A 72,089-nucleotide genomic window follows, 5' to 3' on the forward strand; every position below is an offset into this window, starting at 1 on the left:
TATATTTATGTGTATATGTGTGTATATATATATATATATATATATATATATATATATATATACTTAGATCATATATATATAATAAATATATATATGATCTAAGTATATATAATCTTATTTTTACACTGTTTTAACATTTTATTTTTATTTTTTTTCAGACAGCAGGGGGAGTACCTGTCATTACAGGCACTCCCCCTGCTGGCATTGACATGGACGGCTATGCCGTCCATGTGATCACGGGGTCCTCGCAAGGACCTCGCGATCACATGGCCCTGGGGGGCCGAAGAGGACAGAGGGGGACTCCCTGGGCTCCCAGGTAAGTCCCCCATACCGCGATCGCCGGCGTGGGATCGCCGGCGTGGGATCGCCGGCGACCGGGTAAGTACAAAAGATCGCAGGACGTTCTATGCCGTCCTGCGGCGTTTAGAGCCACCAAAATAAGGACGGCACAGAACGTCCTGCGGTCTTAAGGGGTTAAAGACTTCTCTAGGGCTGCACTATTCCTATGGAACGCCCTTCCCCTCTCGGTTAGACTTTCACCCAATCTTCACTCCTTCAAAACATCTTTGAAAACTTACTTCTTCAGGAGAGCATATCAATTAAACTGTAAACAGCTTTCCCTCCCTGCACCCCGATTCCTCTCCTATAACTGTCATCAAAACAAAACACTAAGCCCTCAGTGAATACTATCCTATCAATCCCTCTGGTACTGTGTCCAACTCCTCTGATTACACATACGTGTTTGTTAGTCCACCCATTGTACAGCGCTGCGGAATTTGTTGGCACTTTATAATTAATAATGAGTGCACAATTCCTCTGTTTTCTTCAAACCATATTCAAGCAGTCTGAAAAAAACAAAACAGGAGGGGTTTCCTGCATGGTAGGGCTGGAAAAGGGAGCAAAAGGACAAATGTCCTCCGTGGCAATAGCCTTCTAGGATTATAAGCTGCAGCATCAGATAACCATTCTATAGTCAAAGAAAGGTAACTAGAGTTGAGATGTCTGTTAGAGTGATATCCAGCACTTTGCAGTATCTACCAGACACAAAGTGTGATAAGTTTACATTACTGTTAACGTAGTGATGCTGTAAATGTTCTGTCATGCAGCGCAGGTCATACTGAATGCAAGATATGTGAAGTTACACCTGGTGACTTTACAGAGACCCATCTAATGTTTGTGCAATGTAAATATGGAACGCCAGGGCCGGACTGGGACAGAAATTCAGCCGGGGCAAAAAAGGCAGAGTAGCCCACTTTGAGGGGCGGAGCCAGAAAGGAGGCGTGTTTGTTGTGCCCCTCCAGAGCATCCAGTGCTCTGGGGTGGAGTAAATGTCCTGGATTTTTATTTTGTTTAACGTAAACAAGGGCTGCGTTTGCTAGTGATTTGTCTCTGGTGTCCTCCATAGTGGGATACCAGAGATCAACTGTGGAACAGGACTGTTAAAGTGTGTTGTGTGGATGCTCCCTGTGGTGTTGTGTGTGTTGTGTGGATGCTCCCTGTGGTGTTGTATGTGTTTGGAGATTGTTTGTGCAAGTGCATGTGTGGATAGGAGACTATTTGTGCTGTAGTTTGTGTGTAAAGGGGTCTGTTTGTGGCGTACTATTTGTGATTGGGGGCTGTAGTGTGTGCGTGTTTATAGGGCCTGTAAAGTGTGTAGGGCTAGGTGGAGTTGTGTATGCGCTTGTGAGGACTGTACTGTGTGTAGCTAGGGGATGCAGGGGGTTGCATTGTGTGTATCTTGGAGATTTAGTGTGTATGTGTATAGGGGTTGTAGTGCAAATGGGTATATAGTTGCGGCAATGAATGTATGTATAGGGGGTGTAGTGTGTGTATAGTATGTGCATAGGTGGTGTAGTGTGTGTATAGGGGGTGTACAGTGTGCATAGAGCTATAGAATGTGTGTTTATAGGAAAAATAGAGTACTGTGTGTACAGAGTGTGTGCATAGGGGTGTGGTGTGTGTACAAGGGGTATAGCGTGTGATTGCAAGGAGTATAGTGTTTGTTTAGGGAGTATAGAATGTGTGTACTGTGTGTATATAAGGGGGTATAGAGTGGTTAGTGTGTGTATATAAGGGGGTGTAGTGTGTATATAAGGAGTTGTGGTGTGTGAAGGTGCAGGTGATAGGATAGTGGCTTCTTTAATTAATTTATAAATATATGACATTTACGCCCCCTCCAACTTATTACCATGCAGGGAGGAGGGAGCATGTTGATCCCTGGTGGTCCAGTGAGAGCGGAGGCAAACTGACACATCGCAAGATGATCCCTGGTGGTCCCGTGGTCCGGTTATTTGGTCTCTCCCTTCGCAGGGTACAGACCATGTCTCTAACTGTCGCGAGCGTCGGTATTACAGAGCATTGCCGTGGGTTACCATGGCAACACTCTTAATATCTGCACTCGCGAGACACAGGCTGTCCAGCTTTGTGTCTGTATCAATTCATCAACTCCGGCTTGCGGATCTCTCCTTCGGCCCTTGAAGGCACCATGGTCCCTCTTAGGGCCGGTGCTGCCCTGCATGGGCCATCAGGAGAAATCCCTTGATCTCTCCTGCTGGCCTCGGCCCACATCCATCGGTTTACCTGATGGCCAGTCTGGGCCTGATCCACACAGACTCAGCCACTCTCAATCAATAGCACATTCAGTCCCAAGAAACCTTCAATTCGAGCATCTGTGAATCAGGTGCTTCTCTCCCAGAGGAACCAAATATCTTATCAAATATTTAGTTATATCTGAGAATGCATTAAAAGAACACTTTAGGGTCAGGAACACAAACATATATTCCTAACCCTAGAATGTTTAAAATTCCATATAGCCCCCTGCACCTTTAAATATAGTAAAATCTTACCTTTATTGCAGTCTGCTGCTGCTGGCTCTGCCTCTGAACTGCCTGCTTCACTGACATCATCAGAAGTGTTGATCTGAGCCACTCACAATGCTTTCCCATGGGATTGGCTGTGTTTGTCTAGTTATACAGAGATGGGCAACCTTTGGCACTCCAGATGTTGTGGAATACATCCCCCATAATGCTCTTACACCCATAATGCTGGCAAAGCATCATGGGAGGTGTAGTCCAAAACATCTGGAGTGACAAAGGTTGCCTATGCCTGGTCTACTAGCCAGATCAAGGGCAGAGCCAGCACAAGCCAAACACAGCCCTGATCAATCAGCATCTCCTCATTGAGATGCATTGAATTGAGGAAAGGTCAGTGTCTCCATGCAAAGGGTAGAGACACTGAATGACAGTCACACTGTGCAGCACTGCCCCAGGAAGCACCTCTAGCAGCCATCTGAGGAGTGGCTGTGGCGGAGCGCCTGGCACCCCAACTGGGTGCCTCTGCCAATCCAAGACCAGGATCCAGCTTCCAGTGGGTAGACCTCTCCTCCGAGTGTAGCAATATGCTCTTAAAAGAGCAAGTAATATAGCAATCCCCAGAATACATACAGCGGTTTCCCCCACACATGAGATGAGACACATGAGATGAGGGTAAGCAGGAACTCTTCTAACTGGCAGCCACAACTGGCCTTATATGCAGGTCCCCACGCAAGAGGCACTCCAGCCTGGACCTGAGAATAGACTACAGTAAAAACATACACATGATTACAGGTCCAGGACACTCCCACATAAAAGAAGATAATCCCTTCTCTGTGCCTGGGAGATAATTGAGTCAGGAACTGTAATAAACTCACAGTAATAAATTATCTCCAGGCACAGAATTTTTTTTTTTACAAAACCCCAAAAATAAATTTTAAACACACAAAACCCCCACATCCCCAGATAGCCCCGATCTAGGTGACCAACATATCCAAAAATCACCCAGATCAGCTTAGAGGTTCAGGATTTTCCTGGAAGTCATAATTTGACAGACAACATGCATGATCCCCTGCCCAAAACAGTTCCAGAGAATCAGGGCTTGCGGTCGGTTCAGTTAAGTAGTTTAACCCCTTAAGGACACATGACATGTGTGACATGTCATGATTCCCTTTTATCCAGAAGTTTGGTCCTTAAGGGGTTAAAACCCGAACAAACTATTGAACATAGTGAATGTTCTTACCCTGGAGCTTGTTCACCTTGTTCATATGGGAACGTTTCCACCAGTGCCCTACTAAGTTGTGTAGAATCGAACGCAGGCGATCCTGGAAGTCCAACGGTGTTCAGGAGTTTCAGTGTCCGAAAACAGTTCCATGAACTCGACAACCAAACACCGTTGCCTGCGTACGTGGGAACAAGATGGCCACCACCTTGTGGTCGTTCATGCGAACAGCGGCCACCCAGACGAACACTTAGAACTATCAATTAGGCTTAACAAGCTCCCGGGTGGTCTCTGGTTCGTGCACCTGTTCGGTTCCCGAACCAAATATAAAATCCCATGAACCAAGTCTGTCCACATAGTTTTTAAAGGACCCATAGTCTTTTGGTAGGAGGCTGGCAAGCAGGCCCCTCCAAGAATAAGTGGCAGAGGCACTTCTGCCACAGTGGCCTTTGGAGGTATCACTAGGCTGTAATGTAAACACTGCATTTTCTCCCCAAAAAAACAAAAAAAAAACAAACAGTGTTTACTGCAAAAAGCCTGAAGGGACTGATTCTACTCACCAGAACAAATGCAATAAGCTGTAGTTGTTCTGGTGAGTATAGTGTCCCTTTAATATAAGACTTATTTTCTCTTTGGCCACTGACATGGGTGCCTGGGCAGGGACATGTGAATGGAAGGTGCATTTAAATCTAACTTTCTTAGAGCTTTTAAGGTACAAGACACTGGAACTGACCCATAAAAGTTTTTTTTTAAATCATGTAGATCGGTAAATATGAGAACATTTTCAAAAACCTCAAGTCTGTCAAATAAAGAAATCCTGTCCCCCATATTATTTGCAATGTGGGTACTTTATATAGTTGACAAATACTAAGCACAGTAAGGGTTTATAAGAAAACTATGGCTGTATTATTCCTCAGAGCTTTCCCATGGAATTTGAAAATGACGACTTATCTGGGGGACAGCTCTAGGGAATTCCTGGAACCATAGCCACTACATCGAGCTTTGATGGATATTGGGTATAAGCAGACCCTGGAATTTAAAACCACCTTCACTAATCCTAAATTAAAACTAGTATAATGCTGCCATCTAATGGCCAGAAATGGGTTGAACATAAGTTATTCACTTCAATTAAGTGTAATTTGGTTTTTTTTTCCTCTCAACTCATTAAAAGAAGTGATTGGGGGTGTTTTTAAGGTTTTATTTTCTGCATCTGTTCATTGCATGGGTTTGTACATACATATACGTATGTTTTGCTTGAGGCAAAGTCGTGTTATTTAAACCCCCTTGACAGCACAAGGCAAGCTGGGAATAACTTGTTTCAATGTTATTGGTGGTCCAAGGGGGTTTCACGGTGTATAATATCTCTGTAATAATGAAGGCTGAGATTAGTTATGTTGTATAAATAGGTGGGAAATCAAGCAAGCTATAGCTTCACAGAATACTATACATATGATGTATAATTACAGGGGCCAGCGGGTCCCCGTCCTGCTGCTGGGGAACCAATTTAATGCTTTTCATGATCGACATTGGCAATGCATCACGGTGTAATACTGTTCCCCAGGATATGGAAGGCGACATGCTGGCTACCCCTTTCATTAAATAAGAGTAAAATCTTTGGTTCCAGTCCAGACTGTCGTCTAATTGGTTCTCAGTTTTACGGTTCTAGACGTATTTCTTTAAATGACAAAGTCTATTCCTGTGTCCCTGTCCCTACTATTTTTTCCAGTTCTCCCCCTTGCTTGCAAGGGGGATGAATATAGCTATACAGAGCTGATGAATGGCCACCCAATAGACTAGCTCCTGCTAGTAGAAAGAGAACATTAATGAGAGTGCAGCAGAACCAAATATAAAGAACAAAAAGAGAGACCCCTTGACCTGGGGATCATCCAAGGACCCGACGTCAGACTGGCCAGCCTTGCATGGTCGGAAGACTTCACATCGGTCTCAGAGGTAGAGTTCCAGGAATTGGTGCCCCATTTGTGGTTATCTCAACGCTCTCTAGAGAAATTTGGCGACCGTGGCCAATGGAATAATTTAATAAGGGGCTACCCGGAGGATGATGGTGAGAACTTACCAACACTTTTACAACAGTTATTTAAGGATATGTTTAAGGCCCATTACGGACGCTTTAAGATCCAAAAATATCCGATAAAGGTGGAGGTTTCACTTATAGTCACCCATAAGAACTCCACTTTTTACATCTCCTCTGTGGCTGATATGCCAGCATTTATGAAGGCGCTGGACATACCGTACATGATCATCCAGTACTAGAACGAGACTTTGTCACTATGTCTGTGTGTATCAGTATGTATGTCAGTGTGTGTGTATTTGTATGTGTGGTATTATATGGTAATTATATGGTTATATGAAAAAACAGCTTGCAATAGTAAGTCTACAGCCTTTGCAAGCCCTTCCCTCTTTCCCCAGCTCAGACATTCAGTCTCTGCCAGGGAATCCTGTAGTGTATTAAGAAGCCTCTGTGCTGGAGCCGCGAGAGCGGACGCGATCGTGGAGTTCCTTATGCTTCTCAATGTGATGTGTTCCATCAATCCTCTTGTCAGATCTAAAACTGGCCAGATAAATCCCTTCAATATGATTATGCATGTACCAAATCAGTTATCACTAGTTTTAGTACCCAGACACGAAAGTACAAACTGCTTGTATTTGGATATTATTATAATGGATCAATAAAATGTTGCTGCATGACCTAGCACCCAAGTGATTGGCTCACCCACCATTGGTACCATTATATAATAAAGCCAGTATAGCCTAAAAGGAGGTTATCTAAAATAATATCAATTTATGGACAAGTAAGAAGTTATTTTGATTTTACAATTTGGTCACCAATTCATTTTCTGCAGACCCTTCCAAATCCAGTCTCCTGCAGTAGGAGAAGTTTATTTTCAAATATTATCTGAAACAGGGTTACCCGTTTGGCATAATCATTCTCTGATCATTTTCGCCCAATATCACATAATGGAACGAAGATCTATCATATCTTACCATGATGTATGGGGTTTAAAAAGCAGTGTTTTGTTTTTTTTATATGTTCCATACACGTCCCCTCCCAGTTTTTCCACTGCACCACAACCAATAAAATGAGCCCAGCATTGAGTGTATGCTGAAGAATTGACTGACAGGTGTAAGAAAGGCCTATTTTTAAATAGTTTTTTCCTCCTAATTTATACATTTACATGCATGGCAATATAATGGGAATGGTGGGTACCCATGAAGTGGTTTCAATATTTCCACTTGACTAACCTTTTTTTTTTTTTCTTTCTTTGTAGCAAGTATTCTAAGCTGCAGTTGCAGAACAATCAGTTTATCTTCAATATTATGAAAAAAACATAACGTACACTCCTGGGAGTGGACGAAAACGTTCACCTGATTTTATTCTATATTCAGGACTTTGGAGTCTGGTTATCAGTGCATTCAATGTTTACTCACAAATCTGAAAATGGGTTACACATACTTAGAACGCAGTGGATAGGCTGAGAGATCGGCGTCATTTCAAAGTTTCTATAAATAATCCATTCAAATTTTATTTTATTTTTTTTTATACACGCAGTCACTAAATCTGAATTTGAAGAATTAAAGTGAAACAGTCACTTCTCCAGGATATTAGAATCGATAATTTAAATCAGTGGTTTCCAATCCAGTCCTCAAGGCACACCTACCCGTACAGGATTTAGGGATTACCTAGTTAAGGTTCCTCTTTCTAAAAACACCTCAGACACAACTGGGTAATCCATAAATTCTGTACTGGTAGGCGTGCTTTGAGGACTGTATTGGGAACCACTGATTTAGAGGATTGTTTATATTGCCTTTAAATAGCCAGAGAAATCACTCCCACTGCTCCAGACTACGCTTTTATATACACACACACACACACACACACAATAAGGATCAAATGGATAAAAAAAATACATAGACAATTTAAACAATATATTTATAATATTGGAGCAATCCATGAAACAATTAAAAAAAAAAAAAAGTTTTTTAACAAAACTATTATATACAAGATTTCAAATTATTGAATAACCACAAGTGCAGTAAGGTGGCGATATTTGCATCCTAACCCATCCAATAGCTTATATTTGCGGCAAATCAGATTCTATTCCCGGCTCACAAAATGCTTCTATAGGAATGGCTCCTCTATCCTTTAGAAACCTGAAAATATCTCCAGCTTGTTTTATATTCCAGTTATTATCTTCAAGACACTTTTGTGCCCAATCAGTTTTCATGGCAGTCTGGTCAGAGAAAGCCTGGAGAACCGCCATCTTTTCAGAGTCCAAGGTTTTGTTACAGCTTCCTGGACTACCAGGTAAAGCTATCACCATGGAAGAACTCTCTGGTGAGCCAGTGGATGATTTCAGAATCACCATCTGATCATTCAGGATCTGGGCACTGAAAACAAAATCAAAGCCTAAATAAATGGCACATAATGAAAGAATATAGGAATAAACACCACTCAGTATTTAGGAAACACTATCTGCATCAAATAATTAGTCCCTCTCAATGGGGGGGGGGGGGAAACAAATAAAAACATTTGTTTTTGGGGCCGGGTTAAATAAAGTCAGGGACCCAAATTGCTTGAAAGTAGTTTAACACTGAATAGGGGAACACTGCCAGGGGACTCCAGTCACTGTAACCAATTCACTGAGATGAAGTGGTTATAGTGCTTACAATGTCCCTTTAACATTTTTGCGTACACTATAGTAGGAGGAGGACTCCTGTCGTTGCCTTCCTTTACATTGTGTCATAATTTGGGAAATCACAAATCAAAGCTATGCTACACCATATGGCAGTATTTTTAAAAAGGGTAAAAAGGGTGATTGAAAGTCAAATTCAGAGATTCCTAAAAAAAAAAAAAAAACACGATCACAGCAGTGGTCATGTCTATAGCTCAATTCACAATAAAGTATTGAGGCAAAAGCAAAAACTGTGTTACTGATGCAGTAATTGCATTACTGGACTGTCTCACAGTTCTTGAACTATTTATTTTGCAACAGACCTGCAACCTGGAACCACAAATTCCATAAAACAGATATTGGAGAATGAAAGAAGAAACATGAGGATGGTCTCAGAGTGAGAGGGGGGAAAAAGCAAAGGTAAGGAGAGAGAGAGAGTGGAGATGTATCATTCTAACCATGGAGAAGCTCCAAGCCCACATTGGCCAAATGATCTCCTCTTACCTTACACCAGGAGGAGCTGGGACAATGACAAAGGTCCTTCTGAATGTCCTAACAAGGTTTTCCCAGATTACACTTGCTGAATAAAATAAAATAAATGTATTATATTTACTGTGATAAAACAATGACATAATTAAATCAAGTCACACCTTGTTCATTGGTTACTCTTTATTAAACAGGATAGACACAGATGTACTTAGGGATTTGTCTACCGTAGGCCTCCTGATCTATTTTTACTCCCTTCATGTATATAATAAGACATACACCTAGGAACACAATCATTCAGATGTAGACACAGTCACATAAAAAGACATACTTTAACTTCCTGGTTTGTTATCTCAGTGGAGCTAAACACAAGAGGCAGCAATTACCCAGAGCACCTCCCTTGCAAAGACTGCTTATTGAACTGCATTAGGAAGTCTGTGATTGGACAGCCACAGAATGTCTGGGCAGGGTTAGAATGGGAGGGCTTGCAAAGGGTGCAGACAAGATATATGCAGCTTTTGTGAGCGATTTTTAGATCAATAGAATACATGTTTTTATTGGTTGTATGTCTACTATACAGTGATTTGTTTATTTTTCCATTTGTGAAGGCGAGAATCCCTTTAAAGATACATAAATATTTCAATTACTGCCTAGAGATTGCACTTAATTTGGAGAAGCTGTTCACTGGGACGTTTATTAGTACTGTATGTTCATAATTTCTTTGGGGGTTTTAACGGAATACAAATCCACTAAGAGCAGCATGTGTTTCAGGAATGTGTCTTTAAATTCCTTAAAACGTACCTTCTTTAAAAACACCTTCCACAGAAAAACACAAAAGATGTGGCTAAGGAAAAACAGAACAAAAAAAAATAAATGACCAGCTCTAAGTGCACAAGGAACCAAAATTCTTAATACACTATAAATTGACTGCAGAATATTAATGTCAATACCAATAGACGTTCTGAGAATTGTCCACATGGATTTAACTCAATGTTACAGAGCACTATGCACCAAGCTGTTTCACTTATACAAACAGTTTAGGAAACAACCTATATTGAAACTTTTTTTTTTTTTTTTTACCACTTGTCTGTACATGAAAAATACCATATAACTTGCCAGACCACAACAGCTTTCACAAGTGCAACGAAAGACATAGATGAATAATCGCATAACGTTTACAGATTCTGACCATATCACTATTGAAAAATATAACGTTGCATGTAATTTCAAGGATATAGCACAATTTTATAAAATAGTAAAGATAACAGTATAGGAACATGTCTAGTCAGGATACTTGCCAAGTGCAAACATATGTAAGTGAGTTGTGTAGCTAGGAAACATGCCAGGCTAAGTAATACATGGGTAGAAGTTAGGACTTACATAGGCAAGATTGATTGTCACTGACCTGCCGTATTGCACCCTTAACTACATAAATGTAAACATCGCAGACAGCAGTACATTACCCCGAACAGCATCTTAATCAGCAAGTGTTGCCTTGTATTATGAAAGGCAGTGCTATCAAGACATTTGTAATTAGTGTTCAGCAGATGGGTGTTGCACCATAGAAAGAAAAGTCATAATATAAAGAAGAGTAAAGGGCATACAGTACATCAACGTAAATCAACTTGGAGGCATTGGGAGACCCAACGCTCCCAACGGCTGCTTGTTGGCATCCACAGATCGATGGAGAGTTACGGACTGGGTGCAGACATGGGCCATCCATAGACTCAGCCATCCTATGCCCACTTCTGGGAATCTTGGAGATGCCATGGGGAGGTTGTTGGTGGCAGCGGCAAGGTTGAAGCAAGCTGAGCCATTCCTCAAGCTCCATGGACTCAGGGGCTCCTGGAGTCCGAGTCCTTCCCTGTTGGGAAATAGCAGGGAGGCCTTGGGTGTACTTTGCCGCAGGCGGCTCCGGGCCTTCCACCAGCGTGGTTGATCCCCTAAGGGTCCTCGGCCTAGATAGGCCCAATTTGAGCGTAGCAAGGTTGTGAATAGGGCTTCCTTTGCTTGCTGAGGAAGTGGTGTAGGCAAGTGGGTCGCAATAGTTGCCCAGAAGCGATCAAAAATGTCCTCCAGCAGCCGTAGCGACTGCTCCACAGAGTAATGCCGGTTTAGTGCAGGCTGTGTTTGCCTGAGTCCATGAGGTGATTGCTCCTCCGCCATCTTTGGAGAGTAGATTACAGGCAGACCCCCACCGGTCCAAAGGGGGGGAGGAGCACAATGCTGCAGAGCGGGAGAGCAGCTGCCTCCCCTGTCCAACCGATCAGTAGGCCCCAACAGGATCCACTGGACAGGTGAGCTTCGGGCGCTCTGTGGAAGATGTCAGTAGACTCGCAGGGGGGGATAATCAGTCCCCAGATTAAGCAGATTGGGGTGTTGGGAGTTAGTTTGCTCAAGAAACTCCTGTGTCAGGCTAGGAGCTCTTGCAATGTGCGTCCGGCAGCCACAATGGTCAGGCCCCGCACCCCCCACATCATTTTTCTTTGTTTGGCTTATTAGTCGGTCGTAGACCTGTCACAATAAGATTTTGGTCCTACTATTAAATTACAACAATGCTTGAAGGGAAACTAGAGGCACCAAAACACATTTAGCTTAATGAAGCAGTTTTGGTGTATAGATCAAGTCCTTGCAGTCTCACTGCTCAATTCTCTGCCATTTAGGAGTTAAATCACTTTGTTTATACAGCTTTAGCCAAACTTCCCTGCATGTGACTTGCACTCACTGTAAAGGGAGATGAAATGTATAAATTTCCTTTATAGGACAGTCCGTTTAGTTTAGAATTGGATAGGATTAACGTAACTGCTTTGTGTTTAGACATATCGTCTATCTAGCTTTGACATCCTTTCTGAGACTGTCACGCATACTTATTACACATGGACCACCATCTTCTGTAAGTAGCCTCAATGTTGTTTAAAAGCTGCAGCTTGAATGATCGCATGGGTGATATTCACTCTAATCATTTTTGAAATCATGTCAAAGCACCATACATTGTGCTAGCAGAATTGTTTAAATTCTCAAGTTTAATTTTTTCTGACTTCCTTAGCATTTGCTACTATGTAATTGGCATTCCTAAGGCATTCCTAGTGGTTATCCACATGCCAGAAACGGCTGGATTGTCTGAACATGCTGCTGCCCGGCAAATTCCCACATGACAGAAGGAGGTTAGCAGTAGGCATTAATGGAACACAAAACATATATTCCGAGAAGTTGTCGTTTTTATCCCCTCCACCATGTGATGGCTCAAAGGGTGAGATTTACTTACTTTTCAACCCTCCGACCTGCTGGCAAGCCTCTTTGGCGGAGATCAATCTTGATGAGCTTCGCCAATCCAATGCGTTTTCACAGGAAAGCATTGAGAGGTGAATGCGCAATCAGACGGTCTCTATGAGGTGCGACACCCACTAGAGGCAATTAAATCTGATTTTCGGTTGAAGGGTTAAAAGCTTCTTTTACATAAGGCTAGTAATAATGGACATGAAATTGTGAGTAATGATTTTCATATATAGGTCTCGATGTTCTATTTCTGGGTAAGCTGTTGAAATAATTGAAATAATTTTAGGATACACTTAATTTTTAACTTTCAAAATCTCAAACTTAACATGTTTTAAAAAAATAAAATAAAAAATATTAAATACATTTGAAAAGCTTATCCAAAATATAAAATCTAGTCCATAAATGGGTCAATACTGGAAAATAGAGGGGCGTGGCCAAGCAACGGAGCGAGCAAGACGTGTCTGTGTGGAGCTCCTGCTCAAAACGCACAAAACTAACTGAAAAGCCACAGACTTACGGCACAAAGCCCTCTAAATTGAGGAACAAATAGAGCTGAACACCCCACAGAGAGATGGGGCGAAGAAGTAAGAAGCTCGCCCGCGCAGAGGGCTCTCACCAACCCGATATCAGGCAATCCTTTGACAGGCCGCAGCACCCTCCGCAGCCAAAGATGGCGCCGGACAGGCCTAGCAGCGCCAGTGAGTCGGATGCATCCAGCGAAGAAGAAGACCCCCAAACCGAGCAGCCTACAACCGCAGTATACAGACAAGGGGACTCCGACTCCGATGACTCGCCCTCTACGAAAGGCGACATCAAAAGACTATTACTGGACCTGCGGGAGGTTTGGAAATCCGACCTCGCTGGGGTACAAGCAGAGGTGGCGAACATCACCATGCGCCTGGGGGCCGTAGAAACACGAGAAACCAACAGAGACTCGGTACTTACAGAGACCACAACAAGGGTGGAGGCCCTGTCACAACAACTCCAGAGCCTATCCCGCACTGTCACAGCGATCGAAACACGCCATCGGAAGAGAAATGTGCGTATCAGGGGAGCCCCTGAAGAGGTAGGCCCCGAAGCACTACTAGAGTACGCAAATAAAATTGCAGAGTTAATGGGAGCCAGGCGAGTGGGAGAGGCACGGACGATCACTGCAGCTTTCGGGGTCAGAAAGGCCCCAACAGCCCCAGCAGATGCCTCTAGAGACATCATTGCCATTACTAGGGACGTTTCAGTCAAGGCAGCGCTCATGGCCCACTCCCGAAAATCGCCTACCACCGCTGTGGATAACTACAGTATTAGAGTTTTCGACGACCTCCCCTTCACAACCCTGATGGAAAGGTGTAAACTTATCCCTATCACAAGCCAGTTAAGAGATAGCGGTATCCGCTACCGTTGGGGAGCAGCAGGTACACTGGTCGTACCATACAAGGACACTGTATTGTCGCTATCACCGGAGGAAGACCCCACAAGATTCCTGAGGGACTTACAACAACTGAAGGCATCACCTCTGACCCAGGGCAATAAAAGGACCAAGGACGCGTCAGGCGGGGAAGAAGAGCAAGAAAACGGCTCCAGAGCAGAGACGAAACGGGGCAAACCACGCCAGCAACATCCCTCACCGCACTGAGGGGGAGAGACAGAATCAGCTACCTGCCCCTCTCCAGGAGACTGATGGCAGCGGAACGCTGCATGCACTCACACCGACTTCATTGCCATCGGAAAGGTTTTACTCGCACATCGTGCCTTCAAGATTATATCGCAGGACATGTACAACGGAGGGGCTATTCTTAAGCCTTTCCCCAATGGTAACCACTGTTGGTCTTGTATGGACTTAATGTTAATAGTCTTTTTTTTTGTTTTTTGTTTTTTTACTAATACCGTGATTTTTCTTTTGCTTAATACCCAGACATGTTTTTGTTTAATAGCATGGGTAGCTGGCACTACATGGCGGGCGACCCTATGTCCTGTGACGCTCAGAGAGGCACTCAGAGGGTAGCATAGACACTGGGACCACAACTTATAGTCTGAAACACAGGGGCTCCCACCGACCTAGCGGCAGGCTAACTGGCAGGCCACGATCTGATACTCGACAGAGGACACAGAGTACACGACTGACAGAAGGTACTCACACACGTAAGACACGGGGACAGATATGAAGGGTAGCCTTGAATAAACGGCCATCCCGTTACCCTCCGTGTCAGAGACTCAGGCGCCAAAGGCAAATCACTATAGGACACGGCGTCCCACAGCAGAAGCAATGTAGGCCCCTATATAGTGTATGTAACCACAGGACACACTACGTCATCCGACCCCAGGGCGAATACATGAGTCATAAGCGACAGCCATAAATGTATACAACGACTACTTCTTCAGGTACCTCACCGTGTGGGTGGTTCCCATATGATAACACCATTTACCCCAGCTGATACGAACCGCACACCATAGTCAAGTGTCAGGTCGAGCTTGTTTCTGTCGTACCCCATCCACAAGCTCACCTATAAGCCACCACATAATCACGAGCATGCACCCGGTAACCGGCCTGTCGTTGGATTGCTTGGATTAACCAGCCTGTCGTTGGATTGCTGCTGTTTGGTGGCAGCACAGTGAGTTTAACCACTATACCAAAGGTGGCATTTGCACATGCAAGATTGGGTCACCTCATAGACATGATTCAACCACTGACTGATGCACTGAAATGCGAACTAACTGCCTACTCGTTGTGGGATAAGATGAGTCAGCGAGGCATTTAATGTCCGGGATACACACCCCTCACTTAAGCATAAGTTAGGAGATACTATACTGAGGGCAAGAAGCAAAAGCGACAAAGTATATTGTGATTTTTTAATCTCAGACTACTGTCACCAAGCGGCAGAATAATACATTATGACCATCCAACAAGTATATAACCTGTTTTACAAATGTTAAAATACGTGCGCACCTTATAAATGATTTATAATTGTTACTTTATCTTATGTCAAATACCAGAACTTACAACACCAAGGTTATAACTCAAATGTTATACTATTATACTATCATACTAATATCTATAATGAAGCCTGTTTCTTTAAAAAAAAAAGTGCAAACATCACTCAAGCCATGACAATGTACATTATTGTTTGACCTAGTTAAGCTCGTAGATGCTATTGTGGCACTACCAGCCTGTATGTTATCTTTTTATTGCACACCAAAATAAAGAATTAAAAAAAAAAAAAAAAATACTGGAAAATAATATTAGCAAAAATGACGTGGTAACAAGGTGCCATCTTGTGACTGAATAAGGAATGACATACTATAGAATATTAGTTTTTTTTAAGTGTGAGACTTGGCATGCATGCTGATATTCTTTAATGAGTTTAAAGAAGAACCATGCCAGGATTTTTAACAACATGTTGACTTATCCTGGAAATGAGTACTTCCATCAGTGATTGACAGGATTCCTTGACCTACCGTTTGCATGCTGACATCCACAGTGAAAGACTGCAGATTATGCTCTGTTTTAGGAAGATTGCAGAGGAAACCAACCACATGTAGCCGGTTGTATTTGATCAGTTGTTGCCTTAAATCTGAAATATACAAAGAAACCATATCAAAGAACAGGTTTCAGTATTCAAACTGAACACAGCCTAAACCCAGTGGCATACACACAACTCATGGGGCCCCGGTGCGAAAACTGATCCGTGCCTGCCCCCTCCCCCTCCCCCCCCCCCCCGCTCTCTTACTCTGCGCGGGCTGGGGCTGCAACACATGGCGGCGGGCACCTGGTCGCAGGGGTGCGACCGCAGTATGTACGCCAGTGCATGCAGATACACATACACTTAAAGGACCACTACAGACACCCAGATCACATCAACTCAATGAAGTGGTCTGAGTGCCAGGTCCCTCTAGTTTTAACCCTGCAGCTGAAAACATAGTAGTTTCAGAGAAACTGCTATCTTTCACTGCGGGTTAATCCAGCCTCTAGTGGCTGACTCATTGACAGCTGCTAGAGGAGCTTCCGCGATTCTCACTGTGAAAATCACAGTGAGAAGACGCTAAACGTCCATAGGAAAGCATTTAGTAATGCTTTCCTATCGGCGGTTTGAATGCGCATGCGGCTCTTGCCTCGCATGCGCATTCGGAGCTGAGAGGCGGGTCGGGGCGGAGAGATCCCCAGCGCCAAGGGAGTCCGGCGCTGGAGAAAGGTAAGTGCTTAAGACACACACACTCTCACGAAAAGACGCATACACACTAGCTTACAGACACACACATTTAATGACACACACTCACTCACTAACAGACGCACACAAACTAACACTCAGTAACAGACACACAGTAACACACACTCACGGACACACTAACACTAATACTCACTGACACACTCTAACACTAACACACACACACACGTTTTAAAAAAAAAAAAAAATTAATCCCCGAGCCTCCTTACCTTTTGGAGTGCTGAGGGGATTCCCTGGGGTCCAGTGGTGTCACCCAGCAGGCAGGCAGGCGGGCGCTTAAGGGAGCACTCTCCCCTAAGTGCTTCCTCTTCAGCTTCCGCGCACCGTACTGATGCCGGCGCTGGAAGATGACGTCATATTCTGGCTCCGGTATCAGTGCGGTGCGCGAGGGAGCACTCAGGGGAGAGTGCTCCCTTGCACGCCCGCCAGCCTGCCCGCCCGGTGACACCATACATACTGGGTCGCAGGGCAGCCGGGCCCCCTGGTGGGCCTGATCCGGTCGCAGCCGCGACCCCTGCGACCCCGTTATGTACGCCACTGCCTAAACCAAATATCTAGAAACGTTCCCATATGGACAAAATTTAGTTGTAATAGTTAAACCATGTACTACTACACTATTAGAAATCATTTGTATAAATAATAGATCATTCCAAATGGTTTGTTTCTTTGGTGTAAATATTTTTAATACTTTCTGTCACGAACGCACCCGACTTCAAGAGTGTGCGTGACGTGGTTGCGGTGGTGATAAAAGGGTTAAAGTTCACCATTTGTCTGCACTAGACCGGAAATAATGATATAATCCCCCTTAACACCACCCACACTTAAGCATAATAATCTAAATATTACCATTTTAACGCTGCCACCACCACCAAGACAATTTATAAATGGGGTGCCTTGGGCCCCCAGGTAACGATAACAAAAACCCACCAAATGTAACTTAGCAAAATATCCATGTAATTGCAAAATAATTAGTCTCTCCAGGCAACGTGATTCTTTACCAGACAAAGGCAGAACTTAAAAAATAGTCACAATGCGTACAAAAATATAGCTACCAATCTAATTAGTTACACCAACAACAGATAAAAACAAAAGGGATAAGATAACTGAAAACCTGAGTAAGTAAAACTTCTACCCCAGGGGGTCTCTGGTAAGAAATATGGTGACTCACTTAGAATTAGATTCTGGCCACTCAAGCAAGTATAATGCACACTTCAGTATCATTAGATATATACCCTGTGGATTATCAAGCTTAGCCCAGAAGTGGAGACAAGGCATACCTATAGTAGCTATAAGTGACCACCTCCTTGTGTTCCAGACCAACATCAATCCAAATGGATATATTTGGTTCTAATAATAATTGCATTTATGAATGTTACCATTTCTCCATTCCATAGATATGTCACACTTCTTACTTGTGACCCAATATAGCGGACATCCCAATCCCTTCTCAAATGGTTATGCAAATCATGTTTGGGCTTGATTAAAAGATTGTGCTGGTCACATTCCAAATATAACAAAATCTAGGATTAATTATTATTCTGTGGGTAAATATTAATGTTTCGGTCTTTTGGATATACTGTTTTTTTCTCTTTTCTTGAAAGCTAATGAACATTAACCTATCAAAGAAACCCACTCATCAATTTAAAGGCAGAGGCCATATGGCTTTAGTCAGCTAGTTTACATTGGAGCTAGACTTCCAGGCCACTTATGTGTGACTTCTCACACCATACAAAGCTTTTGATTAAGCAAAGGATCAATGCATATGGTAATCCATCTGCTCCCTCTAACATTCCTATGCAATTCACACTACCCCTTCTGTCATCTGATCTTTACCAAGTGGTCAATTCTTATATGAACTACACAAATTACATTAATATTCTATTGCGCAACAATGAATTATGCACCCTTGTCGTGACACTTTCCTACTAAATACTATTATTAAGATAATACTGTATTATTCCCCAATCTATGTCATCAAGTCCCAGAAGGGCACTATAGCAGTGAAAGCTTCTTATTTATGATATAGCAGAAGACTACTTGAAAGTAATGTGTAAATTATCATGGCACATACGTCTGATACAAACCTGTTTTTTTAACTTTCACAAGATTTCGGTTTTCTTTCCAATAGTCATTAAGTTGCTCATGGCTTAAAAATAATAAACAAAACAAACAAACAAAAAAATCAATGTAGCTAACAGAACAGATTTTCATCACAGTCATTAAGAAAATGATAAGGCAATCTAGTTAAAGGGAAAGTAAATTCATAAAAAAATACTTAGCCCTGTGTCCATATCAATTACTATTACTATTGGACCATTCCTTGGTCTGAATGCTTTTCCCCTTCAGAATACTCACCACATCTTTGGAAATTTAACATTGGGCAAACTGAAGGAACAGACTGCGTTCTCGTGATAAAATTGCAGGAGTGCTTGTCGTCCCTCTGAATCATACAATGTAAAATATCTGAAAAGAAGAGAAAATGCATGTACTAAGATAAATATGAGACAGATTTCACCATAACACAATTCACCTTAATTTCATAATACTCCGTCTCTCATCCAATTCATTTGAGCTGTAGCCATTTGGTAAAATCAATGCTGTAAGATCACTTATTACTCATCATGCAGCAGCTAGCCATTGACCCATACATGCAGGTCTGCTATTCAGTTATTTCAGATAATATTTAATCTTTCTGCTCAGTAATAAAGTTCCCAGAAACAGTCTGTAAGTCTCCCACATATTAATGCACAATCTCGTATGGGTAAATGTACCACGGCTGTTTCTCTTCTGTAATTAGAACACGCAGTAAGACTGTTGAGTAGTGAAGGAAAATCTTGGCGAGCAAAAGTTGATGGATTACACGGCCAGTGACGTTAGCTCAACCTTTAGCCATCCTCTGGCATGATAAGTCAAACAGTTTTCCAATGATCTGAAGAGTTCCCCAAACACCTACAGTCCGGCCTCTTTTTTCTGATATGTCTGAAAACGCAAGTCCACGATAGATATACGAATTGAATTCCTGTTCAGATTAAATTCATTAGCGGAGAGCATAAGTTGATGCTTTCAAATCGATGAATTATTTCAGACATGATCAGAATCAATGTCATTAATGCCGAATTACAAACTTCCACCTTTTTAGAGGAGATGGACTAGGGATCCAGGTTAAGTGTCAAATAATTGGAAAACAAACTGTTTAAGACTACTTACCTTGGGTCAGCGCCAGGGGATTCCTGACATTGTAACCACTACAGCGGCCTTCAGTGGTTATGGTGCCTAGATGGATCCTTTTATAAAACTTTGGACATGCTCTTTAACGTAACTGCAGGGCATTACACAGTAAAAAAAAAAAAAAATTCCAACTAATAGTATACATATCACCTCTTGACCAATTCCAAATACTTCATGGTGTCAAACCACACTAGAAAGGCATTAATTATATCTATATCTAGCTCCCTCTCTCTTTTAAACAGCATTTTAAAAATGCTGTGTTTTCTACTATTGTTTTTTCACGATTACATTTGTATTAATTAAATAGCCTTGTGTATTATTTTGTAACGATTACATACGAGTAAATACCTGTTTTCAGTGAATGTCCTGACTACCCTAAAACCCTCAGAAGTAGCATTTATTTTCTAGTACCATGCACAATTTAAACGTAGGAAACCAGCTCCCATCACGTTTTTAAAATGCTGGATGCTTAAGCTGTTGGGATCGACTGTATCAAGCAAAAACAATGAAGCATTATTTATTTGATATTCAGAATTATAATCTAACATGGCTAATGCAAGCCATGTTGTTCACTTATTTCTGTAAAGTAGAGGTAAAGCAAAGCTTAAAAATGTCAAATACTTTAAAAACATAGATTTCCAAGCCATAAATCTGAAGGGATCTCCGTCTAAGATGGGAGGATTGTGTATAGTGTTGCCCCTGGCGACAGATGTTTCCTTTTTGGGTTCCCAGATGTGACGTAATAGGAAATTGCTATATTGGACTTGCTATAAACGTGGTCAGATTGCATTATTGGGCGTGCCTCTCAGCTAGGGGAGTGTCTTTAACCTCACCCTCACACCTCAGCCACCCACTATTCCAATCCAGATTACAGATCTAGGACATCATTGTGTAGCAGCAAGATAGCAAGCTCTATATTCTCTCTGCACTAACAGAGGTCTGTGCATGAATCACCGTGATCAGACTCCCTCTGTCAAATGTTACAAAGTGATCTTTCAACTATTCATGTGTAAATCTGTCAGGCATGCCACATTCACACTGGTTGGTTAGATCAATGTATCTCTTGGAGTGGGTGTGGAAAGCATAAAAAATAATTATTTTATCTTTAATATTTACCTACTTTTTCAGCCTGCAGAGTGAAGCAACTGACTCATTTAAAGTTACAACTAAGTTAAGTCCTCTTAAAGTGAGGGATATCCCTTTAATAACACAGGCCAGATGCATGCAAGAGTCAAACTGAAATTAGCCCTTTAACAATAGCACCCCTACAGGTTAGTAGTATGGATTTCTAAGAAATATGAGATGAGAGTGTCATCAACTTATAAGTGTGGCAATACTTTCCAAAACACTCCCTCCTCCCCCCCAAAAAAGGGTGGTGTAATTGACCTATTTTAGAGACTAGAAAGATTATGGTCATCAGTATAGTGTGCACCAGTGTAGAAGTTGTATGACACATACGTAGTATAAAATTTGCATTTCAAACATCTACTTCCTGGAAGAAGTCACATGTTTAAAGGAAAACTTTAGTGTTCGGAATAGATCTTTGTATTCGTAACACTAAAGCGTCCATCTGTCCCTCCCCTTGTGTACCCCTCCTGCTGGAAAGTAAGGGGTTAAACAACCCCTTCCTGACTTACCAGATTCAGTCCAGAAGTACCTCGGTGCTGGGTCAGGCTCCTAATCCGCTAAAGTTGGCTGATGGGGAGGACCTAATTACGCCTTCGCCATAGGAAAGCATTGGCTCAATTCATTACCATGGGGTTTTAGAAGACGCTGGACGTCCTCATGCAAAGCGTGAAGACGTCCAGCATCGTTTCACGGATTTAAACTCTGTGAAAGGTAAGGAAGCACCTCTAGACGTAGTATGAACCATGCAATGTAAATATTGCAATTTCGCTGTAACTGCTGCAGGGCATAAGGTGATAATGAGATGAAGTGGTCTAAGTGCCTATAGTGTCCTTTTCAGTCTGCCTGTTCTGTTGTAATAAATTTATGCTAAATATCTTCTGGAAGGTATTTGGTTTGCATGCCGATTTATTACTCCATTGTTTTACCTTAAAGAATATTGCCTGCTGGGATATTGTACTGCGGATTATTGGAGAATGTTGCTTAATTTGTCCATGGTAATATTTTTCATAATTAGTTTTGCATTTTATAGTTAATAAAAAATACACACTATCTGGAATCTAAGGGAATCCATTCATTTATGGTGATTAGTAAGGTGTTTCTTCATTATTAGATCATTACCTGCCTAAATAAATGAAATGCTGATTCCACCAATCATAGCTTCTGACAGCACTTGACACCAGGATCGGTGAACACCACCAGCTCTGAGTTAATGGTCTTTGGACAAATAAGCAATGAGGGCTTAAATATGGCTGTCGTCATTGGGCAAGGGAGGAGTCTTTAACCAACGAACACACACACACACACACACACACACACACACATATACATACACACACACTTATTTTTTTTACAAAGACTCCCAAGGTGTCATGTCCTAACTTACACCAAATGTCTCACTCCTCCATCTACTTCCTTGTTCAGATTTTCAGTCCCTAGTACCTTCCCCTGTCCAGGGATGCAGCCTCACTAGTGCAAGCTTGTGCAATAAATAAAATCCAAGACTGGGTGATCTTCCAAAGATAATTTTGTGCTTGCAGTGATACATCATAGAGACCAACTGAGGATCACCCAATGTGATGATGGTTTACACATACACACACACATATACACGCCTTTCAAATAGTACAGAGGCTATGTTACATGTAAACTCCATATTAAGAAAAAATTTTAAGTTTTTATAATTTTATTACGCATTTACAAGAGTGTCTAACAAGGAAGAATACATTGAGATTTACCTTCTTTTGCTTCCTGAGCTGCAAGAACAATGCAATAGTTATACATTGGAAGAAATTGCCTCCAATACTCTACATGAAAATGAAAGGGGACCTGTCATGCCCCAAACTACCTATGCACTTTGGAAAGAGCATGACATTTAATCTATACAATGTGCTAGCAGATTTGCTAACAAATGTATAGATTGGGAGAATAACCTATTTGAAAATAGGTCTTTATTCCACTTCAAATGTTTGAGGTAGACTCTATGCAGACGTTTCGACTTACGAGGGAGAGGAGAAAACACTTTCCCACAGGTGGCCCTTCTACTCATCAAAAACAGCAGAGCATGCACTGTGGTTACTATGGAAACTCCCTAGCCGATGCGGCTAGCGTTGGGCTAAGGACTATAGCAACGGGTGATTGATGTCACTCCTTTTAAATGCCAGCATACTGGCGGCCAACAGGAGCGTACACAAGCATAGCAAATCACACAAGACAGCAGGCAGAATGGTAGACGGACCAGTCCTGGGTGTTACACCCACAAAGTTCTGAAAAGTAAAAGTGCAGTATGTTGACATTTCATGTTATCCCTATATTTGACCACTGTCGTTTATATTCTTGACGTTTGTCAACTCATGTCTGTATGTTATGCTATGCACTACCAAAAATAAAGAATGACCCCCAAAAAAAAAACATTAAAAAAAGTTCTAAAGCAAGTTAACCTCTGATTGAAAATTAAACCTTTTTTTCATGCAAGCTGTGTTAGACACAGCCAGGGGAGGTGTGGATAGGACTGCATGGGCAGAATCAAAAATGATTTAACTCCTAAATGGCAGATCATTGAGCAGTGAGACGACTGGAGGCATGACCTATACATCAAAACTGCGTCATTAAGCTAAAGTTGTGTTGGTGACTATACTGTCCCTATACGGTTCGCTAATCTAAAGTTAGGAATACCAATATTCTCACAGATTAAGTTCACTATCCGACTTACTTGGAAAGAAACTGCCCCAGGAACGATTTGATATTTTCATTACCAAAAAAGCTCCCCTAGAACAAAAAATATCAAATCAATGCAGATTTAAGCTATATACTTATTTGTAGCCAAACACAGTCATTGATTTATACTTAGTTGCAGAAATAAACTATTGTAAAAAATAAATAAATAAATAAAAAATGCAAATGGTAATTTTCCATTGGCATTGTATCAAAATGACATATGATCATAAATGCCCACACTAATGTATATAAACCTTAAAATGTATTGTGCTGAATTAAAAATGCATACACCATTTTAAACCCACAGTTTAGAACAACAATAATGCGTATAATCAGTTTATAAATTACAAGCACTCCCCAATAAAGATATACAGTGCTGTTCACCTCAGGTTTCTTTTTGCAGATTTAAAGAAATACTCCTAGCAATCTCCTATAGCTCAGAGCTGATCAGAATTAGAATTACTGGTAATTTATGCTGTTCTAACAAGCACAGTGCGTGACTTTACCCTACTACATGGCAGATTGGAGCTGGGGTTATGGACCTATCGTGGTGCAAGGTATCAAACTCCAGGATTAAACACAGATAATTCCTCCACATCACTGTCAGACAACATAAGTAGACCCTTTACTTCCCTTTAAGGATACATTTATTTGAAGCCATGTCCAAACCGGTCTATTTGGATTTTACATAAATATATTTTCTTAATATAAACCTTCTAAAGTGACAAAGCTGTTTTAATGAGATTTCACAGATTTTTTTGTACTGTAAAATGTACCCCTATATTTCTTGGGGTAAATGCTGTATTCTGTGGCGTTAAGAGGGGAGCAGATTAAATTACCATTATTAACATTTTTTTTAAATTTCATTTTTAGTTCATTCCCGCTGTCCCTGCTTCTTACATTTGGCCAGGGAGGGGGCATATGATGGTCCCCTGCGATCCAGTGATGGGGAATTCTATCATACACCTCCGCCACACATAGGCAGAGTATGCTCTTCTCGTGAAGAATTGCCATGGTAACTTACGGCAACTCTCTGACAGGCGAAAGGAATACTGTGCCTGCACAGTGTGGAGATGCAGGCTAGAGTCTCCCGGGCTATATCGCCCTCTCAGTATATTTTACACACTCGAAATATAGAAGACAGTTTTTTGTGGATTTTTTTCCCCATTTTTGGGGTTAAAGATTGCTTCCTATATTATGGGGGAAAAAAAGTTTTTTTACATAAATGTAAATCATGAAAAATGACCCTCACATTTGATGCAGCAATGTGAATTTGCACAGCTACAATAGTAATGCCACAACAAAAAATATTGGAGGTTATGTTTAACCCCTTCAGGTCGGAGTCAATAGTGCACATTCTGATCAAAACAAAATGTAAACAAAAACTGGAATTTGCGCTATATGTCTGTTCAACCGTAATTCACCTCTTTCAGATAAAGTGCACCCACACTTATTATATATCAGTTTGTTCAGGAGAAACCGGGCTTTTATTTCAAATACTTATATATGAAACAATTTATTATGAATAAAATTTTAAAAAAATGTGAGAAATTTAAAAGATTTGTAGTTCCGCCTCACATTTTTGGTGAAATTGTCATAATAAGGTTAGCTTTTACTGCAAAAAAGCACATATTTGGATTCAGCAAAGTCTCACGAGTTCAACAGTAGCCCTCATTAACAGTTTGTACTGTGTTTTGGAAAGTTAAAGGGTCAAATATAGCACATTCCATTTTTCAGTTTTTTTCACATTGAAATTTGTCAGATTAGTAATGTTACCTTTGAGACCGTGTGGTAGCCCAGGAATGAGATAAACCCTCATGATGGCATACCATTTACAAAAGTATACTACTTAAGGTAGTATGTCCAGTCTTTTGTAGTAGCCACTTCGTCACAAACACTGGCCAAAGTTAGCATTCATATTTGTTTTTGTGTGGAAAAAAAGCAAAAAACTAATATTTGACCAGTGTTTGTAAATAAGTGGCTACTAAAAATGTCTGGACATACCCCATTTGCAATACCTTGGGTTGTCTACTTTTGCAAGTGGTATGCCATCATGGGGGTAATTCTTATTCCTGGGCTACCATACGGCCTTAAAAGGAAACAAAACCAATCTGTCAAATTTCAATGTGAAAAAAATGTAATTCAAGCCTTATATTTGACTCTCTAACTTTCCAAACCACCATAAAAACTGTACATGGTGGGTACTGTTATACGTGGGAGACTTCACTGAACACAAAAATAAGTGTTTTAAAACAGTAAAACATATTACCACAATATCGTCAGTAAAAGTGCAGTTCGTGTGTGAGAAATGCAAAAAACTTCACTTTTACTAAAAATATCATTGTTGTAATCCAAGTTACTATTGTGAAACACTAATATTTGTGTTCAGCGAAGTCTCCAGAGTAAAACAGTACCCCCCATGTACAGGTTTTATGGTGTCTTGAAAAGTTACAGGGTTAAATATAGTGCTTGCAATTCAAATTCTCTGCCTGGGTTGTCAGGCATGTCAATCAATTTTAACTAATTAAACCACATAATTATGGTAAAATTTTACTTAAATGTACATGTAGAATTTTAATATATACACATATATATGTATTGAAAGTCTACGTGTACACTTATGTAGTTATTTATGTAATTATTATTTATTTTATTATTTTATTTATTATTTTATTTATTATTGTAATTATACATGTATATATAAATATAAAATATATATAGCTGTATTATATATATATATATATATAAATATATATCGTATATATGTAACGTCATTCTAAGTGTATTTTAATACTAATATGTGTACTAATATTAACATTAAAATACACTATGTATGACGTTACATATATAAGATGTATATATATATATGTGCTCGGAATTTAATATGTAATGGATAGTGTCAGAGATAAAAGTTGTTTATTTTTATTTTTTTGTACTACTTCCCACCAGCAGGGGGACTGTGACATTTCACACAGTCCCCTTGCTGGCAGATCCACAGTCAGCTATAGGGGGCCAGATTTGCCTGAGGAGGGCTGCCTGGGCTGTCAGGCAGTCCTCCCGAAGAGGATCGCAATGTAGGGGAGTACCGCCGAGCTGTTACGGCGTTCTATGCTGCCGCAACGGCTTTAAAGCCAATTTAAATGGAGACGGCATAGAACGCCGCAATGGCGTTAAGGGGTTGAAGGGCAATTCTAGCACAAAATGTTGGATGCAAAGGAGTAGAATCCAGGACAGAACCTGCAAAGACCTCACCCATAACAGTCTGCCATCACCACCAGCACTAAGTAAATTCTTTATCTTACACCTAATTGAAGGAAGTTCATCAGCATAAATACCTGTACAGGAGGGAGTGCTTTTGAGTCCGCGATATCAAAAAAGAAATTGGGTTTAAAAATGTGTCCATCCTAAAAAAAAAAAAAAAAATTTAAATAAACCTTTTCAAGACATGTATTATAAAATGCCCAAATGTATATTTTACATAAAACAGTCATATCATTGAAATTATGTATTTTACAAGTCTTTGTTATAGTAATTCAAAGGTAAATGCAGTTACGATTTTTATGATTTCACTATTTGGGTTTTATATGACTGGCCATGGTTTGATAACAACATAGTGAAACAGTGAAGACATGGGCTTAGAGGTAACCATGTAATAACAAAACTTCTTTTAAATTATTACATGATTAACCAAGTTAAACGTAATGCATCACCCATGGCTCTAGATTTATATAGTTACACTTCAGGCTCCCACACACGTTAGATGCACTGTGTAGGTTAGGTTACAGTTATACTGGGTGGGTTTATATTATTAAAGGGACACTCCAGGCTCCCACACACGTTAGATGCACTGTGTAGGTTAGGTTACAGTTATACTGGGTGGGTTTATATTATTAAAGGGACACTCCAGGCTCCCACACACGAAAAGCACATAGGAGGCAGCCATAATCAATAATAGCTGTGGAATATGTCAACACTTTATAACTGCCTGTAATTAAAAAAATTTAATATCCATGCATAATTTTTTATAGCACTTACCAGCTTTTGGATTCCTGGAAAATGGTTAACTACCATTCTACATAATAGGAGACAAAGGTAAAAGCAGTTATTATCTAGGAAAAGACATGGCATTTTAATTGGCACAAAGCTTAAAATTAAATAGCACTAATTTGACAAAGGAAGCTTTGGGGGTCTGTTTACAGAGTGACATTAAACCGCAGTAAACAGTCAGTTAACAAAAACATAGTTGCTTCACTAAAATGTAAATTCTGTTAAAATCAGTTGAATCTTTATAGAAACGGCAGGTTACTATTACTATTCACACAGAGTATATTTGGTTATTACAGTGATACACTTCCCCTTCCAACTTAAGCGCCAGGACCTGCAGAGGACCCGAGGCTTGAAGATGACACGAGGGACAGCTTGAGGTAAGCAAAACTCTGGGAATATTTGTAAAGTACGTCCCCCTCAGAAGCCGTGTTTACCCCTCAATGGTAAGAGTGGGAGGGACAAAGAAGAACTGGGGTGGGTTTATAATATTTGTGAACTGGGGAAAATCGAAGCCAGATAGATCTTTTAGATGGAAGTCCTCGCCCCTGATTGTCTTAACTTGGATTTTGATTAACAATTTTGTGATCTGAATCCTTTGGTTTCCACGAACAAAGTAGATTATAAGTATATTCCTTTTTTTTTCTTATCTTTTAAGTATTTTTCTAAATGTTTTTGGGCAGGAATTGAATAACATATAGTTTATACATAAGTACTGGGTAAAAATATATTAAGTATCATATTGCCCTCTTTAGTAATGCCAGTTTTGGAAGTTCTTACATATAAGTAATGTAACATAATTTTAAGATTTGTTATTAGTCCTTTATACTAAGCAAGTTCCCATCAGTTAAAGGGACACTCCAGTGCCAGGAAAACAAGTCATTTTCCTGGCACTGCAGGTCCCCTCTCCCTCCCACCCCCCATCCCATGTTGCTGAAGAAGTGAAAACCCCTTCAGTGACTTACGCGAGATTACCGCCGATGTCCCTCGGCGGTGGCTTAGGGTCCGCCCACGCTCCTCCCCCGTCGATGTCAGCCGGCACGGGAGACCGATTGTGCATGCGCGGCCGCCGGCGGGATGAGATCTAATGCGCATGCGCGGAAATGCAGTGCACACGCATTAGACCTCCCCATAGGAAAGCATTGAAAATGCATTCAATGCTTTCCTATGGGGAATTTAGCGACGCTGGAGATCCTCACATAGCGTGAGGACGTCCAGCGACACTATAAGCACAGAAAACGGAAGTGCCCTCTAGTGGCTGTCTAGTAGACAGCCACTAGAGGAGGAGTTAACCCTGCAATGTAATTATTGCAGTTTATGAAAAATGCAATATTTACAGTTGTAGGGTTAAGGGTAGTGGGAGTTGGCACCCAGACCACTCCAATGGGCAGAAGTGGTCTGGGTGCCTGGAGTGTCCCTTTAAATGCTTTTGTTCATGAGGACCATTTTTTGTGTGTCATTTAAGGTGTAAAACGCTAGTTTTGGCATGTCTTGGCAAACCAGTATAAAAATCATTGAAACGGCCTTCTCCAAAATGGAGGTAAAGAAAAGTCTGGTAACGAGTAAAGGATTAGGTGATCACGTGATGCAGAACAGAATGAATCTGAAGAAGGCACATGGTGAAGAAGACTTTGCACCATATGGACTTTATGGACTGTTAGACGAACGTATGGTCTAAACACGTTGTGAGGACAATATGGTTTTGGTTATTTAACTTATTGCTTACTGAGAACTTTAGTTTTATTGAGTAAATTTCTTGTGATTGAATGTTTTTCATATAATACAGCGTGGGATTTGTAGGTCCCAACATCACGTCGAGTGTAAGGAGACACACAGGTCAAAACTTTAGTTTTAGAGCCCTTTTTTTATTTTGAAGTGTTTTTAATAAAATTACATTGGCAACTTGCTGGATCTCACTTTTGGCAGTGAAGGATCCTTTTCCAGTAATACTTCCATCAAAGGGGGCTACCAGTGTGGGCATATTGTAGAGCATGGTCAGAGCTCTAAAGGATGTGAGTAGTTCTAACAAGCACTTTACATCAATGACTATATGTGAATGTTTTTGCAAGTATTCATCTAGTTGTTTAAACATATGTACAGAATGATTAATGATTATATTCCTGTGAACGTACAGAGTAGTCCGTGCCTGAGCTCACCTGTAGTAAGAAGAGGTAACAGAGGATTTGCTAATTGGATTTCCTTCCAGCCAAAGGTCTTTCAAGTCCAGGTGTTGAATGAGCTCTAGATCTTCTACCTGGCAAAGCTGCAAAATAGTCTACTTTATAACAAAGAAACTAAAATACCAGCAAAACCAAGCCACGGTCATCTGTGGCTAGAGCCCTGTTATCACTACGAGTCAGAAACCCTCCCACATAGGGTGATCTCCCCCTGCCGACCTTGACACCGGTACACACCCCTTTGTAAACCTCAGACTGGTCTACTTTATGTGTCACTTACGCCCATCACGGACCAGCCCTCCAGCGGAACTCCGCCCATGCGGACAAGGTGCAGGCTGGCTGTGTATCAATCGCAAAGGTATCACAGTAGTCGCTTCTGACTTTAAGTAGCCAGTCAAACTGTTCATAGATGCACTGTATTCTGTAACGTGTAACTTGTTTTCCCCCCCTCCCCCCTTCTCTTTTTTCTGTCTCCCTCCCAGTCTTGAAAAATATTACAAATAAAGAATGTCAAAAAAAAAAAAAAAAAAAATACCAGCAAAAAAAGATAGAGAAAAGAAGCAAGATTTTAAAACACTAACACCAGCTGTCTAAGTAGCAGAGACCTACATCTTGAAGTAAATGATGGTATGTAAAACAAAATCGATACATTGTGCTACGGCAATCACCAGTAAAGATCAAAGACTGTGCTACCATGACTGCTTAAAAAGGGTCCTGGTTCTCTGCAAACCACCATATTTATAGTTCAGCTGACTATTTAGTGAGCACGATGCACACTTTACATTATTCTATATTACGTGTCGCCACTAAATAGTTACAAGACAGATGCACCTTAATATCTTAAATGATAGCCGTACTGCTTCAGGAAGTTTACAAGTGACAAGAAAATGTGGTGAACTGCTATCTGAGAAGAGTATAATACAGATATACAAATCCAGTGTTCAGTTTCTTTAGAGATTTAGATTATGAAAAAAATCATAGTCGTCCTATATCTGCCCCAGTTCCTGACCCATATTCTGTCCCGTGCTGTTGATTCCTCACTAAAAAAAACATCAGCCGTGTCGGTCTTTCCAACTAGGACTCACAAGGTGAATCTCTGTGGAGTCAGGGAGAACCAATGCGGACATGCTCTTAGAACATGTGTAATGACACCATTTTATTGTACCAGAGGATTATAGGAAATGTTCATATACATGAAATGCCTTGTCTGCACCTTTCAGATGATATCTACAAAGGGTAGAGAGCAGTGCTATTAGCAGAAAAATACACAGAGGCACCAGTTGAGTTTTGTTAATCCAATTATACAGAAATCAATTCTAATTTTGAAGACAGAGACCATGTAAAAGCACCAGTCTGACCATTCTTACTTTATTGTAGGAGAGATTCAGGCTCTTCAGGTTCGGAGTTGTGTAATAGAGGGGAGCAAGTCCAGTGAGACAGTGGAGGCTGTTGTGGCTTAGATTCAAAGATATCAGCTACAAAAATAAATAAATAGAATTAAAAGTCATCAAATTTCACAGCAAAATCAGAAGGGCCGAAGAAAGAGATTTTGAAAGAGGAGGGATAATCCTTCTCCATATTGCCAAAATAAGAAGTGTATCAATACACCCACCTGAAGTCAGCATTAAGGTAAAGGGGGATTCCAAGCAGACCAGTTCTCTCAGGCTATCATATCGGCACTGGTATAATCTCCACATTAACTCAGCATTGGTTTAATACCATTTGATATGATTTTATGGTGTATTTTTTACTATTGTCGGTCTTCAATAGTCAAGTAGAATTATTCATTTTGAATAAGGGTGCAACATAACTAACATACGACAATGCTGTCTTTTTTTTTTTTTTGGGATAAAGTATTACCGTATATACTCGAGTATAAGCAGCCCAGAATAGAAGCTGAGGCCCCTAATTTTACCCCAAAAAACTGGGAAAACTTATTGACTCGAGTATAAGACTAGGGTGGGAAATGCAGCAGCTACTGGTAAATTTCTAAATAAAATTAGATCCTAAAAAAATTATATTAATTGAATATTTATTTACAGTGTGTGTATATAATGAATGCAGTGTGTGTGTATATAATGAATGCAGTGTGTGTGTATATAATGAACGCAGTGTGTGTGTATATAATGAACGCAGTGTGTGTATATAATGAATGCAGTGTGTGTGTATGAGTGCAGTGTGTGTGTGAGTGCAGTGTGTGTGTGAGTGCAGTGTGTGTGTGTGAGTGCAGTGTGTGATGCAGAGCCTTGGTGGGGGGTGGGCATTTGTATTATTTTTTAATTATTATTTTAATATAAATAGCTTTTTTGATATTTTAATTTTTATTATTATTATTTTTAATATTATTGTATTATTATTATTATTTTTTTTTTTCGTCCCCCCTGCTTGTTAGCTGGCCAGGGAGGGGGGCTCTCACTCCCTGGTGGTCCAGTGGCATTGGCAGTTCAGTGAAGGGGGCTGGCAGGAAGCACTTACCTCTCCTGCAGCTCCTGTCAGCTAACTTCTCCTCTGCGCCGATCCGGTCAGCTCCCTCTGCAAGTCCCAGTGTAAGTCTCGCAGGAGCCGCACCATGACCCCGCGGCTCTCGCGAGACTTACACTGGGAGCTGACCGGACCGGCGCGGAGGAGAAGGGAGCTGACAGGAGCTGCAGGAGAGGTAAGTAAACGCTCTCTGCAGCCCCCACAGCCCCCTGTCTGTATTATGGCAATATAAATTGCCATAATACAGACATTGACTCGAGTATAAGTCGAGTTGGGGTTTTTCAGCACAGAAAATGTGCTGAAAAACTCTACTTATACTCGAGTATATACAGTACTTGTCTTTCCAAATTCAAGATTTACCTAGTCTTGATGTCAGAAAATATAGATTTTTATTATAGACAGGAGGCGAGTATTATCCCTCCCATTAACCCACCCTGTTCTTTATGTTTCAGCATAATCCTGTTTGGAGTTTTGTCGTACTCTACTAGATACTTCTTCTAGATCTGCAGCTCGAAAGAGGAAGAATATCGGAGGATCATTCACTATATAGACTATGTCAGATGCTGATTGGCTACCGAGTGTTCCATTTCAGTTACTCTGTTTTTTGTCTTTTATTCACTAAACTTTATTGAAAAAAATGTCTTTGCTGCTGGAGTTAAGTAAAGAAAGTTTAATGCATAATACGAGCTATAAAATTCCAGTTTTGCATCATAAAGAGAATTCCTTCAATATATGCCGGAATCATATTATACCCAAGAAATTGAGAAAGCAGCTACCCTCTCCTGCCAACAGGGTTTGTTTGAACTCCAATTACTTATCTGTTTTATTTGATCAAAACCTAATGGCAGCTGCAAAGGATACACTTTAAAATATTGAATTTAGTGCTCATTAGCCATCCTAGGCACTTCGGTTGGCAATTGCTCCTCCAAACTCTGTCTATAAAGTGAAACTATAAAAGGCGTACATAACAGGTCAAACACTTCTATTAAATGAACAAAACAGACGCACATAAAGCTTGAATGGATTTTGGACCGGAAAAGAAAAAGTAAACTAACTAAGAGTGACAGGAGAGCTTATACTTGAAGATATTTTGTGCAAATTGCTGCAGTTATAAGTCCGTCCGGGAAGGGAGGTTGAGTGCAAGGTACTCTCTGCACCATTACATTTGCAAGGAGGGTGCTTACTTCAATTGCGTGGTTTCAAGCCCATTTCTCAGATCCATGTGTTTTAAAAACTGCCTTAAATGTTATACCACTCCTTTGTCCAAGAGAAGGTTTTTTTTCCCATAATAAAATCCAGTGAGTAGCTTCAAGCCCTGGCTACAAATGCTGCACCTGCAGCTGAATTTGTAAGATCTGTGTTTGCAATACAGTTCAGAATGCACAGAAAATGGGTAAAATAGTACACGTACCTTAGGATAACACTCTGCGAGTATTTGTAAGATAATCTCTATAGACGAAGCTTTGTTTAATGGAAAATAAATATTTGCAGATCGCAGATCTAGAAGGCAAAATGTAGAAGAGGTTACTATATTGGTGAATATACGTAGTCTCCTTTCTATAGTAACTTTAAGGGATCCACATTATAGTGCGCAATTTTACAACAGCACTACAGTAGTAGTGCTCCTTGCTGTGGTAGAAAGTATATTGTGCTTAAATATGTAATTAAACAATATACCAAGCACATCGCAAATCAGGAAGAAGAGGCCTGGTGCATGCTGGAATATTGTTCAAGCACATGAGGCCGGGAATAGGCTGTTAAGTGTCTCACATGCATGAAACAAGATGTGGTTTTCTCAAGATTCTGAGGAATGCAACGTCTACCATTCTCAGAGAGAGAGGAGATCCCTGCAGATACAGTATGTTATGTTACAAGCTACCTTCCAGGTGAAAGGGGCAAGCTGCAGTATTCACACTTTAAATGGTGCAGGTATAAAGAAGGCCCAGTACTAACAGCATGCTGTGCACAAATGTATGTTGCTCAATAATGGTCAATATCTTCAATTATCAGTTTGACAATGGCCATCTAACAATTGGAGTCTCTTGCCAGGAATACAAGCCACATGACAAGATAGGCAGCCCTCTGCACTTTTAAACAGATTGTTTAGCGTCATGTCACATTGCAGGGAATCACGGTGTCTTTAAAAATTAACATGAAATAAATTGAGTAGATAAACTTTCCTTACCAGGGTCGTTTGAAAGGTTGCTCAGATCTAGACTTTCTAGCATTACATAGTATCGTTTCTGCAGACACATCTGTGATACATTAAGAACAAAAAAAATAGATAAATCTATCATTTGCAGATTAACCAGTAATCAGCAGATAAACTATACCAACACAATATAATTGCTTATTAACCCCTTAAGGACGCATGACGGAAATTTTCCGTTATTGCAGCACTCCCCTTAAGGACGCTGGACGGAAAATTTCCGTCCAAAATGAAAATTAACCCCTGATTGCCACAATCGCGGCAATCGTGGGGTTAATCTTCCTGTAGTGTGTCTCCCTATCGGAGGCACACTACCATGGGCTGTTTCACTGATTCAGCCCATGTGATCGCTCTGACCGGGAGTCAGAGTGATCACGCGTGCTGCAGTGAAACCCGATCTGTTTCTCTGCAGCTCCGTGTGAGCTGTGAACAGCAGAGAGACAGATCGGTGCTGATCTTTCTCTCTGGCTGTAAAAAAAAAAAGTTAGTTACAAAATCCCACCCCCCCCCTCACCTCTTTCAAATAAAATTTAACCCCTTCCCTGCCCTTTGATCACTGCCTGCAGTGATCAAAATACAGATCACAGTATTTCACTGTGATCTCGTTTTTTTTTCTTTTAACCCCTGAGGGTTAACTTTTATTTTTTTTAATCCTCAGGGGTTAAATGTATTTAATTAATTTGTTTAAATATTTTTAAATATTTATATATTTAGCTAAGGTGGGTAGAAGTTAGTGGGAAATTTGGGGATTTACGGTTAGGCTAGTTAGGGGTTAAAAGTAAAAAAAGGGGGGGGCGGGGCCTGACTGCTATGGAGGGAGGACGTGCCTCACTAGAGCTCCATCCAAAAACTAGAGAAATGGCTAAAAAGGCACTCTTTGACTCACCACACGAGACCACAAACGACTTATCACCTCCAAGTCCACACGGTGAACCGGTAAAGCGGCCCATGAGCAGACGGTGGACGGCAGATCACACCCGCGAAGGCATGCGGCCCGGTATGTGCCGGGGGGGGAGAGGCGGCCGACCTCCCAACCTGGAGCCATCCGGAGGCTAAAATCCAGAAACGGACACCCCGCAACCCCCCCCCTTAGACCGGTGGGGGTGATCCCGGTCCACCCTGGTGGGTCCCCCCTGGCATAGAACTAACGCCGGAGAGAATGGTCGGGGAGGAGAGAAGCCCACTTAAAATGGCGGAGATCATGCGGCCTCCAAGCAACCACGAGGCCCAACTCGTCCCCGAGTCCAACCTGGACCGCATATTCATGGACTTCTGGCACAAATACGAGCAACTACTACAACAAAGCGACACTTGCCCGCCTAGCCCAAGCCACTCACCTAAAAGCCCTCAGCAACAGAAAGCTCCACTGGCGGGACATAGCACTAAAAGACGGCGGCGGATTGGTAGGCGAGCACCTCAGCACAAATCCAGCTCAGGCCCAACCCGGACACCTTCAGCCACAGGGACGACCCCACGAGAGCACCGGGGTACCAACCGTCCCTACCCACTCCCGACGACTTACCGCACCCAGCAGAAAATCCACGGGTACCCACAGCAGGGAACAGCACAGCCCCAAAGCAAGACCACCAGGAACAGCAAACACCCCACGTGGGCTTCAAGAAGGGTCTGGCGAGACAGAGCAGACAAGGTACCCCACACACGCCAGGATGCCCCTGGGACTCACTCCCCAAGTGACACACAGAGAACCAGCATGGGTAGCAGGACAAAAATGCTGCATACCTCTGTGCAAACACACACATGGAACACCCGCACGCTACCTCCCTGGGAAGCCTGGAAGCAATCTCCATCGACCGAAGGGGTCCACGGACTCGCTCCCTGCCCAGCACCAACCTGGCCATCCACAGGGATCGGATGAACGGAGAAAAGGGCCCCCAGAACATGAAAGGCTTTAACACACACTGACAGACACTATTTACCTGTGGCAACACTACCCGAGCGACCCGTGATACATGATTAAGGCTTAATTTGAGTGTTATGTTTTTCTCTTTTTTTCTTTTTTTTTTTTGTTTTTCTTTTCACGTTTCCCTAACCATACTCTTTAGAAATCTGTATCTGAGGCAAACTTACATAGCCTGTAATCCATCATACTTAAACCATGTTAAATTCTAGCTCTGTGTTAATAGTGAGCATGTTACGTTAACCCCTTTCAGCTAGTCTAGCCTGTGTTTAACGGCTTGCAGTTTGTCAGCCCACTTTGATGATGGTAACCCCTCTTAGATAAGCAATGTCATGTACCTCAGCATACTCTTAAGCGTAATTAACTTTATCACATGCATGTCTAGCGTAGAATGTTTAATACGACTACTAATGTTACAAAGCTTGTTATTTTACAGTTAACCAATAAGCCTGTTTAACCTTTAACGAACACTAGACTTGTATTGGCCTGTTAGAATCATACCAAATAGACAAAGCGGATTCTCAATCTTACGTTTAACTATTAATATGCCTAAATACTTTAGCATGTTATATCATATAAGCAATGGTTACTAGCCTGTTATATTCATTTTTAACAAAAAATGTGCAAATGTAAAAAGCCACGAACATGTCTGCATGAACCTGCCTGTGTCTGCTGTCGTGGCTTCATGGGCCTGCATGTAAAATCTTTTGCACCAAAAATAAAGAATTAAAAAAAAAAAAAAAAAAAAGTTAAAAAAAAAACTATAAAAAGTTAAAAAAACTTTTCAAAAGTTTAAACAAAGTTTTAAAATAGTAAAATAAGTTGTCAAACGCTAAATAAAACTTTTTAAAAGTTAAAAAAAACTTTTAAAAAGTTAAAAAAATGTTTAAAAAGGGGGGAAAATGCGTATTACCGCTACACTTGGTACAGGCTAGCGAAAAAATGATACCGCGGTAATGTTTCAAATATGCCTTTTGAAACACCCTGGGGTGTCTTCTTTAGGAAATGGTATGCCTTTGTGAAGTAAATGGAAAACACAACCTATTAAAAAAATTCCAAAGTGGGGCATGGACCCAGCGTAAAAATTCTACCTTGAATGGCTGTGTCTCAAATGTGCCCCTTCAACGTTGTCATATACTTGGTAAAGGTACATACGGGGGTATTGCTGTACTCAGATGACATAGCGGAGCAACATATGATGTATTATATTTCTGTAACACATATAAGGTTTGCAAAATATATTTTACAAACTCATTGAGTATGTCAAAAAGGCATATAAAAAGCGTATTACCACTACACTTGGTATAAGCTAGCGGAAAAATTATTTCACGCTAAGGGTTAAAATACATCTTTTGAAATACCCTAGGGTGTCTTCTTTAAGAAATGGTATGCCTTTATGGGGTAGCTGGAATAATTAACCTACAAACAAACCTCCAAAGTGGGGTATGGACACAGCGTAAAAATGTAAAGTTTGAAAAAACTTAAATGGCTGTGTCTCAAATGTGCCCCTTCAATGTCCGCATATACCTGGCAAAGGTACATATGGGGATATTGCTGTGCTCAGACGACATAACTGAGCAAGATAGGAAGTATTATATAGCCGTAGAACACATAAGGTTTGCAAAATATACAGTACAAACTCATTGTGTGTGTAAAAAAGGCAGTAAAAAATGCTTATTACCACTACACTTGGTACAAGCTAGCGGAAAAATGATTTCACGCTAAGGTTCAAAATACATCTTTTGAAATACCCTCGGGTGTCTTCTTTAAGAAATGGTATGGCTTTATGGGGTAGCTGGAATAATTAACCTACAAACAAACCTCCAAAGTGGGGTATGGACACAGCGTAAAAATGTAAAGTTTGAAAAAACTTAAATGGCTTTGTCTCAAATGTGCCCCTTCAATGTCCGCATATACATGGCAAAGGTACATATGGGGGTATTGCTGTGCTCAGATGGCAAAGGTACATATGGGGGTATTGCTGTGCTCAGATGACACAGCTGAGCAAGATAGGAAGTATTATATAGCTGTAGCACACATAAGGTTTGCAAAATACACAGTACAAACTCACGGTGTGTGTCAAAAAAGCAGAAAAAATGCTTATTACCACTACACTTGGTACAAGCTAGCAGAAAAATGATCCCCCACTAAGGTTCAAAATATGCCTTTTGAAATACCCTGGGATGTCTTCTTTAAGAAATAGTATGCTTTTATGGGATAGTTGGAATATATAGCCTGCTAAAAAACTTCAAAGTGGGGTAACAACACAGCGTAAAAATTCAAAGTTTGACAAAACCTGCAATGGCTGTGTCTGAAATGTGCCCCTTCAACGTCCCCATTTAACTGGCAAAGGTACATACGGGGGTATTGCTGTACTCAGACAACATAGCTGAGCAACATATAAAGTATTATAAAGCCATAGCACACATAAGGTTTGCAAAATATACAGTACAAACTCACTGTGTGTCAAAAAGGCAGAAAAAAAATGCTTTTTACCACTGCTCTTGATACAAGCTAACGGAAAAATTATCCCACGCTAAGGTTCAAAATTTGCCATTTGAAATACCCTTGGGCGTCTTCTTTAAGAAATAGTATGCCTTTTTGGTGTAATTGGATAAAGCAGCCTGCTAACATATTTAAAAATAGAATACGGAACCCATTAAAACTCTCCATGTAAATTCACACTTAAAAACCTGAACTTATCACATCTCTTTCACAGCACTGTAACTTCACAAAATAGTGTCTGGGTCATACATTGGGCATATTGTTTTACTCAGAAGAGGTAACTGAGCATACTTAGGGGGAATTTATGACAGTGGCACTTATCAAATGTAAGAAATACCCAGCGAAAATGCAACATGTATGTAAAAAAAATTATTATTTTTTTCTCACCACAAAATTTGAAATAAATTGGTGAAAACATGGTGGCAAGTTAAGGTATAATATATGCCTAATAACATACCCTGGAGTGTCTGCTTTCTCAAATGGAAGGCCTTTAGGTTATTTGAACAGTGAGATGGCTATAATGCCACAAATTCAGACATATGACCATCTATGAAAATTCCAACTATAGAAACTGAAATAGCATGGTCTCCTATATGGCACTGTAGCTTCACAGAATAGGGGCAAAGGTATACAATGGGGGTATCGTTGTACTCAGCAGATGTAGCTGAACACAATATGGGGTTCTGTACAGGGATAGCACACACTAGATTTACGAAATACACATTACAAAAACCTTGTTATATGTGAATATGCCAAAATAGAGAAAAAACACAATTTTACTCCAATATTTAGCAGAGATTGGCGGTGAAATGGCTACGCAAAAAGTGTCAAACTAACCTTAGGTAAATAGCCTGTGATGTCTACTTTATATAAATATATACTTTTGTGTGGCAATTTTGTTTCCTGTAATGGGTATTAAACTTCCAAGACAAACATACCAACTTCTAAAATTGTTTCACATTGAAATTTTATTTTAGACCTTGTAGTTTGTGACCTGTAACTTTCAAAATAAACTGAAATCCTACACATATTATGAACTTGGTAAATCAAGACACATAAATGAATTGATTTTGAATTACTTTTCCTAAGCTGTACATATTATGCACACATTATTATTGCCAAAACGTGGGGAAAAAAGCGTTTTGTTTTTTTTCCCCCACATTATTTTGCATTTTTTTTGTAATAAATGAGAATTTATACATGTATAGGTCACATCAAATTAAAGCCCTTTTTGTTGTCTAAAAAACGGTATATCATATGTTTTGGTACAATAAATGAGAGAGATGCAAATTGCAGTTGAACACAAACAGCAAAAAATGCAAAAATTGCTTGTGTCCTTAAGGGTATGTCCAGCTTCTGAAGCTGCGTCCTTAAGGGGTTAAGCAGCATATCCTCTAAAAATCATTGAAGCTCAGTCTTAAACACTAATGCCTGGAATTTTGAGACATGAAGAGAAATAGGAGATTATTAGCACGTACAAGCATGTACACACTCAGTCATCAGACAGGGAACAGTTGGGGATTTATTCCCTAAATGGTGATGTCAGTGCTGAGAACTAGAACACAAAAATTCAGCTGATCTTTGGGGATGACTTATGAATGTTTTGCTAATTGGAGGTAATCACAGTAACATTACTGCACATAATAAACATCCTGCTGTGCTGTGCGATGTTGAACACACCCTATAGGGGGTCTGATGTACTATTTCTACAACAGAATGATTTCCAAAATTGAAGAAACATTTGTACAAGCCGCTCAGAGGTCAATGATAGATGTATAATGAAGTGGAAACTCAAGAAACAGATATAAACAAGTGGATCTCTTTCTGCACCAGAGCAGAAGGGCCGTACTTGCTACTTGTACAAACAGAGCATCTCTACAAACATATTCTCTGTATATATATATATATATTAATAATTTCTCCTCCCTTCTCAACCCTTTGACCTCCCTCCAATGCGGTTATCTGCTCTAGTTTGTGAATTCATTGCTTCACATCGAATATTCACCTTAAAGGGATTCTACAGGCACCAGATCAATTCATCTTAATGAGGCGCTTCCAAGGAAATCGTATAAATCTCTGCTATTTCAATCAGATGGTCTCAGAAACCAATTTATAGGTTTTATATCCACATTGTACACGGCTGCGGAATATGCTAGCGACATACAAATAATAAAAATGCGCAGGTGTTACCTTTATTTCTGTTGCGCTGGAAATGCTATAGCGCCTTGTGTCGTGTACGGACACAACTCTTGGACTTGATGCTGGAAACTCCTGCATGTTAGTGAATGGGGGCTCACAGGGGGTGGCAATAATAACAATCTAAAAAAAAAAAAAAAAAAAAAAAAAAAAAAATCACAAATGAACAGCAGTCAAAATCCGGATTTACAAGAAGATTCAGAAAAAGAGTTTGAAATAGTACATAGCAGGGATGACTGATCTTGGCATCATGGGAAAGATATAATCACAGCTTTGTTACATAATATGCACCGACAAAGAATAGCTGCCACAAAACCAGATAATGTTTGATTACAAAGGCAATATCAGCACACCCTACACAGTGATTGGCTATTGAACGGACACTGTAGGCACCCACACCACTTGAGCTAATTGAAGTGGTCTGGGTGCTGTGTCCCTTTTGCACTTAGTGCTGCAATGTAAAATATTGCAGTTCCAGAGAACTACAATGTTTACATTGCAGCTTTAAGTCTGCCCTCAGACAGCCACTAGAAGGCTTCCAGAATTGTAACGGACTTTTGGTCCGTTATCGGACGCTGGATGTCCTCACGCTCTGCATGAGGACCTCCAGCGTCAGATTTTCCCCCGTAGGAAAGCATTCCCGCTTGTTGTGGGACAGAGTATCAGCGCCGGGATTAGGGGAGTAAATAAAGGGTTTTTAATCCTTTACTTGCCAGGTAGGAGGGGGCGCGAGGGAGAGGGGAGGCAGAGGGATTGTTAGTGCCAGGAATACAGCTTTGTATTCCTGGCACTACAGTACCCCTTTAACATACAGAGTAAGGAGCACCTTTAATGCTACTATAAACAAAATGCCCTCACTGGAAACGACTGGCTTAACCAATCCAGGCGACATCTACATGTATACATCTTAACTCCCAGCATGTTTACCCCAGACAATCCTCTATGCAAGGTTAAAGCAGTGCTGGCAAGCATTTGGTTACAATATGTAGCTTTTTACATGTAAAGGGTCACTCCAGACCCCTAAAAAACTTTAGCTTGCTGAAAAGCTTTGTGTGTCAAGAATGTATCCCCTTTTTATTTAGCAAAAAGTACAAAAGACACTTCTAAATTAAGCGGGTTACACCCCCTTAACCTTTCAATCAGACAACATGTAATTTTGCTTCCTGGTTTGGTTAACTCGGTGGAGCTAAACTCAAGAGGAAGCAATTGCCCAGACAACCTACATTATAAAGACTTCTCACTGAGCTGCATTAGGAAGTGTGTGATTGGACAGCCACAGAAAGTCTGGGCGGGTTAGAAGGGAAGGCTTTGCAAAGGCAGCAGACAAGAGAAATGGGGGTTTTGCAAGCTGTTTAAAATATAACTCCCATAAAGAAAAATGCATAATTAAATGCATGCATGTTTTAATTTGGGGTATATCTACTAAACAGGGATAATTTATTTTGTGTAGTGGAGTGTAACTGAGAAACTGTTGCAGATATTACTGAGCAAATGACACACTGTCAGACATTTTATTTTATTAAACCTAGAATGATAATCTGGACTAGGGAAATACGATGGAATAATATTGAAAATCAATCATTTATACTGTGTGCTTGCCTACTAGTATATTACAAGATGTTCTAATCTAGGTGGAAAATGAATTGAGTTAGAGGCTGCAACATCAATCTGTAAATGCGATGAGCTACATTCCATTACATGTTTAAACTCCAGGGTTTGTAGGACAACCACATTTTTGGTTATTCAAACTCTAATTTACCAACTACCACTCCCCAGCACGGTGATATAGCAAGGCTTGCAATTACTCAGGATAAAAAAATGGCATTACAAAATGTTTACCTTGTAGTAATGTTCTCCGTGAATTCTTTTTGAAACTCTCACCAGATTTTTTGCAATTTTAAAACTATCCACGTAGAAAACAGCCATGTTGTTTACATAGTGAAACTAAAGAGAAAAAAAAAAGTAGATTTGTATACGGCTTTCAAGATATATAGAAAACAGGCAAATGCACAAAAATGATTCAAAAGAAAATAATGCAGAAACAATTCGGAACAAACCGCCACAGAGAAGGATAAAAATATTTCCCCCTATAAAATATTTCCCCCTGCACGGAGCAGGTTATTAATTCAACCCTGCATTTTTACAGAAACTTCACAAGGGTATGCAAAATGAGTCATTATGTACTCAAAATATATAGCCGAGCACAACTTAGCGATTTTTAGTACAGTAGCACAGATCAGGTTTACAGGCTCAAAATATACAATATTTGAAATAAAAGTGTGCTCCATACTGTGTTCAGCTACATCTTCTGTAACCCAAACACAACTCCGCATACTCTTCTGAATAAAACAATACCCCCAATGTATGCTTTTGGCACTATCTTGCGAGATTACAGTGCCATAGAAAAAACTTGAATATTTCAGTGTTTACGTTTAGAATCATACATTAATTTGATGGGTCTATTTCGCATTTTTGGGGCATTTTAGAAGTTTGACAGTTAAAAGTACCCCATAAATACATAGCATTTGTGAAATTAGACATAAGGTATTTTTTGAGCCTTATTAAACAGCAATTGCAGCACCAATTTCTTTCAAAATCCATGCAAATTGCAATTTAGTGGTATATTTTGATATGTGATGCTGTAATAAAAATCACTACATTGTGCTCAACTATATCTCCTGAGTACAGAATGATCCCCTTCATATACTTTTGTCAATTTTGTGAAAATACAGAATTAATGATTGGCCCATTGCAGGGTTTTCTTTTTCTTCTTTTAAATGGCAAATTAAAGATGGGTTTATGGTGCATTCTGGGGCACTTCGTAGCTCACATATTTAAATTACTACATAAATGCATACCATTTGCAAAAGTGGACACCATGGAGACACATTTTAAACTTTATTGAGGTACCATTTCCCCCAAAGTTTGTGGTATTCCTTTTTCAATTTGTACATACGCATTTAATTGTTTTGCATATTTAAATCTCATGTGTCCCACTGTAATAAAATGATCTTAACTAAACTCCGCAACATCTCATGAGTACGATACCCCATGGGTGAAGAGGAGCCTAGTTTAACACCAGTCTATAAGAAATCAGCACTTTTATAAATTTACCAGGGAACACCCCCCTGGCTGTCAAACAGCCAGGGAGGTTTGCAGACTCCTTCCGTTAGCTCTACTTGAGTGTGCCTGCCTCCCCACTCACCAGCTTCAGACCTCAGACCAGAGGTGTGTGTGCACGCACAAGCCGGCGCTCACATACGTATCTGTGTGTGCATGTGCGTGCGTGCACGCACCAATTCAGAGGCTTCTCCACGGACTGGGTTTCCTTGCAGGCTGAGCCAAGTGGCCGGTCGGAGCCATGTTGTCACCTCTCTCATAGCCACCCGGTATAGCTGTCTCTGGGTCTTGAGTTTTGCCCACAGGTAGGTACTTAAATTATGTATGTACTCTATTTCTGATTGGTTAGTTTCCTGTACTCTATTTCTGATTGGTTAGTTTCCTGTAAAGTTTCCTGTAAAGAGACTGCAAGTCTCTTCCGGGAAAAAGGGGGAGGGCGTGCTAAGGCTTCAGTTCATAAGATATGCAGCCTTTGCAAGCTCTTTTAGAATATACCCCCCAATGAATACATGCATGAAAATGAATGCATGTATTCAGTGGGGGTATATCTACTAAACAGTGATTTCTTCCCCCCTCCCATGTGGGAAATGGAGTGATCCTTTAATCCCTGTCTAAACCCCTTGGAGAAGCAGAGTTGGTGGACTTTTGGTGCTGGATAACACCCATTCAGATGGGCTGCAACCAAAGCCAATATCTTCACTCACTATAACACTCCGTGGTAATGATGCTTGGAGTGTCCGTTTAAAAAATGCTCTTAGCCAATAGGAAACAGTTTTCCTTTACTGAATATGTTTCAAAATATTTGCAACTTATTTTCATAGTGATGGTTATATTTAAGGTATTTTTGTCTGCTCTTTGTCACCAACATCCTAATGGGAATGTTGTAGTAGGCCACGGTGTACACACCGTATGTATGTGGGATTTGAATTCCTACCTGGAAGGCTTTGAACTGAGAGCCACATTCCTGCTCAATAGAGTGCAGCAACCAAGACCTATCATACCGTTTGCCGTATGGGATCTGAAGGAAAGAAATATATATTTTGCATAAATAGTATATGGACAGCTAAGTGGAAGATAAAAAGAGGAATTTAAATATCAATCCTGGTAACATTCAAACAACATCAAATTCAACTCCGTGCCGAAAAGATAAAAAAATCTGCCAATAGAGACGGTTTTTTTTTTGTTTTTTTTTATTCTTTATTTTGGTTGTGCACTGATTGAACAGACAGCCGGCGTGTGCCACAACAGCGACATCCGGTAGAGTAGGTAAACATTGGTATGACATGTTATGACATTAGATATACAGGCACATTTTTTATATTATTTGAAAACAGTAGTTTAGGATCACGTTTGATTTTAACTATGGTAACATATTACACATGTCATGGAGTAACAGATACAGAAGAAACATAGGCTGGGAACATGACTTGTGCGTTAGAGTGTACATAGAGTGTTAAATAATAGTAAGAGAAAATTAACTGGACAACGATATTCATGACTAGCGTATATGCGTTAACGATTAGGGTAACTGGATACAGGATCGCTAGAGTCAGGCACAGTTTTAAGAGGACATACAAACAGGTCTAGCTACAGGCTGATTTGAACCTATTGAGACATACTGAGTTAGCTGTAGTGTGGTTCAGGCTAATACAAGTCGTCTATGGCACATAATATATTGGAGTAACTAAGCGTGTTCTGAGTTTAACGCATGTTGTTGGGTCATGCTAAACTAGCTGTGGGCTAAGTTGGCAAGACATAGCAGGTTATGGGATCACTGGCAATGCTTTAAACAAAAGAAACATCAATGGCAGTGCTAGTGCGGGGTAATCATTATGGGTTAGCTAGGAAAGTGCCAATGGGGAGATCAATCTGATTAAACAAAACTAACAATAAAAATGTTCCCTGGGATCCCCCCTGCCAAAAAAAAAAAGTCCCGCTCTCATCAAGTTGGCAGGTATGATTGTATGCCCCCTAGGTTGTGAGTTCCTGCTATAGCTTTGGGCATTGTGTGAGGTCTCACGGTCAGGAGAGCTAGCGTCCCGGTTCATCCGATGCCTCGTTGGTGCTGCTGCTGCCCGCGATGGTGCTTCACCGCGTAGCTGTCGTGCGGGTCTGTGTGGCGTCGGTCGGTCAGGACATGCCGTTTGGGTAGGGTCACCCCTGCTGCTCTGGGTACCTGAGGCGGTCTTGAGCTTGGCATCAACGGTCCCCTCTGCTGTGTTGTCTTGCTTGGGAGAGGTGAGTGCTTTTCCCTCTGCAGTTTCCTAATTTCTGCCATCTTGGGCCTTGTGTTTCTGTCCCGATCCCGTGGGGTTGGAGGGGAGCAGCTCCGATCGGGAGTCACGGACTGGGTTTCCTTGCAGGCTGAGCCAAGTGGCCGGTCGGAGCCATGTTGTCACCTCTCTCATAGCCACCCGGTATAGCTGTCTCTGGGTCTTGAGTTTTGCCCACAGGTAGGTACTTAAATTATGTATGTACTCTATTGCGTGCTTAGGTGGTTTAATCAGCGTGTGCTTGGGCCTGGGCTGCGTCCCTGCCGCCATTTTGGCTGGGCCCAGTATATCCCGTTTGGTCGACAGCTTTTTCATCCCCATGTGGGGCCTGCCAACTTGCTTGTCGCTTGGTCCGTCGCTTGTGCCGGGATATCCCTCACTGGCAAGGGGGGGGTGATCGGGGTCGTAGGCGTTGCAGTCAATTCCCGCTGGTCCGTCGGCGGGGAGGTCGGCCGCCTCTCCCGCGCCTATATGCACGTGTAGGCCGCAGCTCAGTGTTGGCTACAGATTGCCTCTCCGAGTCCGGTGGTCCGGCCAGGTGAGTCCCCAGGTGCCACCGCTGCTCTGCTGTGTCAGATTAGAAGGCTCGGTGTGAGATAAAGATTAGAAATCGCTTGTTAGCCGGGTTTGCTCCCGGAGCTCGTGTACAGTGCGACCGATCGCCAATAGAGACGTTTAAAGGGTTACTCCAACGCTTTTTATCGAAGTGTGTGTCATATTAAAATGCCGTATAGGTCATTATTCACGAGGTCCTCCTTAATCCCTATGTATATTTAAACAAATGGAGGTCATTTAGTTACTCCAATGGCCATTGGAGGGAATGCCCACCTACCAACGTCAAGGCAGACCCCCCTAAGGCAGGATCCGCTTATCAGATATATACCTTTTAGGAGGTATAAGCCAAACCAACTCTGAGGATAACTACATCTAACAGAGACCCATTCTGGTAGGCTCTCTGTCTATGCTATACAGGGATGCTCTGACTTTAGCTTAATGAAAATGGTTTTGGTGTACAGATCATTCCTTTGCAGCTGCAAGTGTCAAATGTTTTTTTTTTGTAAATCTTTCTTTTATTGAGACATTGAGTTATGCGGTACAGAATGTAAACAAAAATAAAGGAGTTAGTGCATAAGACAAGACGTTAATCAAATAGTTGGTCAGTATACTCATATCTGTCTCATTTTTTTTGTAAAGTAAACATGCAAGTCTAATTAGTAACAACAAGCTATACCATATAGTGCAGTGTAACAATCAATAGGTAAGTCAAGGTAAGTAATATCAAGCTTCTTAGTTATATCAATAATGTTATGGTATGATGGATTCAGGCTAAACCGTAGCTTGAACTAAACGGATAAGTATAAGCTATTTATTAGGTATAGTGATGAACATCAGGAGGGAAATTAATATGATAAAACAAGTTGATGGTTCTGTGCAGTTTCACGATAGTTTAGACATATGCAGCTAGGTAAACGGAGTATACATTAATAGGAAGTAAGTTAATCTAGAGTTGCAGGCTGTTCTGTTAGACCTAGCTATTAGAGAGAGTTCTAGAAGTACAATCAGGGCCGGATTAACATAGGGGCTGATGGAGCTGCAGCTCCAGGCCCATGGCATAGGCCCATTTAAAAAAAAAAAAGAAAAACTTTTTTTTTTTTTTTTTTACACACACACTACTCTTAGGTTTGCCACCTGACTAGTATTTTACTGACACAGCCGGTATTTGAGGCTGCCTGGCCGTGCCGGTATTGCAGTAATAACGGCAATACAAATGCAGGTATTTTTCTCAGAATAAGTGGAGATTACTCTGCAATACCAGCACATGGGGACACTAGGCACACTGAGACACTAGGGACACAGACACTGGGAGACATGGGGACACAAACATTTGGGGACACTAAGACACTAGGGACACAGACATGGGAACACAGACACTGGGAGACCTGGGGACACTGAGACACTTGGGGACACATGGGGATGCTGAGACACATGGGGACGCTGTTTCTCCGAGTGTCCCCATGTCCCCCATCCAGTGTCCCGATGTCTCCCCATGTCCACAACTGTCCCGATGTCTCCCAGTGTCCCCAAGTGTCTGTCTCCCAGCCAGTGTCCCCTAGTCTCTCGGTGTCCCCTAGTCTCCCAGTGTCTGTGTTCCCATGTCTCTGTGTCCCTAGTGTCTTAGTGTCCCCAAATGTTTCAGTGTCCCCTAGTCTCCCAGTGTCTGTGTTCCCATGTCTCTGTGTCCCTAGTGTCTTAGTGTCCCCAAATGTTTCAGTGTCCCCATGTCTCCCAGTGTCTGTGTCCCTAGTGTCTCAGTGTGCCTAGTGTCCCCATGTCTCCCAGTGTCCCTATATGTCCCAGTGTCCCCATGTCTATGTCCACAACTGTCCCCATGTCTCCCAGTGTCCCCAAGTGTCTGTCTCCCAGCTAGTATCCCCAGTGCCCCTACTCTCCCAGTGTCTGTGTTCCCATGTATCTGTGTCCCTAGTGTCTTAGTGTCCCCAAATGTTTCAATGTCCCCATGTCTCCCAGTGTGTCCCTCGTGTCTGTGTCCCCATTTCATCCCAGTTTCCCTAAATGTCTCAGTGTCCCCATGTCTCACAGTGTCCCCATGTCTCACAGTGTCCCCATGTCTCACAGTGTCCCCATGTCTCACAGTGTCCCCATGTCTCACAGTGTCCCCATGTCTCTCAGTGTCCCCATGTCTCAGTGTCCCCATGTCTCAGTGTCCCCATGTCTCTCAGTGTCCCCATGTCTCTCAGTGTCCCCATGTCTCTCAGTGTCCCCATGTCTCTCAGTGTCCCCATGTCTCTCAGTGTCCCCATGTCTCTCAGTGTCCCCATGTCTCTCAGTGTCCCCATGTCTCTCAGTGTCCCCATGTCTCTCAGTGTCCCCAGTATCCTAGTGACATGGGGACACACTGAGACAGTGGGAGAAATGGGGACACTGAGACACTGGGAGACTAGGGGACTGGGCGACATGGGGACACTGACACTGTGATACATAGGGACACAGACACTGGGTGACTTGCGAGACTGAGACACTGGGAGCAATCCATCTATACAGCAGAATCAAACTGTGAGTAGTTTGTTGGTGATTTTACAGAATTTTCTCTGATGTCACTCCTTGTGATTATACAAATGATAAAGGCTGGTATTTTTTTCCAATAAAGGTGGCAACCCTAACTACTCTTCACATACTCTTGCTTAAAGTAGCACTATAGGGTCAGGAACACAATCATGTATTTCTGACCCTATTATGTTAAAACCACCACCCTGGCCCCTTCTAGTAAAATAGAATTTGTATTCAAGTCTGCAGCTGCTGGCTCTGCCTCTGAACTGACTGTCTGCTAACATCATCAGAAGTGTTGGTCTGAGCAAATTACAATACTTCCCCATAGGATTGGCTGAGACTGTCAACTAGGCAGATCAGGGGCAGAGCCAGCACAAGCAATAGCCCTGGCCAATCAGCATCTCCTCATAAAGATAAATTGAATCAATGTATCTCTATGAGGAAAGTTCAGTGTCTGCATGCCGAGGGTGGAAACACTGAATGGCAGTGCTGCACACTAGGCAGTACTGCCCCAGGAAGCACCTCTAGCAGCCATCTAAGGAGTGGCCAGTGGAGTTATTTTCTCTGAAAAGACAGTGTTTACTGCAAAAGGCCTGAATGGAATGATTCTACTTACCAGAACAAATAAAATAGGCTGTAGTTGTTCTGGTGACTATAGTGTCCCTTTAAGTTTGGAAGCTTAAGAGGGATGTATGGGAACAAAACTTACAATAAAATTAGTTTAGGTAATGCAGACGTTGGTCTCTCTAACACTGTGGCATGTCCCCATTCTTCTACACTCACTACATACACCCTTTATCTGTCTCAGACTATATACCAGGAACTTCTGCCTGCTGTAAGAAGGTAAGGAGACAAGTGGACCAGTGAGTGCTAGGGGACAGTCCTTAGAAAGCATGGAGTGAGCGCATCATTAGACGCATTTATGTCAAGGTCAGGGTGTTGCCTGCATAGTTTGCCCTTAGTTGGACAGCCTGCATGATTGGCAGGCAGCCTGACATGCATTCATGCCAGGCTGTCCTTCAAATTCTTTGGACAGGCATGTCCCTTTTTGGGCTTGTTCTCCCCTTTTGGCAGGTCTGGTCACGTGATTCGCACCAGTGGCCCACCCTTTTACCCTGCCCATTGACTTCCTGCTTCACTGGACACTGCTGTTAGTTGGTATGGATTTACTTGAAAGATGAAAGCATAAATTAGAGAGAGATTAGCATAGAGCATGTGTTTTATTATAGCTGCATCTCCATCAGATACATGACGCTTGGGAGGTATGGTTGTTTTAGTGTTTTTGGTCGATATGATTCCGTAATTAGTCCCATCATAATTGTCAGCACCAGGCCCAGAGTGCTCTTAATCCGGCCCTGAGTACAATGCATAGTTAAAAGCATATCGTTGCAGAAAGAAAATAAAAAAAAATGTAAAGACTTGGTTAAATAGATCATTATTTAAGCTGTTCAGTCGAGTGTAGCTTCGATCGGAACATAAGCTGTCATATGAGATTTAACTAACGACGTATACATTTAGGTTTGTAGCTTGTATGGCTAGCTAGACATGGATTAGGTGATGATAACATGTCTATGCTTCACAGTATGAGTAATTCCTAAGGCTGTAGTTATGTGCGGTCTTGATTATATCCTATTATGAGTGAGCCAGTGATGGCCATTGCAGCAAAGCACACGTTAGCTAGCTCTCTACACTGAACATAACTCAGGGGGGTCAATGCAGAGTCCACTGTAACTGCATGGACGTGGTGGCGTGGCAGCTGGCCAACCCACCGTCAGGCAGCAAAACTCAGTCGACTCCCATAGTTGGCAGGAGCAAGGCACCGACCGAAGAGTCCCCTGGAGCCTCGGTGTCGCGGGTCAAGAGAGCTGGTGGGGCTTGGCCGCCTCTTCTTGGTCCTCCGTGAGTACCTCGGGTGGCGGGGGTCTGGACTTGGTGGCATGCAGGCCTCTATGCTCCCCTTACTGATCTGTAGGCTGGTGTCTCTTTTCCTCCTGATGTAGGGGCAAAGCCCTTCTGGATGCTGGTTGCGGCTATGCAGCGCCATGGGCAGCTGATGTGCTGAGTGACCATCTTGGCTCCGCTGCTTGTAGGCCAAGCATAGGCCCTCCGAGTGTGTCTCTTTAGCTTGTATAGCGGTGGGCCGTGTGGGAGGGCTCTCCGAGTATGTCGGGACCAAGGCAGGCGGTGTTGGATGCGTGATGTGCGGCCCTTAAGTCTGGGCAAAACCCGTGATCTCCTCTGCTGCTTCGTACTAGTCGGTGGCATGATTGTGCGTGTCAGAGCTGATTTGTGTGCAGGTGAGGTGGTGTGCAGTTGAGGGACCGTTATGGCTGCTTGGGTCCGTGCCACTGTGGCCCACAACCGTGCCCAAAAATGGTCGAAGGCTGCTGCTATGCGGTCCTCATGGGGGATCCCGCTTGCCAGTAGCGCTGGTAGAGGTTGGGTGGGTGAAGGCCCAGAAACCTGGTCAGCAGCCACCATCTTGGTTACTGGGTTCGGGTTGCATGCAGTCACGGCAGCTTGTAGGGTCCTGAGACCCTGTGAAATGTGGACCGGGATAACCCCCGCCGGTCCATAGGGGAAGGGGGGGGGGAACGTGGGTTCAGCAGTGAGTCAGTCGGGTATAAAAGCGATGGGAGAGCGGCAGTCTCTCCTGTGCCGCCCGTGTGAGTAGGCCGCATGTTGGTGCCGACCAGGGTATGTCAGGATTACAGAATGATCCAGCACGTAGAATTGTGTAACACAGAGGACTGATAGGTAACGTATACCGGACCTTAGAATGGCCGCACTAACGTACCAAAGAATAGTCAGGAATAGCCAAGGTCAAGGGAAACAGAAAGAGAAACAATGATAAGGAAAAGCCAGGAGTCAGGGATGCCAGAAAACAGGGAAGTCAAAAACAATGCCAAAGTCAAATAACCAGAATGACCAGAATAAATAACGCGCTCTCGGACAACCACAAGGGAAACAACGACAGGGCACTGAACAGGATGAGAACTGGGCCTAAATACCCCTCCTCTAGATCTGATAGGCTGTAACCGGCCTTTGACCCCAAAGCAGTTACCAGGTTCTCATTTGCATAATTGCTGCTCAGCATTAACCCTTCTGTGGATTTGGTTGCTGCTCAGCACAACTTTTCCTGTGTGGACAGTAAAGGTAATTAACCATATTTTTATAAGTGGATGAATACGTGACATTACCCCCCACCTGAAGAACGCCCACCGGGCGGGCAGGACCAGGCTAGAGAGGAAATTTGGCGTGAAAATAGCTAATCTTGCGGCCAGCATGTATATCAGATGCCGGAACCCAAGAACGATCGGCTGGTCCATAACCTTTCCAATCCTCCAAGTACTGTAAAGTGCCCCGAGAAAACCTGGAATCAATTATGGAGGAGACCTCATACTCCTCCTGTCCAGAAACAACTAAGGGAGGAGGAGGGACACTAGAGACAGTATATTTATTGCAAACAAGAGGTTTGAGCAAGGACACATGAAAGGTATTAGGAATTTTCAAGGAGGCCGGAAGGGCCAGAGAGTACGCAACAGGATTTATCCTACGAAGGACACGAAAAGGTCCAAGGAACCTAGGAACAAATTTCATGCTAGGGACTTTGAGCCTGATGTTACGAGAAGATAACCAAACGCTCTCACCCACTTGGTAAACAGGGTTGGCACCTCGACGTGTATCAGCAAAACGCTTGAAACGGTAAGCAGCAGTACCCAGAGCAGATTGAACTTTAACCCAGGTATCACGGATGGAAGCCAGACGGTCATCCAAAGCAGGAATAGCTGTATCAGAAAAAACAGCCAGGTAGGACAGTAGGATGCCGGCGATTATTAACAAAAAATGGACTATGCCCAGAGGAGTCATGGTCAGCATTGTTCCTGGCAAACTCGGCCCATGGTAATAATTCGGACCAATTGTCTTGAGTGCTATTAATGAAACAACGCAAGTATAACTCCAAAGACTGGTTAGCCCTCTCAGCTGTACTATTAGTTTGGGGGTGGTAAGAGGATGAAAAAGACAATTCAATCCCCAATTGCTTATTGAAAGCCCTCCAAAACCGGGACACAAACAGAGAACCTCTATCAGATACAATATTGTGAGGAATGCCATGCAGACGGACAATCTCACGTATAAAGATCAGTACCAGGTCTTGAGATGACGGTAATTTCTTGAGAGGGATGAAGTGAGCCATTTTAGAAAAACGGTCAACAACCATGAGAATAGTGGTATAACCATTAGAACTAGGAAGTTATACAATGAAATCCATAGACAAGTGGGACCATGGGACCTCAGGAACGGGAATAGGTAACATGCCACAAGGGAGTTTATGAGGTACTTTGGAAAACGCACAAATAGAACAAGCCTGCACATACTCCTTAACATCCTTCCTGGGGGAATCCCACCAGAATGACCTCATGATAGCAGAAGTGGATTTATTAATACCTAGGTGACCAACAGACACATAGTCGTGAAACACCTTCATGATATTAACCCTTTCCCCCAATGGAACGAACAATTTGTCCTGAGGTTTACCGCAGGGTGCCTGAGACTGATGGAGCCAAGCAGCAGAGAGGACAATGAAAGGATAGTGGAAGCAATAATACATTCCAGGGGAATGATATGGGACTTTTCTTGCTCTTGTATAGACTCAGTATCAAACTGTCTGGATAAGGCGTCAGCCTTGACATTTTCAGAACCAGGTCTATAAGTAATAAGAAAATTAAAGCGAGACAGGAACAGAGACCACCTAGCTTGTCAAGAAGACAATCGTTCAGCATCTCCTATGTAAGCCAGGTTTTTGTGATCAGTAATGATCAAAAGGGGGTCCTTGGAACCCTCTTAAAGATGTCGCCACTCCTTGAGAGCTAGAATAATGGCCAACAATTCCCTATTGCCAATATCATAATTGCGCTCAGCAGGAGACAACTTTCTAGAGAAATAACCACAAGGATGCAATGGAGTATCCTGGCTCTCCCTCTGGGAGAGAACTGCCCCTACCCCTGTCTCTGATGCATCAACTTCCAGTATGAAAGGTTTACTGGTGTCAGGATGTATCAATATGTCGGCGGAGGCAAATCGCTGTTTGAGAGTTTCAAAGGCTTCAATAGCCTCCTTAGACCATATCGTACTGCTAACCCCCTTGCGTGTCATATTGGTGATGAGGGCTATTACTGAAGAAAATCCCTTTATAAACCTTCTGTAATAATTGGCAAAACCGATGAACCTTTGAATGGCTTTCAACCCAGTGGGTAAAGGCCATTGTAGAACCGATTCCAGCTTTTTAGGATCCATCTGAAACCCCGAGGCAGAGATATTATATCCCAAAAACTGTACTTCAGATTGGTCAAATATGCATTTTTCTAATTTACAATAAAGTTGATTCTTTAACAAGGTCTGCCGAACTTGTCCAACGTGATCATGGTGAGTCTGAATGTCAGGAGAATAAATAAAGATATCATCCAGATAGACCAAGACAAATGAGTATATGTAATCCCTGAGTACATCATTTATGAAATCTTGGAAAACCGCTGGAGCATTGCACAACCCGAATGGCATCACTAGATATTCATAGTGTCCACTTCTGGTATTAAATGCAGTCTTCCACTCGTGGTTTTCCTTGATTCTCACTAAATTGTAAGCACTTCTAAGATCAAACTTAGTAAATACTTTAGCGCCTTGGAGTCTATCAAATAATTCAGCAATAAGAGGAATGGGGTAGGCGTTCTTAATGGTGATTTTGTTCAATGCCCTGTAATCGATACATGGGCGCAACTCACCGTCATTTTTAGATACAAAAAATAATCCTGCCCCAGCAGGCGAGGATGATTTTCGTATGTGGCCTTTATTCAATGAATCCTTAATATATTCCTCCATTACTCTACTCTCCTGAGGTGAAGGAGCATAGACTGCTCCCTTAGGTGGCATAGTGCCGGGTAGTAAATTAATGGAACAGTCATAAGGTCTGTGAGGAGGTAGAGTATTCGACTGAGTTTTGCTGAATACTTCTTTAATGTCTTGGTACTGTATAGGGATTTCCGGGTTTTGAGGTGTACTAGTGGGTAATCCAATAGTGCCCACTCTTTTGGCAACATTCAATATACACCTTTCATAACAATCCTTACCCCATTCTATTATTTCCCCATTAGCCCAGTCAATATGAGGGTTATGCTTGTTAAACCATGGAAAGCCTAATATGATCGGACAGGAAGGGGATGCAATAACCTGAAATGTAATCTCTTATGTAAGGCACCAATGGAAATATTCATGGGTAAGGTTTTGTGTGTAATCAATGGTTGTGAGAGTGGTCTCCCATCAATAGCTTCAACAGCTAGGGGTGATAATACTATACCTATCAAGGAGAGACTATGTTTAACAAATTGAACGTCGATTAAGTTTCCAGCTGCACCTGAATCCATCAGGGCTTTGCATGAAAAGTTCTTCTTTTCAAAGGCAATAGAAATATCAAGGAGAAACCTATTTTTATCCATTCCAGAGGACGTTTCCATTACACCCAAGACCTGTCCCCTTAAAGTTCGGTAGTTTTCCGGAGGTATGGGACAATTGTTTCTCATATGTCCTTTTCTACCGCAGTATAGACATAGGCCTTCTTTTCTCCTATATGGTCTTTCTGCTTCCGACAGTCTAGTGACCCCCAACTGCATGGGTTCGGGTTCGGACTGTACAGGAAATTCAGGGACAATAGGTTTGGAGAAGTGGGGTGCTAAAGGCATATTCATGTGTCTGGTCTTGTTTCTAGTAGCTTCTCTGGTTCTCAATCCATTATCAATTTGCATGACAAAAGTGATAAATTCATTAATTCTTTGGCGGCAATCTCATCTAGCATAGTTTGAGATAGTCCCTTTTTAAATGCAGAGATTAACCCACTATTAGTCCAGTCTACCTCGGAAGCTAGGGTACGAAATTCTATGGCATACTCCGAGATAGACCGGTTCCCTTGTCTGATATGCATCAGGGCAGTAGAGACGTCTTCGTCCCTGCCTAATGGTTCAAACGTAAGTTTAAATTCCGTAGTAAGCTCCTGGTAATTGTGTGCCACACTCCTATTACTCTCCCATAATGGATTGGCCCAAGCTAAAGCGTTACCTTTTAATTGATTCATCAGGTAACCAATTTTAGCTTTGTCTGTGGGAAAAGATCCTGGTGAGGCCTCAAAATGATACTCTATTTGGTTAAGGAATCCCCGGCATTCTTGAAAATTACCATCAAAATGCAGAGGAGGAGATAGAGAGATAGTTGGTGCCTTGTATACTATAGGTGGAGGTACACAAGGCGGAGGTGAGACAGTAGGAGCAGCAGCAGGTTGCAGATGCGCTGTACGAGTAAGAAGCATACTGAAAGCCTGGGCAAATTGATCCAAGCGGCCATCATTCTCCCCTAGTTTCCTTTTGCAAGCAGCTATGTGCCTACACAATTCTACAGGATCTATGGCCATGTCGTAATGTCAGGATTACAGAATGATCCAGCACGTAGAATTGTGTAACACAGAGGACTGATAGGTAACGTATACCGGACCTTAGAATGGCCGCACTAACGTACCAAAGAATAGTCAGTAATAGCCAAGGTCAAGGGAAACAAAGACAACGATAAGGAAAAGCCAGGAGTCAGGGATGCCAGAAAACAGGGAAGTCAAAAACAATGCCAAAGTCAAATAACCAGAATTACCAGAATAAATAACGCGCTCTCGGACAACCACAAGGGAAACCACGACAGGGCACTGAGCAGGCTGAGAACTGGGCCTAAATACCCCTCCTCTAGATCTGATAGGCTGTAACCGGCCTTTGACCCCAAAGCAGTTACCAGGTTCCCATTTGCATAATTGCTGCTCAGCATTAACCCTTCTGTGGATTTGGTTGCTGCTCGGCAAAACTTTTCCTGTGTGGACAGTAAATGTCATTAACCACATTTTTATAAGTGATGAATACGTGACAGGGTATCAGCGTTTGAGGTGTCTTTGTGTAGGTCTCAGTGCCCTCTACTCTGTATCAGCTTCCAAGAGACCGATTTGGGGGTCTATTTTGGCAGAATCTGCGCTAATTGTCTGTTGGCTCAGGAGCTGTTGCTGCTTGCGTCTGCTCAGTGGTCAGGCCCCGCCCCCAAGTGTCAGGTTTTATTAATGAAAAGGTTAGTCCCTTACAGCCCACTATAATGGTAATGATTCTACGGTTTGTCTCTAATCTGGGTCCAGCCAGACTCCGAGCCTTCTCGAATGTCAGCTAATCGCATCCGGCTTTTGTAGAGCTGCAGAAACAATCCCATCACTCATTCATTGAATGAGAGTGTCAGCTGAGAGGTCTCAGTCAATGAAGGAGTGTCTGTGCAAGGTATACGTAGAGAACTCTTGTTCCGAGCTGGCTAGTGACACAGCCATAGGTTGAGCTACACCGCCATGTTAAATAACAAGTAAATAAAATACTTCAAGACATTAATGTGGTCATGGTGGTTGGAGTACCCCTTTAACATGTAAAAACATTTAATTGAATTGCTAATGGTCTAGCACATGTTCCTGGCATCTACCGGATTGTACCTTACTTGATTTAATGCAACACTGTACTACTTTACCATACGCTCATTTAAAATTAGCTTTATCCAAGTGCTGATAGTTTGCCAGAGATATTTGATTTTTATTTTGCACGGTTTCTAGTGACTGATATGGAAGGGAAAAAAAAAAAAGACCCAAAGTCTGTGTGAAATCTTCCTTTCAGATTGACCACCTCTTATATTAACAGATTTTTGTTCCGCATTTTCTTGTAGGTGTTCGTGTTTTACAAAGAGTATCATATACACACACACACAGAATTATATTGTGGTGGCTCCTGTGACATGTTATCCGAGCCTTATTTAGAAAACAGGTCTGTCTCGTAGTAATAAACCTTTGCAGCTTTTATTTTAATTGACGTGTATTTTATTCTGCTCATTAAAAATAAAATGGAAAAACAAAAACCCCTTCCACCAACTATCAACATAACCCTAAGTGTAAATCTTTGCTTTATGGACTTTGCCACACACACACACACACACACACACACACACACGTAATAAGCACATCAAAGTGATTGTGTCAAATCCACCACAAACACTGCCATCTACTGTTTCTACACTCACATTGCAGACAAGTGACATGCTCGCTTAGAAGGGGGAGATGAAAAACTGCTTTAATACGCACCGTAATCCTAAACCAAAACTTGGCATGATTGTTTGATCTATGGTAAGGGTGGTTAGTCTGGTACATTTGGTCATCCCTGTCATCCGTGTGCCATCTGGTTCTATACATTTCACTGAAAAGCAAACAGGATGAAGTTATGATACTTGTATTATATCAAACTGAGGAGATCCAGTTTTAAAATCCACAGGCGGCAATGCATTACCTACAATGTAGGTTAGTTTAACTACAAGTCATAATCCCAAGAAAGTCAACTTGTATCTTATAAGCTGATGATTTCTCCACTTGCAGGCATATTTAAAATGTATTGTAAAAAGCATGTAGATTGGATCTGCCAAGCTTTAAAGGATTAATATAGGGTCAGGAACATGTATTCCTGATCCTATAGTGTTAAAACCACCATCCAGCCCCCCTGGGCCCCTCATGTCTGTGAAAATATAGCAAAATCTTACTGTATTCAAGCCTGAAGCTGTAACTCTGCATGCTGTTAGACTCAGAAAAACAAGCAGGCTGCTGACATCATTCGAAGTGGTGGCCTGATCCAATCACAGTGCTTCCCCATAGGATTGGCTGAGACTGACAAAGAGGCAGACGAGGGGCAGAGCCAGCATGATTCAAACACAGCCCTGGCCAATCAGGATCTCCTCATAGACATGAATTGAATCAATGAATCTCTTTGAGGAAAGTTCAGTGTCTGCATGCAGAGGGAGGAGATACTGAATGTTTGGATGCATTTTAGGCAGCCATGACCCAGGAAGGATCTCTAGCAGCTATCTGAGGAGTGGCCAGTGAAGTTATCACTAGGCTGTAATGTAAAGACTGCTTTTTCTATGAAAAGACAGTGTTCACAGCAAAAAGCCTGAAGGTAATGATTCTACTCACCAGAACAAATTAATTAAGCTGTAGTTCTGGTGACTATAGCGTCCCTTTAACCCCTTAAGGACACATGACATGTGTGACATGTCATGATTCCCTTTTATTTCAGAAGTTTGGTCCTTAAGGGGTTAAGGAACTCTATAGTCACCCAGACCACTTAATCTCAATTAGGTGGTCTGAGAGTGGTGGTCCTGTCATTGTAACCCTGGAGTCTAAAACGTTGCAGTTTTAATGTTTACATTGCAGGAATAATTCCACCTCTTGTGGCTGTCACACATAGAGGCACTCATATTCACAGGGAGTAAAACTCGAACCTGAAACCAATCTAGGAGAAGCAATGGATTGGAGGATATCGCAGAGATGCCAACAGTCATGCTGATGTCTTCGAAAGGCCAGGAATATTAATTTGTATTCCTGCTCCCATAGTGTTCCTTTAAGGATCACAGCTGTTTGCAACTGGTTTAGGTCCACAAGACCGCATACATTGTCATTTTTTATCTTCTTCTACTAGGAAACTGTCCAGTAAACGGACATGAAAAATTCTCTCCATTACCTGTTTGTTTTTATCCTCTAAACTGGTAGCAGTGGAACATTGGGAGAACTGCAAATTTTATGCTAATATACCCCTATGTTTCCAGCCTTGCTAGTTTGGCTTAAACCTTGCACACGGTCACATTTCCACAGATACCAGTTTAATGAATGAACCAAAATGAGAGCCGTACAGCTGGGGAAAAGAGGTATAGATGGGACCAATTATGGCTGGGAGGGGAACTGTCTCTTCCCAGGGTTTGTATAATGTTTACCTATCTGTATATGCGTATTTGTGAGATTTGAACAATAAGATTATTTCTTTATTCAGCATATTTGCTCCCTGTCAGTCATTATTCTAAGCTCTGTCCTATGCCCCAGGCAATCAGCATAGAGAGAGCACGAAAAATGAAATAAGAGGTTTCCATATCCCCTGTTCATTTGCAATGTCTGCCCTCTCTTTGCCTTATCTGAACTGAGTAACCATGTAATTTTCTAAATCTTTAACATAAATGTAAAAGAAACAAGGACATTCTGGCTGAGGCAGAGAGGGAGAAAAGAGAACATAACCAGAAAGTGCGAGAGGTGGCCCGTGCGGAAGGGGTGAGGGTATACTAATGATTCTAAGATAAGAGAATTTTAAAGGGATACCTCTTCTCCAGAAATCCAGCCATTACATAAATCAATGAAAACTACCTACAACTTGTGCCAACCTTTTTTTCCACGAGATGCTCCATTTTCTTTTAGGTTTAGCAAATAACTTCATACTCCAGTTTAGACAAGGCAAAGTCAGGGAATACATTGCAAATAAATAATGGACACATGGTTTCATTTCTTGTCTTTCCTGTACGTTTTCTCTAAGCGGATTGCCAGGTGCAAAGGGCAGCGCTTATAGCAGTGAATGACAGGGGGCCCAAAATGGACACATCCAGTTGCAGCATATATAAGTATATATTTCTAGGTTTACTTTTGGATTTCACACTTCACAGATATATGTGTGTGTTAAATATAGGCGTAAGGAAACAGAAGATTAAAAATCCTGGGAAGTGACAACTCCCCTTTAATAGGAGGCAGAGAGGGTATGGAGTCATGATTACACCACTGGTGGGTTACCAAGCTCTGCTTTGTGTTGTAAGACCCCTATACAAATTTCAGGCAAATAAAACATTTGATCTGATAGTAAAATGTTCTGGCATAATATAAATATTACATTTTGGACTCTACCAGTTTATGTAAAAAATTGCAAAGAGCTTTATTTACAAACTGGAAATTGTGGAGAATCAAAGGGAACTGGAAATTTAAGGCCAAATTAACCAAAAAGGTAAAAAAAACTAAAAAAAATTCACCTCATCAATTGTGGACAACAATTTGCTTAGAAACCAGCGAATATTTAAATGTATCTTTCCTGGTTAAACACTTAGTTGTAGTTATTAATTCCATCGTTGATTCTTAGTTTAGGGAATAAACCTTGGGGTTGCAAAGACAGCACAGGGACAACGAAAGGTTTACCTCTTACCACCACGAGTGACAAGAACATACTCTAAACACACCTGGGATGAGCGATGCAAATTAATATGAAAATCTGGATAATGCCATCTGAGATATGTGTCACTACGGAACAGTAAGACTCATTAGCTTCTATATTAATCCTAGTCTCCCAGCAGTCCTATACAAATAACTGCAAACAAAATCAAAATTCGTCAAATGTATTTGCTTTATTAATGGGCATGAGGACATACCGATTATATTGTAAAAGATCAGCCTTCACAACGCGCCTTCCCTTTGCTGAAATCTGTACACTGCATGGGAGAAAAGTGAGAAAGTATAATGAGATATGGGTGGTGCCCTCTCGCACATTGAATGCGTTCGGTCTACATGGCTGATTACCGTTGGCACATTCAATGGGTACTGTCTGCATGGCTGGCATGTGCGGTGCCCTCTGGCACATTCAATGGATACTGTCTACATGGTTGGCATGGGGTGGTGCCCTCTGGAACATTCAATGGGTACTGTCTACATGGCTGGTGTCCTCTGGCACCTTCAATGGGTACTATTTACATGGCTGGCATGGGTGGTGCCATCTGGCACATTCAATAGGTACTGTCTATATGGCTCGCATGGTTGGTGCCCTCTGGCACATTCAATGGGTACGGTCTACTATTTCCACACATTGAAAGGACAGAGCGCTGCCATAGTTCTGCCCATATAAACTTGTTTGTGATAGGAATGTATGTATTTTTGATCAGTAAGTTCCAGTACTATAGTATGCAGTAGGACAAGCAAAAATATAAAGACAACTACATAAACACACAAAACGGCTAATTAATTGCCACCTTCAAAAGGACAGAAAAGCATTTGATGACTCCCTGTGTGCGCATGTTTACCAAAACACATGCATTGATTTCAAAGATTTCAAAGGGAGCAAATGCAGTTATGAACATGGGAGTATGATGCAAAAAGATACATTATATATTACATAATATTAATTTGACTTGAAAGCAGAATAGCAAAAAGCCCACTAGAGAATGTATTACATATATGCCCAATTATTTTTTAATATTGTATCCTACTGTAACAATGCAATGTTTTGTGGACCCAGGATATACTTGAAAACGAGAGAAATCTCAATTTATCCATCCTGGTAAATTATTTTATAAATAAATAAATATTTCGAAATCTGAACCAAAGTGCTAAAACAACAAAAAAATATAATAAAAAGAAATGTACCGTATTTATTCGAGTATAACGCGCACACGTGTATAACGCGCACCCCTAATTTTCGATTAAAAATCGGTATAAAATTTTATACCGATTTTTAATCTAAAATTAGGGGTGCTTGTTATACTCGAATAAATATGCTCCGATAATACCGACCGCCGGGCTCATTACAAGCCCGGCGGTCCTGGGGGGGCGGGCAGCAAGCGTTTACTCACCTCCGTGCAGCTCCTCCAGCTTCCCAGTGTAAATCTCGCGAGACCCGCTGCCAGCTCTGACGGCCCCCCCAGGACCGCCGGGCTTGTAATGAGCCCGGCGGTCCTGGGAGGTATAATCGGAGCACCCACTCGAATATTTATTCGAGTATAACACGCACCCCTAATTTTAAAATAAAAATCGGTACAAAATTTTGCGCGTTATACGCGAATAAATACGGTATTAAAAACCAAACATGAATCATGATTGTATCATTCATACAGTAGAGAATTTGTGAGGTCAGGCATGGATGTTGGACGAGAAGGACTGGCTCGCTATCCCAGTTCTTTCCCGACCCATTGAGGCCCCACCTAACAACTTCCAAAACTTAAAGGATCTGCTGCTAATGTCTTGGTTTCAGATACCAGAGGACACATTCAGAGGTCTTCTGGAGTCCATGCCTTGATGCATCAGAGCTGTTTTGGCAGCACAGGGGGGGCCTACACTATATTAGGCACATTCTATTTTATTTAAAATGGAATATTTTATTTTTGTAGTTGAAATAGAATGGCAGTTATAAACTACCCCGTATATACTCGAGTATAAGCCGACCCGAATATAAGCCGAGGCCCCTAATTTTACCCCAAAAAACTGGGAAAACTTATTGACTCGAGTATAAGACTAAGGTGGGAAATGCAGCAGCTACTGGTAAATTTCTAAATAAAATTAGATCCTAAAAAAATATATTAATTGAATATTTATTTACAGTGTGTGTATATAATGAATGCAGTGTGTGTGTGTGTGTGTGTGTATGAGTGCAGTGTGTGTGTGTGTATGAGTGCAGTGTGTGTGTGTGTGTATGAGTGCAGTGTGTGTGTGTGTGTGTGTATGAGTGCAGTGTGTGTGTGTGTGTGTATGAGTGGTGTGTGTGTGTGTGTATGAGTGCAGTGTGTGTGTGTGTGTGTATGAGTGCAGTGTGTGTGTGTGTGTGTGTGAGTGCAGTGTGTGTGTGTGTGTGTGAGTGCAGTGTGTGTGTGTATGAGTGCAGTGCGTGTGTGTGTGTGTATGAGTGCAGTGCGTGTGTGAGTGTGTATGAGTGCAGTGCGTGTGTGTGTGTGTGTATGAGTGCAGTGCGTGTGTGTGTGTGTGTGTATGAGTGCAGTGCGTGTGTGTGTGTGTGTATGAGTGCAGTGCGTGTGTGTGTGTATGAGTGCAGTGCGTGTGTGTGTGTATGAGTGCAGTGCGTGTGTATGTGTGTATGAGTGCAGTGCGTGTGTATGAGTGCAGTGTGTGTGTGTGTATGAATGCAGTGTGTGTGTGTATGAGTGCAGTGTGTGTGTATGAGTGCAGTGTGTGTGTATGAGTGCAGTGTGAGTGATGCAGTGTGAGTGTGTGTGATGCAGTGTGAGTGTGTGATGCAGTGTGAGTGTGTGTGATGCAGTGTGAGTGTGTGTGATGCAGTGTGTGTTTGTGTATGTGATGCAGTGTGTGTTTGTGTATGTGTTGCAGAGCCTTGGTGGGGGGTGGGCATTTTTATAATTTTTTTTTGTTATATTATTATTTTTATTTACTATTATTTTTTAAATATTATTTTTTTAATTATTCATATTTTATTTTAATATATATATATATTTGTATTTTTTTTTTATTTTTTTAGTCCCCCCTCCCTGCTTGATACATGGCAGGGAGGGGGGCTCTCACTCCCTGGTGGTCCAGTGGCATTGGCAGTTCAGTGGAGGGGGGCTGGCAGGAAGCTCTTACCTCTCCTGCAGCTCCTGTCAGCTCCCTTCTCCTCCGCGCCGGTCCGGTCAGCTCCCTCTGCAAGTCCCAGTGTAAGTCTCGCGGCCGCGCTATGACCCCGCGGCTCTCGCGAGACTTACACTGTGAGCTGACCGGACCGGCGCGTTGGAGAAGGGAGCTGACAGAAGCTGCAGGAGAGGTAAGTAAGAGCTTCCTGCCAGCCCCCCTCCTACACAGCCCTTGTCTGTATTATGGCAATGTAAATTGCCATAATACAGACATTGACTCGAGTATAAGTCGAGTTGGGGTTTTTCCAGTACAAAAAATGTGCTGAAAAACTCGACTTATACTCGAGTATATACAGTACTTTTAGAGATGATCACATTATGTCTATGTGCTTCCATGTCTTTCTGTGTCCATTTTTTTTAATCTTTCTTCAGATTTCTAAAGTCAAAAGAACACAATTTCTACACAATTCCTCATTTAACCCCTTAAGGACACATGACATGTGTGACATGTCACTATTCCCTTTTATTCCAGAAGTTTGGTCCTTAAGGGGTTAATGAGTAACCCTCACTGTCAGTGCTGAGGGTCCAGTATACTGATGGTGAAATATCTAGGATAATCTTCATATCCCAGAAGGCACAATTTGATCATTTAAATACTTTCTTCTATTTTAGTTTGAACCTTATTGCAATTCTTACTTTATATGAAGAGAACTCTCGTCTACATATGTGTTTTCGCCGTGCATGGCCACCAGTTCAAATGCCGCAAATGAAGAAACTGTGCGAAACAAGAATAAAATAAACCGCAGTAAGCACATGTTAGGTGGGGTTTACAATTTACGCTGTACAATATGCAATAACCGAGTCCCTGAATTAAACTCAGATCTCTATTTAAAAAATAGTTGTATTAGCTTTTCAAATGATTTAATATGAAAAATAGTAAAAATATTTATATATTCAACGATATATTTTACATATTTAAGTTTTTAATATTTTAATATGTTGAAAGAAAGCTTATATTAAATAATTTGGTAAGCTTATCCAACAATATTAAATTGAAGCTTAAGACGAGAAAGACCATCTAACAGTGGTATAATTTCCCATGATTCTCAGGGAGGGCAGATTCTGACTCCAGTCACCATATCCACTTCAAATCACGGATGGGGTCCTGGTACTTGGAGCAACCCCTTAACAAAGCCTATATATTAGAATGTAAAATTAGTACTTTTTTCGCAAATTGTTGTATGAGGGCAAAAAAAAAAAAAAAAACAATAATGAAGAAAGATTTGGTTTACACGAAGTAGATTGCTAAATGTATTTTTGGATCAATATATTTTTCTTGCTCTTTTAGATCACACTGATGTATTAAATGTCCTAAAACAATCAAATACAAGAAATGCAAGGACCAATTAACCTCTAACTCAACCGGCTTAAAAATATTTTCTCTCAGGTATAAATCTCCTCCAATCTTGAATAGTTCTGCTACCAATGTAAAGTTAAAATACAATTGTTAGCTACCAACTAACATTGCCAATGATGATGCAAATTGTCAAAATACTTTCCCTTCACTTAGATATTATGTTACTTTCATTAATCCACCTTCGGGCAATCAAAGTACCATAACCATTACAACGCATTGTAATCGATCCACACGTGAATATTGCAATACTATAACCTTAATGGCTTTTATATTAAAGGGACACTATAGTCACCAGAACAACTAAGGCTTATTCAATTTGTTCTGGTGAGTAGAATCATTACCTTGAGGCTTTTTGCTGTAAACACTGTCTTTTCAGAGAAAAAGCAGTGTTTACATTACAGCCTAGTGATAACTTCACTGGGCACTCCTAAGATGGCTGTTCGAGATCCTTCCCGGGTCATGGCTGCCTAAAATGCATCCAAACATTCAGTATCTACTCCCTCTGCATGCAGACACTGAACTTTCCTCATAGAGATTCATTGATTCAATTCATCTCTATGAGCAGATGCTGATTGGCCAGGGCTGTGTTTGAATTGTGCTGGCTCTGCCCCTGATCTGCCTCCGTGTCAGTCTCAGCCAATCCTATGGAGAAGCATTGTGATTGGATCAGGCTACCACTTCTGATGATGTCAGCAGACTGCTTGTTTTTTCTGAGGCAAACAGCATGCAGATCTACAGCTTCAGGCTTGAATATAGTAAGATTTATGAAGGCATGAGGGGCCCAGAGTGGCTAGATGGTGGTTTTAACCCTATAGGCTCAGGAATACATGTTTGTGTTCCTGACCCTATAGTGATCCTTTAAAACAGTTGCTAAAACTACAGTGTGTGTGTGTGTGTATATATATATATATATATATATATACACACACACACACACACTGTAGTTTTAGGAACTGTTTTAAAGGATCACTATAGGGTCAGGAACACAAATATATATAAATAAATAGAAATATAGTTGGTTGCACTCTCGGGTTTCCATTAAAATATAAATTTTATTCCAATTGTTAATACACATTTCAGTCCATCTTGTGAACTTTCGTCAGGATCTCTATATATAATTTTGTGTGTGTTCGGGGCATAGAAGCTGTACTGAGTATTATTGTTAGTAAAGGGAGCGGTGGGAGGGGTAAATCGCCAGACCAACAACGGTAATGAGGAGAGGTCTGGCGATCCTTAAGTAGGGAAATCATGCCCCTCCCACAACTATAGGCACGCCCTTTCATTTGTGTTCAGGGCAGTGTCCAACTGGCTCCAGTCCGTCTGAAAATTGAACTGAGCTAGAGCTGCAGATGCCTTCACAGAGAATGATCGATGGTCATCATAAAATGATGTACCTCCATACTTATGCCCTAGGTCCACCAGCTTGTGTAAATACAGATCGAATTCCTCTCTGCGCTCAGGATAAACCGAGCACACCACGTTCCTATAAATACCAAAGGCCAGGATGAACTCAGGAATTGACAACTTCCTATTCAACCTGGGGTCCCTAGTCTTCAGTACAACAGAGACCTCACCATAGGAATACGTCTTGTTCTCCAGAATATGTTGGGAGGCAATCAGCAGCGAAACTAGATGGACATCCTTGCCTTCCAAGATATCCTTCATAATATTAGCCTGCACAATGTGAGGTGGGTTGATAATATTAGGGTTCTGTAGTGGAGCAATAAGTTTACCAGTCAGGGTTCCTCTGATGAAGTGATCCCTGGATCACGAAATGCGTAAGGCGGCATTCTATTCTGAGTCCCAGGAGAGCAAGCTGGAACGCAAACCGGAGCCGCAGTGGAACGCATGCGGCTGTCAGCAAGTCTGTCCACAACACGAGGAGGTCCACATCTGATTTCATCCGGCCGGTGAGAAAGATTTTTACATCTCTTTGGACACTCGTAATTTTAACCAGACAGCAGTTGCTCTCCATATTTGGGAACTTCCATGAACTTTTATTGTCTTTTATATTTTATGTGTTAGTCCCTGACAGTTAATTGTTGTTAAATAAAATCGTGCATATTTTAACCAATCTGTCGGCTGCACAGTATAATTGACATAATTCGTTTTCTACTACAGTGGGATTACACACAATTTTTCCCTAATTTATTTATCTTCAAGTGTATTGGTTAACACATATTGTGGAACCTCTACTAGATTATTTATATTCAGCTGATTTTATTTATCTTTCTTGCCCTCATATGGGAAGAAAAGATACAAACAGCTGAAACATTTGTTATACAATTTGGTTATCTTGTTATTTTTGGAAACTATATTGCAACCATCTCCACAGAGTCCTGCAAATCACTATTGATTTTCAATAGACACCCCATATTTACCAGTCAGGGTGCCTGAGAGACCAGTAGGTTCTGGAGTAACCAATCCAGATGGTGCCACTGGCCTATCACTAGCATCCAAACGGTCCAACCTTTCAGTAATCCGTCCCAACGGGGACAAGACCGATGACAGGATGGCCTGGTGGTCGGATGACTGGGCACCACTGGGGCCCTCACCAGCCCCGGTGTTATCCGTGTTGGTGTTGAGCAGTCTATAAAGTTTAGACTGCTGAACTTAATTCGCCTTAATTCGGCCGTGATCCTACGTATGGTCCAAGACCTGAGGGAAGACAGGATGGCGTTGTCCCCTCCATTAGATGGAGAGATGGATCAGGTTATCTGGGCAGTGAGTGTCAGATCGGGGATCCCCAAGACAAATCTAAAACCACTAACCGATGTATAATTCAAGAATCGAAAGAGAGGAGATGATAGTTAAATGGCAGTGACTTCAATCTGTAATATATAAACACGACCAATATCAGAACCTCCAAGAAAGCATAACTACTAAATGACAAAAAATAAATACCCACCTGAAGCGAGTTGGACAATTAAAACAGAGCCAACCAGAACCTATGAGACTTGAAAAAACCCTCAGAGGCACCGCCAAAAGTAAGATTCAAGCCCGGCAACCTATATAACATCTTGTTACAACATATCTAAAAAGGCAGAACAATGCGCTGCTCAATTAAATTTAAACAGAAAAGTATTTGATCAGAAATTTTAAACATGCAGTACTCCCCTATGGCCTCTAGAGGGCAGCGGCCTTACAATTATATACATACAATTCCGTGAATGTTCGCATGGACCCATAGAATACCTATTACTATAATAGGGCATTCGGCTGTAATTATACAAAACGCCACAAAGAGGAGAAAGGAGCCGCATAACAACCAAACGCTTCATGTTTAACCGAACACCATAACAAACCTGTTGTACGAATCGTAAGTAACGGTCAAATGTACGAACTGAAGGCCGAACAGGTGAGCGCAAGCTTACGAAAGCCAGAGCATACAAACCAACAAGCAGTAAAATAATTAAACTAGCGAACCGTACGTTCGTATGGAAGTAACGTAACAACGGTAATGAGGAGGGGTCTGGCGATCCTTAAGTAGGGAAATCATACCCCTCCCACAACTACAGGCCCAGCCTTCTATATATCTCCTTTTGAATTTTTTTTTTTTTTTTTAGAGATAAACCTGAATATTTTCTGTAACTAGTAATTTTGTCCACCCCTTTTAAAATTGAAAAATCTGTGAAATAAAAAATAAACTTATCTGGAATCCAACTACGGACAAAGTTGTCCTCAAAGCTTTCAACACGCCCTATCTGTCCTCATGTCATGTCATCATCCCTCTAAGACAGGCTTCCCTAAACTCCGGCCCCTCCAGATGTTTCTGAACTACAACTCCCATGATTCTATGAATGAAATAGATAGGCTGAGAATCATGGGAGTTGTTCAGCAACATCTGGAGGGCCAGAGTTTGGGGAAGCCTGCTCTAAGAGGTCAAATCAAATGCTTCTCACATTTGATTGGACCAATTTCCAGACTTAGAGTGCATACACACACTGAGCCAAGGAGGGAGCGGACAAGGGGTGAGTCTTAAAACAAAATAAAAATTATAGGGTGGTGGGGATCCCGGGGGCAGGCTCACTAACAATGCTGCCTGCAAACAGAAGCAAAATAGGTCTGTTGCCAGCGGCATTCCTGTTTGCCCTTGAGAATGCTTTCCTATGAGACGGCTGAATGTGCGCGCGACTCTTGCCGCGCATGCGCATTCAGCCGATGACGGAAGAAGAGGGAGGAGAGTCCCAGCGCCAAGGGAGCCCGGCGCTGGAAAAGAGGTAAGGGATTAACCCCTTCCTCCCCCTTCAGCACCACGGGAGTGGGACCCTGAGGGTGGGCGCACCCTCAGGGCACTATAGTGCCAGGAAAACTTAGTTGGTCCTTTAAGTATTTAAAAAAAAAATATATATGAAAAATGATTACCGTCTCAAAGGAGGTCAGACATCCACGTGACTTGCTTCAGTGGGTAAAAGCGGTTTATAAAATAAAAAATTAAATGTAAAAAGCCTTTTGCCTGCACAGAACCCAAAAGAAAGAAAAGAAATCCCTGTTATCTCCAATCACGCGTATCCGGATATAAAACACAGCCACTGCCAGGAAAGTTTTACAAATGGGGAGTCCCAGGTTAAATTGGCCAAATTAGATTAAAAAACCCAAAACACAACTTTGCATTTGCAACACTATTATACAGTAATATTCTTCCACCAGATAAAGGAAGACCTTAAAAAAAAGGTACATTATGGGGGCGGAGCCTGCTACCAGACCCGAACGGACGCCATTTCAATTAGCTCCCAACTATCTCAGCCTAATCCTACCGATATCACGATTTCCAGCGCCCATCCAGCCTTGCCACCTACCGCACGGGCACAAGCACGACTCACGGTACCACCCGATGCCTTTTTTCCAGCCGCAGCGACTACAGAAAAGGAGACGTAAAAACGGGGCCTACCAAACGCCGTCGAGCCCCGGCCTCGCGGAAATCCTACGCGGACACCCGGCAGAACTCGGGGATTCCACCTACCCGTGGGAAATACCCACCATCCCTGCCCACACACCAGCAATGGGGCGCCGGTCCCAAAAGCCACAAGGTACGTCCGGGGACAGGGATATAGGGGCCATGCTGCAACGGCCTGCTACCTCTAAGCCAGCTACCATGCCAGACAGGCCGGAATTAGCCCGGGCACCAAACACAGCCCACCGGAGCCCCAATCCAACTGGCCTACCTCAGAACAAACAGCAGGACAAGGCACCCAGCATAAGACAGCCTGAACCTGCCTCCCCTGAGCCCCTCCTGGCACCAACACCCGCAAGGCCGCAAACCCGTGAAAGCCTGGGCTCTGACTCTCAGGAGCACCCCCAGGCTCTACAGCAGATAAGTGCACACATCACAATGTTGCACAGACCTGACTCCCCAGGGCCTTCACAGGAGCCACTGGCACGTCCACTGGAGTCCACAGATGACTCAGCTCCAACCACCAAACGAGACCTCAAAATTCTCCTAGCAGAGATCCACAAACTCCTGGCAGCCGACTCAGCCATCCTCAAGACTGAATTACACACAGTCGCAGAAAGGGTGCGAGCCACGGAGGAAGAAGTGGTGTCGGTTCACACTCACATGAACCAGATGGAAGACACCATCAGACAACTCCAGCAACAACACACCTACCTGGCGATTAAAATGTCGACTTTGGAAGACCGACAACGCCGTTCCCACAT

General features: G+C 41.9%; 1 protein-coding gene and 1 long non-coding RNA gene across 2 annotated transcripts; both read right to left on the minus strand.

The window, feature by feature from the left end:
* Positions 1-8,098: 8,098 nt before the first annotated feature.
* On the minus strand, positions 8,099-52,246 carry LOC134586435 (nuclear RNA export factor 1-like). Its single transcript, XM_063441947.1, has 17 exons — positions 51,728-52,246; positions 45,358-45,441; positions 43,143-43,247; positions 41,298-41,426; positions 34,661-34,730; positions 33,887-33,975; positions 31,362-31,469; positions 29,974-30,080; positions 27,809-27,845; positions 27,109-27,177; positions 23,769-23,824; positions 19,058-19,165; positions 18,787-18,848; positions 15,936-16,051; positions 10,011-10,053; positions 9,228-9,303; positions 8,099-8,439 (listed from the first exon to the last, which is right to left on the minus strand). Exons 1-17 carry the CDS (start codon positions 52,244-52,246, stop codon positions 8,124-8,126), a joined length of 2,094 nt encoding a protein of 697 aa, XP_063298017.1. The 3' UTR covers positions 8,099-8,123.
* Positions 52,247-58,979: 6,733 nt separating this feature from the next.
* On the minus strand, positions 58,980-65,786 carry LOC134586021 (uncharacterized). The gene is made up of 3 exons (XR_010086565.1): positions 65,711-65,786; positions 62,096-62,155; positions 58,980-59,067 (listed from the first exon to the last, which is right to left on the minus strand). It is a non-coding gene; the product is annotated as an uncharacterized LOC134586021 (long non-coding RNA).
* Positions 65,787-72,089: the final 6,303 nt, after the last annotated feature.

The sequence above is a fragment of the Pelobates fuscus genome, chromosome 2, assembly GCF_036172605.1.
Source record: "Pelobates fuscus isolate aPelFus1 chromosome 2, aPelFus1.pri, whole genome shotgun sequence".
Classification (NCBI taxonomy): Eukaryota; Metazoa; Chordata; class Amphibia; order Anura; family Pelobatidae; genus Pelobates; species Pelobates fuscus.

Bases quoted from the DNA above. Each gene is read 5' to 3' on its own strand.
- LOC134586435 (XM_063441947.1), bottom strand. From the start codon at position 52,246: ATGGTGGCTGCTGACCAGGTTTCTGGGCCTTCACCCACCCAACCTCTA. The intron at 27,178-27,808 runs GTAAGTGCTATA...TTTTTTTTTTAG, and splicing joins TTCCAGGAATCCAAAAGCTG to GATGGACACATTTTTAAACC. The intron at 9,304-10,010 runs GTACGTTTTAAG...TATTTTATTCAG, and splicing joins GGAAGGTGTTTTTAAAGAAG to CAAGTGTAATCTGGGAAAAC.